The following is a 72,089-nucleotide window of genomic DNA, read 5'->3' as shown; positions in this document are numbered from 1 at the left end:
TCCTCAAATAAACAGATTGACTCAATTAATCAGCAGTGTTATAACTGATAGTTTCTCGTGTTTCTCTTCACCCTAGTCACTAGCTCTGTTTGACGTGCCAAACCATACTAATTTCATCGAAAGTACTGCTACCCGAGCTAATTCTCCCTTCTCGTGGAATCTCGCCCTGTACGATTGGCATAGCCCGTGCGGTTTTTTAAAATTGCCTTTACGACGGGAGAAGGGGAAACCCTTCATCAAGATAAGCCCGGTCTCGCGCGTCCAGGCGCACTCGGGCCTCGTATTCGATAATTGTTGCGAGATAGACAGGTTTCGTGCGTTAAGCGACATAGTGCCAACGCGCTCGTAAGCGCCCGCCCCCCTCCCCCTTAGATATTAACTTTTTTTTCTCGCTCATAACCGTAACGAGACAGCACTTAGTGTTATCAGTACCGCCATGGCGGATACTGATACCATGACTGGCGTAACGAAAAGAAGGCGCTGCACTACCTGGCTATCTCAGGCGGCTGGGCTCCTGGACTCCTTCAGGCTCACCAGTGCTCTCCTTGAGAAGGGTAGGGACTCTCCTCACCTAGAGTTAAAGTCCCCACCACCATGGCTGTCGATACCTGCAACCTTCGTTGTCACAAAGCTTCCCAGTAAGAAGTTATGTGATCAGGAAAGAGTACGAGCGCAGGCCCTACAAGGAATCCGCGCACTGTCGGAACCTGGAATGGCGGTCTATTATATGGATGGCTCCGTAGACCCCAACAGGCCCCGTAGTGCGGGGGCTGCTATTGTGACGGATGGTTTGACCTTCGGCAGGAGAGTATCTGATCATGCGTCCACTCTCCAAGCTGAGGCCATAGCGGTCCAAGGAGCGTTAGAGCATGCTCTAATATCTCGAGCTGGTCCTGTAGTGATCCACACGGATTCACAGTCTCTGCTAGGCAGCTTAAAATCGACACAGCCCAGCGACAATGTACGCCTTCTGACCTCCATCCTAGCACTCCTGCTGAAGCTACATCAGCAAGGCAGGAGTGTTACGCTCAACTGGGTGCCGAGCCATGCGGGCGTCCCAGGTAACGAGCTAGCCGACGCCGCAGCAGAAGCGGTGCGCCAAAGACCCGATGTCGATGTTGTCGTCCCTCTCAGCAGAAATCAGTTGCGCACACGCACCAGGGCTCTTAACCAGGTACAACGGTTCCTTCAGCACAGACTGGAGGCTGAGGTATCAGAAAGGGCAAGGTGGTACAGGGCAGTCACAGACTACGAGCCCCTTGTACTTCCTCGCTCCACACCTAGAAAAGTGGAAACTCTGCTCTTCCGTCTGCGGCTGGAGGACCGTTGTTTCTGGCAAATAAACAGAAACTCCACCCCAGAAGAAAGAAGATACAAGAACTGAAGCCACCCTCAAACATTACCTCCAGCATTGCCCCGCAACTGCTTTTCTGAGGAGAGGGTCCCCGACAACATCTGAGGGTCTTGTGCGCCGCCCATGCAACCACCTTAGTAATTACAAATTGCGTCGGCTGGTGGAGTGTCAGCCCCCCCCCCTTTAATTATATATCTTATACATGTTCATGTCACATTTTAGTATTCACTGTTTATGTTAGGAAGGGTGTATTCACCGTGATGTGTATACATATAACACATATGTATTCACATCTAGTGGATGTATGAGTGGATGTGGTCAAAGCCACCCACACTCATACATTGAATCACCCTACATACGGGCTCACCAGCCCGTGGGAATCTTTTTTCCCGAATTTTATTACTACTACTACCGAGACGAACAGTTCACTCCCGGGCACGACATCATTCTCTAAGCAGCATTCCTCTGTAAGCAGCACTCCTCTCTAAGTTTCAAGATGCCCTTCGCTCTCAGACTACGACCTTCCCTCTAAGAGCTTAGTGTTCATAAAACCCGATTGCCTTAGTGTTATTGTGACTTGTATTTCCCTTGCTTGTCCGAACCTAATCACTACACCTGCTCTAAGGGGTTGTGGTGACGTGATGCATCCTACGACCCGTCACACACTGATCAAAGAAATCTTCGGAACTAGCCTTTCCAAGTTCCTGCAGTAGGCAAGCGTAGTTCGCAAGGGTGTCCCTGCCAGCCAACGGTCAGCCAATCAGGAACTTGGAAAGCTCCTCACGTTCCCGCCAGCCTCCCTTAAAAGGTCGGCGTTTCGCCGAGATGGGCAGAACAGTACCGACCCGCACACACAACATCTCCTCGTCCAATCTTCTAGCCGTCCCATCGAGCTTCGCCGTCATCATCTGCTACCGCCTCGCTGACGTTAGGCTCCACGTCCAGCTACAACCATAAGCTCCACTAAGCTGTGGCCTTAGTCCGAGCCTCACCTATATATCTCATGTGACACTTCTAGTGTCGCACCTTGTGGCTAATTACCAAAAGAGATTAGATATTTTGTGTTGATTTTCATTTGTCCTGCCGTTGTTCCGAACTAAAACTACTACAGGATATCCTTTAATATTATTGTTTTCATTAGTGTTATTATCATTATTATCATCATAGTCAATAGTAATCATAATTATCATTGTAATTACAATTTACATCTGTAATTAAAATGACAAATAATGTAGTAAATTCTTAGTCATTCTAATTATATAATCTAACATGGATAAATGATCAACTACTTGAAACTGCGCTTTTCACAATACACTGGCTTCAGAACTTATTTATATTTAGAAAATCTAAATTGAAAATATAATTCATGCATCTCGTTATATATCTTTATTCATTTAAATGTTAATCATGGAAACCGAACGCTCTAAACGCGTAGTGGTAGTTTACGTTCGTAGACTGTGGGTAGTGAAAAGCGTGAAGATTTTACTTATTTTCATGTTTGGAATAACTGGAACTGAAAATTGGAAATGTAAGTGTGTTTGTATACCTCCTTCTTTGATGTTTGCCCCAGATGGTATTATGACTCAAACTATGAAAATTAATTCAGGTACTGAGGTAGTTCGAATTCTGGCCAAATGGCGTAACTGCGTAGATTCATAAGATTGTATGGATACAATGATTTAATGTTCTTTAACGCCATCAGTTTCACGGATTCAAAAGTCTTACACTATAAAAATTACCGATAGATTCTAGTAGTCTATAAGTACATGGATGCGTGCAGGGCAGGAGCCAAGGATAGAAGCCAGAGCACTAGACCAACCCAGCCATGTGGATTATAGTTTATACTTAGGGCCACCTGCCAGGCAAATGTGGCACCAATGAGGAGCCCAGTATGGAACAAGGCACACCAGCCAGATGAATAAAAAATTGGTAAATAAAAACTGACAAGGAGACTGGTTCGTATGCCAAACATGCATTCTGGTATATTAGAGCTCAATAAAAATGCACCACGTAAAAGTTATAATGGTTAAAATGGAGCAATAAGGGTGATTCAAAATGGCAGGGAGTTCCCGGTAGATACAATATTCGACAATACAGAAAGGCTTTCAGGCTTTTGTTGAAGTGTGAGGTATAGCTAGTTTATACTTGCAACTCCTGGTAACATGAGATGCCAGTGTTAATAATTCAGATTGGAATATGGGAGACGGATTTTGAAATATTTTGTAGCACTAAACTCACCAGTATATTCACCAATTAGTGAGACTGATGTGCACCTTTTGGTGTTTTATTGGTTCCCTCTTGTGCTTGTCTATAGAAAATTTATTTTAAGTTATTGATTTGAAAATTTATCACAGTTGTATTTTAAATTATTGTGATCAAGTGGACTACTTGATCTGGCAAATGTTCCAGTAATCTACCACTCTTTGTGATTTTTTTTTAATATTTGGTCTTGAAAATGAAATATCTTATGGGTGTATCCTCTTAATTTGTTTGTGTATAATAACTGGAAAAAACTTCGAACTATTAATGTCTTCGTTTCCATTGATGATTTTGAAGATTTCAATCATATCTCCACTTCTTTCCCACAGTTACAGAGTAGATAATAATTTTATTTAAGCCTCTCCTTATGTAGTAAGTTTCTTAGTTCAGGCACCAGTTTTGTTGCTCTTCTCTGCAATTTTTTAATGTGTTCAATATATTTTCTTGAGTATAGAGACCAGGCCTGAACAGTATACTCCAGATGTGGTCTAATATAGGTCTTGTACAAGATGATAAAAGTTTCTGTACACAGATACTCAAATGAATGTTTAATCAAGCGAGCCATTTGATTTGCCTTATCTTCTACTACATCTATGTGGTGTTCAGGTTTCAAGTTGTTTGAAATGATAATACCAAGACCTTTTTCTGTATGATCCACCATTGGGGCATTCTACGTGAAGTGTACACACCCTCCTGACAGCTCGGTCACAGAATCTTATGAAATTGATATCATTTGTTGGTTATAATGAATAAAGTTCACATACCAAGTATGAGGCCTACCAGGTCATTGAGGTCATATCTATGGCTAGGTCAATTTGGAGTCAAACTGATTGACCCTAAACTTTTGATAAGTCATAACTTTGGCCAGAATGCACCAATCTGAACGATTTTGGTACCAAAATGTTCAGGAAAGAGAGATCTTTCAAATGAGTGAAAGCACAACGTTCTTGGGACAATTTTGCCATGACCTTATTTTGAACTCTTTGACCCTAGCCAAATTGCAACTTTGATCAGCCTAATTTTTTTTTCTTAAATTAGCTCTGTTTATCCTCTGTATCCCCAGAAAAAATAAAAATGGGATCTCCATGGGTTTTGAAAATATGGGTATTTATGTACCAACATAAATGTTATGGGTGCGGGAGTCGCAGCCCAGAACTTTACACCTGCAGCTCCATTGTCGGTGATACACCTGCAGTGCTATTGTCAGTCTACCGACAAACATTTATCTTGGACAGCATGCTGAACAAGCCATTGAAGCCAGCCAAGACTCAATCAAGAGGTATATAACTTATCATCATACTTATTTACAGACTATTACCGCTAATGCTAGCCTACAAAATTTTGTGTTGTGTGAAATAAAGGAAAGAACATGGTATTTTGTTGCATTTTGGTATTAAGAAGCAGCTATATTGATATATTGATCCAAAGATAAAAGACAACAAAAAAATAGTGGTTTATTTAAAAAAACAAAAAAACATGGTTTAAACCATTGGTTTAAACCACCAATCCACCCTGATTGGCACTTTTAAATATAGCTGTACAACTGAAATGTCATATGCTATTGTGATTGTTGAGTGTATGATGCGTTCAGTTGTATGGACTTGCAGTTGCAATTGCAACATTATAATTGTGATGTGCTAATGACTGGAGAGCAGTGAAGTTGCAGAGAGGGAAAATGCATTTGTGTGTGCTGCTACTGCAGGCTGGTGCAAAGGATTGGTAAACTGGGAGTCGTGTTGCAGTGTTTGGTGAAGGTGCAAAATGCTGTACGGTGTATTTGTGAGTTGTTTATTCAGTATGAGCGTTTTGGTGCTTGTTTTACAGTTTTTGTGTTATGAAGCGTTTGTCGGATTCTGTTTGAATTTATAACATTACAGAAGCATACTACAAGTTGCTTCTGTCTTAAATTTGTATAAGGTAATTTCAAATAGTATTTTTTATATTATTTATAAACCGTAAATTTGTGCTTTTTGGATCTTTTCAGACTCATCTTCATAAGATGGCAAATCAAAAGTACTGCAAAGATCCACTAAAGATCCATAAATCCCTGCAAAAGAAAGATCTAAGAAAGGTTTCTTCTCAGCTTTTGCAGAAGTTCTCATCTTTTCTTAGCAAGGGTGATAAGCTTTGTTCTGTTCGTAGGAAGAGGCTTGCACAGTTATCAATTGAGGAAATCACTTCAGAGGAGTCTCAAAGTCCAGTATTTGAAGTGGAGCTGAATGTGATGAATAACCAAGAAGAGGATTCAGACGTTGTGGAAGGAGAAGTTGAAGTTTAATTACTGAACAAGTCATTGTCTTATATCGGTGAGAGCCCCTTTTATAAAAGGAAAGCCATAAGGCATCCGACTTACGTGGATGAGAAAAGGTTGAAAGTTGAAGAATCTTTTAAGAGAAAGCTGGATTTGGTAGCTGGTAGTAGTTCAAGAAAACAAGATATGCCACAAAGGTGTAATGTCAACTGTATGCCAGAAATCATCCAGTCTTTAAAGGATAAGTATCAACAATCAAGCCGTACCGATCAAACCAGAATTCTAACCATATTTGCAACCAGTAGAGTATTAGAAAACTGATGAAGGAGTTCGATTGCTCTCAGCGAATGGCCATACAAGCACACCATATACTAAAGGAGAAAGGAATGTTAGCTTCACCTAACCCTAAGCTGGGCAGAGTGCTTTCTGAGGAAGTAAAATCTTTAGTCCTTGAATATTATCGCAGTGATGACACAAGTCGAGTTTTATCAGGAAAGAAGGATTGTCTAGTCGTGCGAACTGAAGGAGAAAAGCAGGTATTACAGAAACGACTTGTTCTCAACAATTTGAAGGAACTTCATCGCAGTTTCAAAGACAAGTACCCTGAGGCAAAAGTATCATTCTCAAAATTTGCTATGCTATGGCCACGTGAGTGTGTTCTTGCAGGAGGTAGTGGAACTCACTCAGTATGCGTATGTACAATACATCAAGCATACATCAAGGTCCTGGAGCTGCATCGTCTACGTCGTGGGACCACCCCCCAACCCCAAGAGTTGGGGGCCAATCAGCAGCAACTACCCCTGGCCATCAGCTCTACGCAGATGGCACCGATCCCCAAGGAGGAGCTACGCCTACCTGGGGGAGTACCACAATCCTTTTTTTTCCAACACACAATGTTACGTTTTTTCTGCACTGAGGGGTCATTTTCCGGCGATCACCCCTCTTCTTCTACTTTTAGCCGGAGATGTAGAGAGCAATCCTGGGCCCACCACAAAATACACATGCCCAACATGCTCTAAACCCATTACTTCGAGCAGACAGACAAAGGGCTCAGTTCAGTGCAATATGTGCAAAAACTGGGCCCACCTCACTTGTACAACACTTGCTAACACAAACCAATACACAAACACTTGGACATGTTCTACCTGCCCTCCAGTAACCCCAATCCCACCTCCCCAACCACAGCCAACACCCTTACCCACTCCCAATTTCCCTTTGCCCTTACCCCCGATTAGTACTCCCCTTCCTTTGTCCCCGATCTCTCCTTTCCCCCCCTCTGACCCAGATCCTACACCTTCCCCACTACCACCCCAACCTCAACCCCAAACGGCAACATACAACACATACAAAACACACAACATCAACATATTACAACACAACATTGACGGTATTAACACTAAAAAACATGAACTTGAACACTTTCTTAAACAACACAACATACACATTGCAATTCTACAAGAAACAAAATTAAGACACTCACACAAAACACCATCATTTCATAATTACACCACCATCAGACAAGACCGGACTGACGGCAATGGCGGTGGACTCATCACCCTGATCCACCATTCCATCTGTTTTGTGGACACAAGTGCCACAACCAAAATTCTCCTCCCTACCACAGATAACACAACAGAAACCCAATCCATTCGTATCCGCACAGGCAACAATTCAACACTAACAATAGTTAACATGTACATTCCCCCCCAATCATCCCCCACAGTTCCAACCACCTTCAGACCTCAACTCAGCCAACTAACCTCAATCCCCAACCTGATCATGGGTGGTGACTTCAACGCCAAGTCGTCTGCCTGGTTTGTCGACAACCCTGACACAGACAGAGGGCTTGATATACAGACTCAATTCGACTCATTGACTATCATGAACAACACGCATAATCATACACATATCCCATACCAAGCCCTCTACACTCCCTCCTCTCCTGATATCACCTTTTGCTCCCCCTGCCTAACCCCAACAACATCATGGAGAGTGGTCGGAGCCCTTGGCTCTGACCACCTTCCAATCATCATCACCACCAAAACAAGATGCACCCCAGCTGGCCACAGACACACTTACACCAATTACAAGAGAGCTAACTGGGAAGCCTTTAATGAAGAGACAGAACAACATTTTGAAACACTTAACAGTACACCAATCACAAACATAAACAATGCTGTGCACGCTTTTAATACAATCATACAAAACGCAGACAAGAGATACATCCCTAGAGGCAACAGAAAATCACACAACCCCAACTTCACACCAGAAATCCAAGGCCTCATCAGACAACGTGACACACTTAAACACGATACCCCCACACCTATCCCTCAAAACATAGCAGACCAAATACAAACACTAAACACTGTGATTGCCAATAAAATACATGAACAAAAAACACAAAATTGGCAAAACTTTATCAATACACTTGATCACAAAACAAACACCAGCAAATTGTACAAAACACTCAACAGCATCACACTATCCAACACTAACACTACACGCTCTCACGCAGCAATAATCACAACAACAGATAATCTACCCTCAAACAGACAACAAGCAAACGCACTCATACGTCATTTTGCACAGACGAGCCATCTTACATCTCACCCTGACGACCGACGCACCATTCGACGTAAGAAAGACTTTCCCACAGACTCAGACTATACACCCTTCATAGACAGTCAGACAAAACTCATAATGCATAGTCTCAAGCACTCATCTGCCTGTGGCCCTGATAACATAAGCAACATCCACCTAAAACACATTGGACCACAAGGTATACATGCACTCACAAACATTGCAAACTACAGCTATTCACACAACACTATACCCGACATCTGGAAGCATGGTAAAATAATCACCATTCCAAAACCGAACAAAGACCCAACAATCCCAACATCGCACCGCCCAATCACACTTCTCTGCACCCCCTCTAAAGTCATTGAACGCCTAATACTTAAACTTGTCACACCATATATTCCCCTTGCTGACTCACAACACGGTTTTAGGCCACTACACTCCACAAACACTCTTCTGACAAACCTCACACAAAGAATTTTAGATGGCATCAATTCAGATAGGCCCCACCACAGAACACTTCTTATAACATTGGACATTAGTAAAGCTTTTGATGCTATCCCCCGCCACAACCTAACAAATAAAATATATAACACAGACATGCACAATAACACCAAAAGATGGCTGGCCAATTATCTGGCAGGCAGGAATGCTCATGTGTCATATAATGGCCAATCATCGCACATCAGAAACATTAAGAACGGAGTACCACAGGGCTCAGTTCTATCCCCCACATTATTTAATCTATACATGCATGACTTACCCACGCCAGACACCTCAGAAATACAAATCTCTTCCTACGCAGACGACATAACAATCACATGCACACATCGTAACACAGACAAAGCTGCAGAAATAATCCAGCCTTACCTTGACACACTCAACACATGATTCATCACAAACAGACTCAAAATAGCTCCAACCAAATCTACAGCAACACTTCTCACCAACTGGACAAAAGAACACAAATACATGCCTCATCTCTACATCAACAACACTCTAATACCACACACAAACACACCGAAAATTCTTGGTGTAACATACGATACATCCATGTCTTTCAAACAACACCTCACAAACATAAAAAACAAATGCACACCTAGACTTAACGCACTTAAGTCAATCACTGGAACAACATTTGGACAAAACAAAGAAACTAATATAACAATATACAAACAATGCATACGCTCAGTGATGAATTATGCGAGTCCTGCATGGGCTCCTAATCTCAGTGAGACACACCACAACACCCTTCAAATCATACAAAACAAAGCCCTAAAAACAATTACAGGCTGCACAAATACATCACCTACAGACCATTTACACCATGAAACAAAAGTCCTCAAAGTCAAGGACCACCTCGACATGAGAGGCACACAAACACTTGCTGCAGCCACCACAAACACATCACACCCGCTACACTACATAGCAGAACACCCACACACACCAAGAAACATTAAAACTACACCCATAGACCTTTATTACACACAGATACTCTCTTCTCTTCCTCCACAACCACCAAATACCAGCCTCCGGAAACATATTCATAATCATATCACTCACCGCTCCATTAACACACTGAAAGACAACACACTGCTGCATGCCAGACCCCCTGATATCCACCCTTCTGAATCCTCTCTCCCACGTAAGGACAGAGTCCACTTGGCCAGACTGCGATGCGGTCACCACCCAGCACTTCTAAGCTACCAGAAGAGGCTGGACGACCGTGTTGTGAACAGCTGCCCAGGATGTAACACTTCACCCCATACCATACAACACATAATGGAAGACTGCATTATACACAATCATGCACGCAAACAACACAACATACACTCTATAAAGGATTTGTGGGAAAACCCAGTTTCGGCTGTGGCCTTCCTTGGGGAGACGGGACTGCTCGGACAGACAGTCTAGGGAACGACAACAACAACAACAATACATCAAAATTTTGTTGTCAGTAGAACCGAAAACTGCAACCGGAAGAACCTACATGATTAGCAAGAAGGAGTCTGATGCAACAAAGTGATGACTCTTCTCAAATGAATACCTATTTTTTTTTTTTTTTGCTTTTGAATGCTTCCAATAATTTTGTTTTGCCTCTATTTTATTTTTCAGTATTAACCAAAATGTGTATATAACTGATTTAATGTTTTCGACATGTGCCAAATTTTTTAAATTGAATAAAATATCTCCAATTACAGCTTCTTTATTCTTTTGGTATAGGTGTTACAAGTGCTTTGTTTCCAAGAAGTGGCAACCTAGAAAGGGGGAGAGGTCGTATTTGGAAAGACTGAAATATGATAAGTGTCAAGATAAATCATACACTCTCAAAACGACTATTTACAAACACTATCTGATGTTATAAATGACCCCAGTAGTGACATAACTGAAAATACCACCCACCTGGTGGTACTTAAATGCCCATGAATTAAAAGTCTTTGGAGATCCCATTTTTATTTTTCCTGAAGTTATGAAAGATAAAATGGAGCTAACATTAGAATTTTTTTTTGGCCAGATCGAAGCTGCAGTTTGGCCGGGGTCAAAGGTCAAAGAGTTCAAAACAAGGTCATCATGGCAAAATGGTCCCAGGAATGTCGTTCTTGCACTCATTTGATAGACCTCTCTTTCCTGAGCATTTTGGTACCAAAATCATTTAGGTCGGTCAATTATGGCCAAAGTTATGACCTCTCAAAGGTTTAGGGTCAACCAGTTTGACCCAAAATTCACCTTACCATAAAAATGGTCATAGGTGACCCAGAGCCATAAAAATTGGTATTTAATGTTTTCTCATCAGACTCAACCTGCTTGCAAAAAATTATCAAAATCGATGACTTAGTGTCAAGATTTTGCCAAAAAGTGTGCACACTTCATGTAGAATGCCCCCATTTCTGTATTACCCAGTACAAAAACATTGTGATCATGGGAGATTTTAATTATAGAAACATTGGGAAAATTTAGTAGATCAGGAAGTGGAAAATTTCTCAGATGCGATACAGGATAATTTCCTGAAACAAATAATTACTTATCTTATGAGGGGAGAGAACATTCTGGACTTACTTTTAACTAATTATGAGCACCTAGCAAGAAATGTAAAAGTAGGAGATAGTCAAGGCTCTAGTGATCATCAAGAAATAAGACTTAATATTATATGAGAGGAATTAGATAGTACAAATAACATGCTAATATCGAATTTTAGGAGACCCGATTTTGACAAGATGAGAAAGTATTTAAGACAATTGGTCACTTACGAGACTGACCCGGGGAGCTGTGATGGGGTAAGGTACATGGTCAGTATGGGTGTCATTAGCGACCTCAGGTGTTGGGTCATGGAGAGTAATGGGCATACCTTGGGTCATTTACAAGTGCGAGGTCAACAGCCCAGTCAGTAATTTGGTTGAGATGTACAGTAACCTAACAGCTTTAATTCTAAATGCACCATATAAATTTATTCTCCTGAAGTCAGTATGGAAGCTTAGTAATACTCCCAAATGGATAATGAACAGGTAGAAATATGAGAGCAGAATGAAAAGAGGAATTTATGCCAGAATAAAAAAAATAGGGAAACACACCTTAGATCCAAATATAATGATATGTGGCAAGACTGGTTAAAAAGAACATGTAATTATGAAATTCAGGTTTCTTGACAAGCGAAATTTAACCCAAAGGGCTTCTTTCATCTCTACAGAACAAAAAATAAGGAAATGATAGGCCCAATTAAAAATGACAAAGATTTCATAATAGAATTGGAGGAAAAAATGAGCAAGGTGTTTAACAATATTTTCTCTCAGTGTTTACTAAGGAGAAGTTAGATAAGCCATTAGGTATCTGGCTGTGCTCCGATTTTCAATGGGGATGAAGAAAGTAGACTGATATCAGCATTATTAAGGTAGAAGTAGTCAAACAGATTGAAAGACTTTAAACTACAAAATCTCCAGGTCCAGACAAAAATTTTCCGACAGTGCTTAAAGAGTGTATATTTGAAATCTGCGACCAGTTAACAGAAATATTTAATAAGTCAGTAGACACTGGTTTTGTGCCTATTGCTTGGGGGCAGGCAAATGTTGTTCCTGCTTTGAAAAAGGAAGATAAATTGTTTATATGCAACTACAGGCAAATCAGTTTGACATCAGTTTGCAAAATGCTTGAATCAATAATATTTAACAGAATCAGACATCACATCAAGAGACATAATTTGATTCATGACTCACAGCATGGTATCTCCAAAGGTAAGTCATGTGTAATCTTTTATCTTTTTACACTAAAGTATATAAGGTTTCAGATAATGATATTTATGATGTTATTTACCTGGACTTTAATAAAGCATTCAACAAGGTGCCTCACCAGAGACTACTAAATAAAATCAAAGCCCATGACATAGGGGGAAAAGTGTTAGAATGGATTAAAGCTTGGATCAGTGACAAAACAGTGGGTCACCATCAATCAACAATCACTCTTTCTATTCTATTCTACTCTTTCTATTTCGAGTAGAAGGGTCACCATAAATGGTGTAAAATCCAAATAGGGGAGTATTTCTAGTGGAGTTCCCCAGGGCTTAGTTTTGGGTCCCTTATTGTTCATTATGCACATACTCAACTTGGACATTTGGAATTAATAGTGATTTTAGTAAGTTTGCAGGTGACACTAAAATAGGATAACTTAGGTCAGGAGATGATGCTGAGCAGGATGATCTTAACAAATTGTTCACATGGTCAGTGAAATGGCAAATGGACTTAAATATCTCAAAGTGCAATGTGTTAAGCATAGGGCTACACAACCCCAAAAGCAGATATAGCTTAGATAACATGTTTTTAGAGAAAACTGAGTGAGACTTAGGAGTTCTAGTATGTTCTGACCTTAAATCCAGGAAATTGCATTACCACCAGGAATAAAGCCAATAGAGCATTAGGTTTGATTGCTAGGATGGTTACAAATAAAAGTGCAGAGGTAATTATCAAACTTTATTTAGCATTAGACCCATCCCTGACATCAATTCACTAGAATCAGTACAGAGGAGAATGACCAAAATGATACATGAAATTTACCTTATGAATAGAGGCTTAGGCACCTTAACTTACACTCTCTGGAAAAACGCAGAGTGCGGGGTGATCTAATAGAGGTGTTCAAGTGGATCAAAGGCATTAACAAGGATGATGCAAACAATGTCATCATATTAAGACAACATGGCAGGACTCACAGTAATGGATTTGGTAAATTTTTAGAAATGCACGCCTGTGCAATATAATAATAAAAACTAAATAAAATTTTGTAATTTTTAATACATAAATGAAATATACATTATTCTTGGCAGAAACCAATAATTGAAAGTGATAATTTTTTAGAAGTGTACACCTACACAATATGATAGAAATTTAATGATTAATTTTGACAATTATAGTACATCAACGTGATATGCGATTTTCTTGGTGGAAATCAATAACAAAAAAGTTGCTGAAACCAATTTACAAACGAGCGAAGTCGAGGTGGTTGAATGATACGCCATGTTTGTTTTGATAGATACTGAGGTCGAAGAAATGAAAGAATGATAAATTCATCTTTTGTAACCCAACCTAACCTAATCAACCTACGTAACCTAACCTATAGTTAGTAACTCGGTACCTCAAATTCTAAAGATCATCCAGGTCTTCGTCGTCGTCTTGGATGCTGATGGCCTGATTATTATTATACCTCGGGCAATTAACAGACGACGGCATAACCCCGTGTTCTTTCATAAAGTCCGAGGAAGCCCTATTCACCTATTGTCTTTTTAACAGTTCTTATTAACGTCACCCGGAGTTGAAGAAGATCCGGTCCACATCTTGAAAACCATCATCTAACTGACAGTCTGTACTGTATCCTAGCGGCTTCATTTGTTATTAGTTTTGCTTGTAGCAAGGTCTTTTGTTATTTCTGCCAATAAAACAGTGTATTATGTTCATGTATTATAAGTCACGAAATTAATATTTAATTTTCGAATGCTATATCGTGTAGGTGTGCACCGTTGCTAAAAGCTATTAACAAACAAATGTAGCCGCTTGGACTACTTGAGATGCCATGTTTGTTTTGGTAGAGGCGGAGGTCGAAGAAATTAAAGTATACTAAATTCGTATAGTCTAACCCAAAGTATACTAAATTCGTATAGTCTAACCCAACCTAACTTAACCTACCTAACTAACCTAACCAAACCTGTCTATGTAACCTAACCTGCATTTAGTAATGCGGTGCCTATAATTTTAGAGACCATCAGGTTGTCGTCGTCATCTCTGACCTACAAATTTATCAAAACAAAGATGACATCTAAAGGAGTCTATGGAACTTTGTTTTAGTTTATAGCTTTTAGCAACTGTTTCTATTATTGATTTCTGCCAAGAATAATGTATATTACATTAATGCAATATAATTGACAAAATTAGTATTTTCTATTACTATATTGCGTAGTTGTGCAATTTTAGACCCCCAGTATCTGAATCAAAGTTCCCATTGGCTTTTCCAGGGTTGATTACACCAACTGCTTCCTCCTCTGGTATCTCTCCATGAAATTATTTCAAAATATTTTTATGTACCTGGTGCACATCTGACCTCCGCCTTGGATTTTGTACAACATAATTATCACTGCCTCTTTTCTCAAGGACCTTGAATGGTCTTTCATATTTTGGGTGCAGTGAGGTAGGCTTAGGAGATAAAACTGAAACCTAATCTCCTATATTGAATTTTGTCCTAACAGTCTTCCTATCATAACCTTTATAAACTTCTTGTGACTTTTCTAAGTTCCTCCAAGCTAGTTCTTCAACCTAAAAAAGTTGGTACCTACAAGCTTTGAGTAAGGGGTATCACCTTCAGAACCTTTTGATAACATTTTCTCATACAAGGAGGCAAGGGGTTCTTGTGGGGCCCCACTGAACATTAAATAAAAAGGAGAAAATCCTAGAACTTCATGCATTGTTTTTCTAGTGGCATGCAAAAAATCTATGCCTTCATCCCACTCCTTCTCAAACTTGTAAGATAAATGCTCTGATCATGCTTTCTAGAGTTCTGTGGAACCTCTTGAGTCTCCCTTGACTTTGTGGGCGGTATACTGATGTGACCACGTTTTATGTTGAAGCCTTCCAGGACACCCTTGAATGACCAACTTTAGTACCTCTATCCCTCTGTGACATGGAACATGAGAGAGGAAGAGTTTAAATGTGTTTAAGATGAAATGCCTGACAAGTATGGAAGGGGCTACTAGATTGGATAGAGTGAGAAACGAGGTGAGGAGGAGAGTGGAGGTGGAAAAGGAGTTAGGAGATAGGGTTGATGAAAGAGTATTGGAATTGTTTGGACACATGGAAAGAATGAGTGAAGAAAGATTAGTAAAAGAGGTGTGGAAGGCAGAGGTGGATGGAGTGAACATGATGGGATGACCAAGGATGAGATGGATGGAGGGGGTAAAAGGGGTGTTGGGAGAGAGGGGGATGTCTGTTGAGGAAGGAAGGGAGAAGACAGAAGATAGGGGTGAGTGGAGAATGGTTATGGATGATGATGTGATGCATGGAAGGGAGTGGGTGGGGGATAGGGGGTTAGGGGGTACAAGTATGTTTGAATGATATCCTGATGCAGCCCAAAGGGATTTCTCCCCTTCTCTTTTTCTGCATGAAGAGACTGAGGGGGGGTTGCTGAATGAGATGGCCTTGCCATGGGTGTTCTGTGTCTTGCTGCATTGCTTCTGACCTAAGGCAGTGGGTGAGATGCAGGGGGCCTGTCATCCAGGAGGAGCCAAGAAAAGAGGGAAGGAGGATTGGTGAGTGCGAGTGGAGTATGTGGGGATGAAATGGGTGGGAATGGATTTTTGCCTTGGACTTTGGCTACCTCCCTTGGAAAGGGGAACAAGCCCTTGGTATATGTATGTACCTGTGAAGATCCCCCGAAGTTGTATCTACTATCAACATTGTTTATATTGTCTGATTGGTACATCTTTTGTATGTATGTAAACAAAACAAATGCTATAGCGGCAAATATGACTTCCTTATTTTTTTTTTTTTTTTAAATCAATCGCAATTCTACTTCACTCAGTGTATTATTCTTTGTCTATCCTCCTTATTTTCAAAATTTGCAAACAGCAATTTATTTCACCCAGTGAAGAAAGAAAATTCCAGACACAAAAAGCCTCAATTTATGTCACAAATTTAGCATGTATATGATTTACCGTAACTGGCCAAGAATGAACAATCCTATCAGTTCCCACTTATTGTTTCAAATATCCCCTTCATTGGTATCAGCCGAGATAAAACAAAGGCAAAGTATGAAAATAACTTTTCTTTACTCAACAATACAAGGGTGCAAGAGATATAGCGTGCAACCCTCTTTTTATATGTGGCACTTGCTGGTGCCAATTTTCTAGATGGCATGATTTGTATAAGTAGTATAGAGATGCTCCTCAACTTACGTTTTAGTTACGTTCCGAATGGCCGAACGTAAGTTGAAAATGAACATAAGTTGTTACTGTACTATACATCCGTAAATTCTATTACCATATCTTATAAAACACCCCTAAATCATTGATTATACACATAACATTGTAAAATAATAACATTAATTTCAAATAAATTAAATTCAAGCAACATAAATTGAGATAGTGGAGGAGGAGGCAAGGCACGTTCAGTCTGTCGTTTGTGCCATGTAAACAATAGACGCAGTGTCATGCGTAAGTATCGTTTGAACTACGGAGAGCGTGCTAAACTAAAAAATTCACTCAAAAATTTTGTTTTTACAAATTTTTTTTACAGTCAGTTCAAACATGAAATCGAAAAAACATAAAACGAATGAATGTAAGTAGAGGAGCGTCTGTATATTCCTATTTACCTGTCTTCACACATTTTGTTTATTTTGTATGAGGAAGGTGTACAATTTATCATTAGCTACTTGTCTTAATCCTTCTTGGTACACTTGTACATCTTTTTTTTTTTTTTTTTTTTTTTTATCAAACTTGATCATAATTTGATCAGTTCCATCAATCCAATTGCCAGCATGCTTTATGCCTTTTGTAGGGAGATTTTCTTATACTGGATATGAAATAAAGGTGAAATGCAAAATATAATTATTTTACTTACATAATACTAAATATGTACAGAGTGAACTTACAAGAAATGAAGTTGGCATAGCACGCAACCCTCTTTTTATATGTGGGGCTTATACAGATGCCAATGGCATTTGCCATTTTGCTGTATCTATAGGATTAGTCTATACAGGTAGTCGTCGACTTACGACCTATGCGACTTACGACTGAACGACTTTACGACCACGAGATAGTGCAATAATATTTAACATTTAATAGAGTAATAGAATTGCAATGTTACGCCTGGCAGCGCAGAACAATTACTCTGCACGCCGCGAGACGCTAGTACGATAGTTTTGGCAGGCTGCCGACAGCGTTGGCATCCCAGCCAGCTAAATATTCTTTCAATTTTTTTGTTTGAAGTAAAATGTTTCCTAATTTTGCATTGCATTTTGTATTTTTTGCATTTTTATGTTTTGCAATCAATAAAATTAACAATAAAGCTTTATTTTATGCCTAGGCTAATTTATCGATAACAATATGTTCTGCACAGTACGTAAACGAAAAGAATGTGTTTTGAAATAAAAAAAAATCTAATTTTGCCTTGCATTTTGTATTTTTATATGTTATGCAATTAATAAAATGTAACAGTAAAACTTTTTTATGCCTAGTCTGTTGTCGATAACAATATGTTCGGTACAGCATTTTGTATTTTTATGTTTTGCGATTAATAAAATGTAATAGTAAACTTTGTTTATGCCTAGTCTGTTGTCGATAACAATATTTTCGGTATAGTACGTAAACGAAAAGAATGTGTCTTGAAATAAAAAAATTCCTAATTTTGCCTTGCAATGATTTTAATGTAACCAACAAAAAAGTATTTGTAGGTCAAAGATGACAGGACTATTCAGTATGTGTAGGCCTAGGCTACATTTCCTAACGAAAATTATAAAAAAGTTAATGAATATTAAACAACGTAGCTCAAAGATAATAAGATTTTATTCAGTATGCATACGTTTCCCAAAGAAAGTCTGATGGTAAAATAATAAAAAGGTTAGAAAATACTCGTACAGTATTAGATATCATAGGTTAAAGATGATAGGATTTTATTCAGTATGCTTAGGCCTAGGCTACGTTTCCCAAAGAAAATCAGATAAAATTATAAAAAGGTTAAAAAATACTATACAACATTGTTCAAAGACGCTAAGATTATTTCAGTATGCTAGATATAATATACAATATATATATACATTAACAAAAATATTTAAAGGGTAATATATACTGTATATATATATAGAGAGAGACCGACTTGCGTCCAGATCGACTTACGACCTGTCTGTCGGAACCGAACTCGGTTGTAAGTCGACGACTACCTGTACTCCTATTTACCTGGTTTCACACAATCTTTCCACTTCTTTATTTTTGAGTGAAGAAAGTTTACAATTTGTCATTTGCTATCTATCTGAATCTTGGTCAGAACCAAGCATGATATGTGATGACACTACTTCCCTATGCCATTGTTGTTGTATTGACCCATGACCTATCACTGCCAATCGATCAATATGTGTACTCCTCTGCTGTACTCGGCAGCAATTTTCCTGTAACTGATCATTTATCATAATTTACTTAATATTATATTCCTATATCTCATTATCCAGCTTAAGATAGCCTAGTAGTGGCCAAATTCAACATCAATTCGTGTATTGGCACTATAAGATAAGCTAGTAAGGGCATTTACAATGTTATATAACTCTCGTAGGGATACATGGACTAACATTACTTAACACAACTTACTTAAGGGGATCGTCAATCAGAAAATCCCGAAAAAAAAAACGAAATTCTGAAAATATTTCCTCTAAAAGTGTTGTTCATAAGCTATCTCGTGGCTGAGTATGGAAGCTGTATCTTGATTTTTACTATCTGTGGCTGGGTCATGTGCACTGCGTACTGTATATTACATTTTCTGTTGTTACATATATTTACTAACAAAAGAAGGTGTGTATTTTGCACAATATTTATGCTTTTGTATGGCATACGAGCTAATATGTTGACAGATGCTGTCATTGGAAAGTTGACACAGTATATGGGAAGGCAATATGTGATTGTGTGAATACTGACGTTCAGACAATGCGTAAAGCTATCATGGCCTCCTACCTGCATTCTGTCAGCACAGATGAGAAGCCATTGCATTCTTACTGTCCTAAGGGAGAAGACTCGTGGTGTTTTTTCCAGAGAGCACTAGCCAGGCAAGAGGAACCCGAGTCTCACAGAGTCAAGAAGCTGTTCCTGGCAAAGATTCCCACTAAGAAGTGGAAATCCATCCTGGCAATATATCAAGACCTCACCTCTACAGAGCTTTTAGAGAAATGCCTCAAGGGAAGGACACAAAAACCAAAATGAAAGCTTCCATGCAAAGATTTGGGCTTTGAGTTCAAAGAGGAAGTTTGCATCAGCAGCTAGAGTTCAATTCTGTGCTCAAGTTGCAGTTCTGAACCACATCTTTGGTTATGAACTTGCATATATGCCATCAGCAAGAGGGACAACAACTAGTGATGCCATAAAACCGCTTAGGATGGCAGATAAAGATCGTCTGTCGCCAAAGATGCATCGCGCCAAGAAAAGGAAAAGTGCATGCTTGGAACCTGAGCAATATAACCCTGGTGGATACTAAGTGGATTCATCATAGAAACTATTGTAATTAAGTGACTTCAAATTGAGAACGTTAGAGAACTTACCTGGTTGAGTTCTCTAACTATCGTTGGAACTGAAAGTGTATTCTTGAGGCTTCGATCTAATTATAGAATTCCCTTGCCGAGGTTTATTTGTTGCTTCTGGTACCAGAGTTGAAGCTTGTCTGACGTTCAGTTAACTAAACGTAGTCTCGTTCGGCTGGAATTCTTACGAGCTCGTAAAACGGCTTCGAAACCACGGGACAACCAATAGTTTAAGTAAGTTCTCAAAGTTCCTGATTTGTGAATCAAAATTACAACATAGGCTTAAAAAATAATAAAGAGGGAGGGGAGTTTAATAATATATTAATTAAAATTACGATAGTGTGGTACGAAGTTACAGGAAAGGTTCCCGATTCGAAATTAAATAAGCTTTCGGGAAATTGCCGTAGCTCAAGGTAAACAATGCAATTCCCGTAACAACAATTACGACAAAACCTGTAATTAATCAAAAGTTGGCAACAAAGAGCAGATTGGTGCCTATGATACCCTTTCAACACCATAACATCCTAAATAATGAAAGGGGACCAGTAACCATGAACAAAAAACTATGACGCTCATTCCTGAAAAACTTGATTTTTGCACATTTAACTTGATTCATATCCAAAATGCCTTCACTGATTTTCAACTGCAAATCTTTTTTCGGATTCAGCATAATTGGGAGAACATTTGGAGGCAGATTTATGTCCTGTCAAGGACTAGTAGGATATTTTCATAAATACTTTTTTTTTTTTTCATCAACTTTGGATTTTTTTCTCATAACAGACTGATCAGAACATCATAATTCTGCCTCTGTTTCTTCATATATCTTAGCCCATTATAAAGACAAAAAATAATCAATATCCAGTCAAAGGTCTATCCTCTGAATCAGTTTCAAAAATTTAAAAAATTACCCCTCGAAAATAAAAATGAAAATCACAATAAAAAAGTATAAGCATAAATGACTTGAAAACTTGGTGGTATCTTCTCTGAGACAAGACAGTTACTAGGAAAAAATCTCAGGCACTTTCACCCCAAACTAAAAAAGTTCCATTTTCTAATGGACGATCCCCTTAAGTTACTACATTACACTTGCATATCTTTGTTTCTTATCGTGACACATCATGACATCATAGGACATCATGACACACTGCCCTTACCCAGATAAAAAAAATTTAAGCCTGTGAAGTAAGGCTTGAATATTTTGTGTCAGGATGCGACAAGGCATCAGCTAGCACATTTTGTTGTCCTGGGATGTGTTGAATACTTAAATTATATCTGGGTGCTAATGCCCATTGGGCTAATCTTTCACATTTTGTTTCCCAATTATGATCTATTTTGGGGTTATGGTCATTAAGAATGACTACCTTTTTATCAAGAAAAACTTGAAATTTCTTCAAGGTTGATATGAGACAGGGCCTCCTATTCAGTGGTGGATACTTCCTTTGATACTCTTTCATTATGTGAGACAAGAGATGGGCCTCATGACACCATCCTTTTCCTGAGCAAGCATAGCACCTATCTGGAGATATTAAGTAAGGACAGTCCTAGAGAAGTCTTTTACATTCTTCAATGGCTGCATCTGCACCTTCATCCCACCTGAAATGAGAGCATGCAGGTTAAAGGAGCAGATACCTCTGTAACAGTGGGACTGTACTTTCGATAGAATCCAAGCATGCCCATGAATCTTCTGATACCTTGTTTTGTCTTTGGGACCTTGTATTCCACGATATCCTTCACCCTGGCTTCTAATGGTGTGATGCAATTCTGGCTGACTTGATGCCCTAGCTATTCAATGGTGCTCTTCCCAATGGCACTCTTCTTCAGGTTTACAAAGTTGGGTTTGTTTCAGTCTGTCAAATAAACCTTTCAACCTATTCATGTGAACCTTCCATGTATCAGCGAACACAACTATGTCATCTGAGTATGCTCTAACACTTGGCAGTCCCTTGACTAGCCAATTTACAAGGTGCTGAAAAGATGCTCCACTATTTTTTATTCCAAAGGGGGTCACTTTGTATATAAAGTACCCTTGTGGGGCAACAAAAGCAGATATCTCGGCGACTGCAGGTAAGAGGGATCTGATGATATCCCTTCATCAAGTCTACCTTTGACAAAATCTTTGCTGCAGCAACTTCCTCAATGAGATCATGTATTCTGGGGAGAGGGTAAGGGTCTGTTTTTGTAATTGCATTCACCTTTCTGTAATCAATACATAGTCTCCACCCACCTCCAGGTTTTGGTACTAACACAGCTGGTGAAGCCCAAGGACTAGTACTAAGTTCCACTAATCCTTGATCCATAAGCTGCTTCACTTCTTTCTCCATAATCCTCTTCAGGGGTGACAATCTGTAAGGGTTACCTCACCGGCTTGGCTCCATCTTCCCATCTTCTAAGACAATGAGGAAGGGGAGGTGAGTCATGTAGAGAAGAGAAGGTAAAAGGTGCAGATGGACAGATTTTAACAGAAGAGGAGGCGGTAAGGGAAAGGTGGGCAGAGTATATTAGCAGTAGATTATGGAGGAGGATAGGGTGGGATTGGTGGTAGCAGTGGGAGGCACTAAGAAAATGACTGATGGGAGAAGAAAAGAGAGGAGAAATAAGAAAAGATGAGATGCAAGTAACTTAGAAAATGATGAGAGCATGTAAGGCACTTAGATTGATGGGTATCATGTGGAGTGTTTGAAGAAGGGAGGTACAGTAATAGTGGACTGGCTAGTGTGGTTGTTTAATGTGTGCATAAAGGAGGATAGAATGCCAGAGCAGTGCCTATATAGTTCCGCTTTACAAAGGAAAACAGGACAAATGTGAGTGTGGTAGTTTCAGAGTGATCAGATTGTTAAGTGTAACTGGGAAGGCTTATGGGAGGGTTTTTATCAATAGTGTTAGGAAAGGAACAGAGGAAGTAATTTACTTGGTTTATTTGGTGTAGTTCAATAGATTACTTCAATGTACTGGGCCAGCATGGCATGTCCACTGTGCCTCCTCTACTTTGATTAGGGAGCTCTCCCCCATGGGAGTCCTGGGTTGTTATATTCCAACTGGGCCAAAAACTCATCCAGCTTCATTTTAAAGGTTTCTATGTTACAGTTTGTCATATCTCTGATGTATCTTGGAACACAGTTGAATGGTCTCACTACTCTCCACCTATAGCTATTATATAGAAGGGTGTCAGCTCTAACTCTGGGCACTGATTGTACTAAACAGTTACACCCTCTTCTATTTTAAACTGATGCAACTATTTCATTAGACAAATTAGGTACTTGCTTTAGCCTCATTTAATTTGAGCCACTCTGCTTTAGCAAAGTTCAGCCTTTCAAGACCTCTCTTGTCACCTACTACATATTGACTTTTTTGTTTTATAAAAGTCCATTCAGTTTCCACCTGTAATATTTTGTGGCCCAATATATTATTAGGTATAGATTAAATTTCTTTAACATTGTTACATTACACCAAATTAGGGTCTAGGATATTTCCAAGAGTAGGAATTTTCATTAACTGTTCCAAGGCATTCATAGATTGGCTACAAATTAGGACGAGGGAGTATGAGAGGTACAAAATAAAGAGAAGGAAAGTTAAGCATAAGATAAAGGAAGCAAAGAGGAGAGCAGATGTGAAATGGGGTAAGAGTATGACAAAATTTTGAAAGGAATAAAAAGATTTTTGGAAGGAAATTAAAAGAGAAAGAGGAGGTGAATCAAGTAGAGAAGAAAAGGTAAAAGGTGCAGATGGAGAGATGATAATGAAAGATAAGGCAATGAGAGGAAGGTGGGCAGAGTATTTTAGGGAGTTGCTAAATGTGAAGAAGAATAGGGAGGGAAAGGTAGTTGAAGTGGGAAGCGCTAAGAAAATGAGAGTGATGAGTGAGGAAAATGGAGGAGAAATAGGGAAGGATGAATTGAAAGCAGCTGTTAAGATGATGACAGCAGGTAAGGGACCTGGGTTGGATGGATGCCATGCAGAATGTCTGAAGAAAGGAGGTACAGTAATGGTGGATTGGCTGGTGAGGCTATTTAATGTTTGTTTAAGAGAGGGTAGAGTGCCAGAGGACTGGAGGAGTGCCTGTATAGTTCCACTTTACAAGGGAAAGGGGGACAAGTGTGAGTGTAGTAGTTTCAGTGGGATCAGCTTGTTGAGTGGTTGGGAAGGCTTATGGGAGGGTCTTGATTGAGGTGGAACAGAAGGAGTAATTGGTGAGGAACAGTGTGGGTTTAGGACAGGTAGGGGTTGTGTAGATAAGATTTTTGTGGTAAGACAGATATGAGAGAAAGCTATATGAAAAGGTAAGGATGTTTTTTGGGCTTTTATGGATCTGAAAAAGGCTTATGACAGGTTAGACAGAAAGGCACTGTGTGAGGCACTGCAGATATATGGAATAGGAGGAAAGCTGTTAAGAGCAGTCAAGAGTTTTTACGAGAGTAGTAGAGCTTGTGTTAAGATTAGAAATGGAGAGAGTGAATGGTTTGAGGTACAGGTGGGACTTGGTCAGGGATGTGTTATGTCGCCCCGGCTGTTCAATCTTTACATGGATGGGGTGGTGCAAGAGGTGAATGCAAGGGTAGTGGGTCAGGGGTTAGTGATGATTAAAGAAAATGGAGAAAAGTGGGAGGTGAGCCAGTTGTTGTTTGCTGATGACACTGCACTTGTAGCAGGATCAGAGGAGGGATTGAGGAAGTTAGTGACAGTTTGAGAAGGTGTGTGAAAGAAGGAAGCTGAAGATAAATTTGGGCAAAAATAAGGTGATGAGATGTTCAAGGAGAGAGAATGACAGCAGGTTGGAAGTGAGCATTAAGGGTGAAAGACTGGAGGAAATGGATAGTTTTAGATACTTGCATGCGAATGTGGCAGGAAAGGGAGGAGTGGGAGTGGAGGTAGAATGTAGATTGAGAGAAGCGAGTAAATGCCTTGGTGGATTAAAAAGTTTAATGAGAAATAGACATCTGGGAATGGATGCTAAGAGGTTATAATTATGAAGGAGTGATTGTGCCAACAGCACTGTATGGGGCAGAAACATGTAACATGAGAGAGGAAGAGAGAAGGAGTTTGAATGTGTTTGAGATGAAATGTCTGAGAAGTATGATAGGGGTTACTAGGCTAGATAGAGTGAGAAATGAGGAGGTGAGGAGGAGAACAGGGGTGGAAAGGGAGCTCGGAGATAGGGTTGATGAAAGAGTATTAGGATGGTTTGGACACATGGAAAGAATGAGTGAAGAAAGATTAGTAAAAGAAGTGTTGAAGGCAGAGGTGGAAGGAGTGAATATGAGGGGGCTACCTAGGATGAGATGGATGGATGGGGTGAAAGGGGCATTACAAAAGAGAGAAACGTCTGTTGAGGAAGGACGGAAGAGGACAGAAAATAGGGGTGAATGGAGAGGGGTTGTATATAGATGATGCTGTGATCCATGAGGGGGAATGGGTGGGGGATGAGGGGTGAGGAAGTATATATGAGAAAAAATCTGACGCAGCCCGAAGGAATTTCTCCCCATTTTCTCCTTTTCTGCATGAGGGGGATGGATAGGGGGGGTCACCGAATTCATGAAGTGGCCTTGCTGTGGCTGTGCTGTGTCTTGTGACACTGCCTCTGACCCAGGGCAGTGGACAGGATGCAGGGATGACCTGCCATCCAGGAGGTGCCAAGATAAGAGGGAGGGAGGAGTGGAATATACTGTATAGGAAATGGAATGGGTGGGAGTGGTTTGTATGCCTTTTTCTTTTTGGCTACCCCCTGTATAGGGGGGAAAAAGCCTTTGGTATATTTATGTATGTATGTTCCAAGTAGAAAGAACATGCAAATTCACACCATGTCTTCACTTGATTATTAGTGTTACCTCATGTTGAAAGCACATTAGGATCCTTTAATCCCCATTACACATTAGGCAAGCTAAAACTCCCTAATATTATCAGTTCTGGTAAGGCTCAGGTTGAGTATTGAGTTTTTCGTGCAGCAAATCAATTATTTCAAGAGACTCGTGTGCCCTTGTATCAAGTGGCTGTTATGTTACAGTTATGATAATATTTACTTTTGGTATTTGCACTGATAATATTTCACACAACTAGGTAAATACACACACCGTTAGAGAAATTTAAAACAACATTATGAACTATGTTTTCTCTGATCAGAACACACACACCTCCATGAGACCGCTTGAGTCTATGTAATCTTACATATTTAAAATCTTTAACTGATTTCTTCAACAGTGATCTGTTCATTCAGATGAGTTTCTGTTAAAGCAATAAGCACATTTTGTTCATTTGCCAGATCAAGCTATGTCATTTTGCTTTTATCAACACTTTTCATGAAAGTGGCAGTTGCCGACAAGATTGACGAGTTAAACACCATATGAGAACGGAGCCTTTATTTGTATGACATTTTGCTTATTACAGCTTTTTCAAGTACAAGTTGAGATACAAATGCTTGAGATTAAATAAGGGGAAAGGAGGGAACGGGGAGAGAAAAGAAGAAGGGGGGGAAGGAAGAGGAGGAGGAGAAGGGGGGGGATTGAACACTGGGAAAGGACGAGAATGCTGGCCCAAACGTCCGTAGGCGAAATGTCCACAAAGGGTGATTTAAATAAACATGCCCCTGTTTTGTTCAATAGTTCGTTCCTTGAATGATTGCTGCTTCTAAACACTTCCCACGGATTTTGTCTGGTTCTTGTATCAGCAGCTCTGCATTCTTCCAGTCCATAAGATGGTTTTCCTTGTTTCTTGAAAAAGCTGTAATAAGCGAAACGTTGTACAAGTAAAGGCTCCGTCCTCATATGGTGTTTAACTCGTCAATTTTATTAACACCATTATTCCTTAATATCCCATGGACATTAAGACATATAAAGTTCTTGTTAGTCTTATCATCAGTTAACTCACTGGAACTGAATTCTGGTAGTAGTTTGTATTCATGTTGGGTTCTAGGTGTATTCGGCTTGCCACGTGATTCCTCATGAAAGGAGGCATTTGCTGTATGCCTATTCCTTGGCCCATATGTCATGCTGGATAGAGGGTTAGTTTGTGCAGAGTCCGACTTTGTATTGACATCTGCTGTTGAAGTTGACTTACTGTATTCTTTAGGTCTTTTATAACCCCTAAAAAAGGCCTCTGGATCATATACTTTATCATGCTTTGATCTTTCTTTTAGCTGACTATTATTAATCTGTTCAGGCTTCACATTGTGACTTTGCAGTCTACCTTGATTGTCACTGCTTCTTAGATTATTTCTGGTGAAGTGGAGTTCATCTTTTTCCTTTGTCTCTGAATTTCCATATTGATTAGATCTAATCCCTTTTGGATGATAGAACTTTGGTGTTCTTCTTGTACAACACTTATTTTCCATAGGTTGTCTGCAGAGTTTTGAGTGATAGTACTCACAGTCAGTTTTTCCATCAGGCTCCTTTTATGTAGTTGAAGCACAGTTTAGGGTGTCCATATTTACACTATTCCAGCTCAGCCATGTCTGCATTGTTTTTGTAAGTAAATTTGACATACTCTTGTCTTCTGAGGTTGTGTATCTTCAACCAGTTTGGCATTTAACTGTGTACAGTACTTGTATTTTCTTGATCCGGATCAGAGTTAGCATCAGAGTTTGTTTCCAGGGTCTCAGAACTAACTTATAGGGGTTGTTGAGTTTACATGTCTCCAAGTCCAGCTGTACAATGTTCATTTATCTGATTTTCAATTACTTTTTCTGACTCATCAGACAATTTGGCATAATCATTGTATTTCATTGTCACACAAAGTTCACAAGTATATTTTCTTGTACTCTTGGCAAATAGTATAATTTAATATACTGGTAAATTGGTACAAGAATAATGAAACCATTGATAACATCCATCACATTTAAATGCACTTTCTGTCACTGAAATATCACACTGAGCACATCTAGATTCAGGACACGTGATTGTGGTCTATACAAACTCACCAATTCAATCAAGCTGCTCTCCCCTAAGTAGAACTATTCACTGAGGAATAGTGTGGGTTTTGGAAAGATAAGGGTTGCATGGACCAGATTTTTGTAGTAAGACAGATATGTGAGAAAGCTTTAGGAAAAGGTAAGGATGTTTTTTAGGCCTTTATGAATTTGGAAAAGGCTTATGACTGGGTAGACAGGAAGGCACTGTGGGAGGTTTTGCAGATATATGGGATTTGGGGATGGTTATTGAGGGTCAGGAGTTTTTACGAGAGTAGTAGAGCTTGTATTAGAATTTGAAATTAGGAGAGGAGTGGTTTGAGGTAAAGATGGGACTGCACCAGGGATATGTCATATCCCCATGGCTGTTCAGTGCGTACATGGATTGGGTGATGCAGGAGGCAAAGGCAAGGGTAAAAGTAAGGGGACTGGAGATGGTTAAAGAAAATGGAGAGAAGTGAGAGGTGAGACAGTTGTTTGCTGATGACACTGCACTTGTGGCAGGGTCAGACAGGAGATCAAGGGAGTTAGTGATGGAGTTTGGGAAGGTATGCGAAAGGAGAAAGCTGAAGGTAAGTGTGGGTAAAAGCAAAGTGATGAGATGTACAAGGGGAGAGAATGGCAGTGAGTTGGAACCAAGTCTTAAAGGAGAGAGGCTGAAGGAAGTGGATAGTTTCATGTTATTGGGGTCGAATGTGGCAGGAAAGGGAGTAGAGATGAAAGTAAGTTATAGATTGAGAGAAGCAAATAAATGCCATAGGGAATTGAAAAGTGTCATGAGAAATAGGTATCTGGTAATGGATGGAGATTATATGGAGGGGTGATTTTGCCGAATGTGTATGGGACAGAGACCTGGAACTTAAGGGAGGCAGAGAGGAAAAGGTTGAATGTGTTTGAAATTAAATGTCTGAGAAGTATGGTAGGGGTTACTAGGTTGGATAGAGTGAGAAACAAGAAGGTGAGCAGGCGTGGAAAAGGAGATGACAGATATGGCTAATGAAATGAGGTGTTCAGCAAGAGGAGAATGTCATTTGAGCAAGGGAGAAAGCAGGGCATAGGGATGAGTGGAAAGTGACTGCATATGGATGATATTGATATGCAATAGAGGGGCATGGGATTGGGGAGTGCTCATGTGTGAATGATAGTTTGATGCAACCTGAAGGAATTTCTCCCTGTCTCTCATGTTCTTTCTCTTTTTTTTTTTTTATGCATGAGGGGATATAGAGGAGAGGGGTTGCCAGTTAAGTAAAGCAGCCTTGCTGTGGATATACTGTGTCTTGCTACATTGCTTCTGACCCAGGGCAGTGGGTTGGATATAGGGGTTACCTGTCATCCATGATTAGCTAAGATGAGAATAAGGGAAGGGGTGGTGCATGGGAGTGAAATGGGTAGTAGGTATGTGCCTTTGACTTGGCTACCTTCCTCATAAGGGGGAAACCGCTCTTGGTATATATATATATATATATATATATATATATATATATATATATATATATATATATATATATATATATATGGATAGGATGGGATGAATAGTTTTATATTTTTGGTATACAATATCGATAAAGGTATGAAATAGATTACAGGATTATGGGTGGTAGGAAGCAGTGATTTAATGTAAGTGGTCAGACTCCAATCTATTAAGTTGGGGAAAATTGATGGGCCCATTAATACAGAAATGTTAGTTAACACATGTACAAATAAATTCCATCTGTAACATGTAAAATGAAAGCTGAAATATTGGTAATATGTTATACCCCGAAAAAAATAAACTCAACGTATTCTCTGTATGGTTGAAGTGGCCTTGTTAAAGTTGGTGTTATAAACATAAGGATGAAGGAGATTGCAAAAGACCATAAAGTCTACATTAGGCAGTTCCATGTCTATTACTACCTATCATCCCTGCCCACAAAGTTGTATAATTCTTAAACAAACCAATAATTTCAGTGGTCACTACATGGTCACCAAGTCTATTCCATTCATCAGCCACTGCGTTGGTAATCTCTTGCCTGTTTCCTTGAACGGCTAAGACCAGGACTATATTTACCGTGCCATTTATTCCTGAATTTTTTGTCCTTATATTCCTTCTCAGCATACTTTATGTCTCTTCATATATATATATATATATATATATATATATATATATATATATATATGGGCCAGTTAACTTAGTTACTTCCAATGAATGCACAAGGGGTGTTGTCTCCCTCTTTTAATAACACACACTATTTCCTTCTTTTTTCTTAATATCTTAATTTATTTTCCTGTCCATATATTTTTGTTTTAATATAATTAAAAAAAAATCCGGCAACCTATATCTAAATATGTTCATGACTGGTTATGTAATGGTATGTGTCGGGGGTGGTGTAGCATTGTTAATGGAATTTTGGCTAATGCTAGAAAAATATTGCGTAGCAATTTGTGTGTTATGGAGTTAGAAATATTCTCGCATTAAATTACCAAATATTACATGTAATAACTAAATAATTTTAGAATAATACCTTCATAAGCATTATTTACATTCACGAATTCAGCAGTCTGTCACCGTAGCGTCAGCAGTACATCGGAACTAGACATCTCCAAGAGTTATTATATATATCTCTGGTTTCCCTTCAAAACGCATAAATCTTTCGCCTTTTACTAAAGATTTCCGTGGAGGGGAACATATTAATGAGTTTTAACAATTTGTATTGATGCCCACTTTGTGGGCTGTCATAAATAACTAATGTTGAAGGGTAAACTTAAAAATGTATGGTATCAGATCGGGCAAAGACATTACCAGCTATCATACCTATCCACATTTTTGTCTGACATTTTCTGAAAACAACCAATTAAGTCAATGCTAACACGATGTGGGTGTCAGGCATTGTCCAGGCTGCATACGTGCTAAAAATTACGGACTGTATGACCACTACGCTAAGAATTGATGAAGTTAAGAAGGAAATGTGGTAGCAAAATAAATGAAAAAATAGGGTTGCCGACGTACAGATACAACATTCAGTTATGTCCACTCATCAAGTGATATCAGTTTATGATAGATGTGGTTTGTAAGTAATTGGATTATTCGGGTTTCTGGCTGCTACTAATCCCAGTAGAAGAATGGGTTTTCTGGTGTCCGTTGAAGACCTACTACTGTGTTATTTTAATATCCCACGGACATCCAGATCTATAAAGCTCTTGTTAGTTTCATCATCAGTTAGCTCACTGGAACTGGATTCTGGTAGTTTGTATTCGTGTTGGTAATCTCTTTCCCATTTCCTTAAACCAAAATTTGTCCAGTTTGAATCCATTAGTACGAATCCTGCCATGGTGTGTTAGTAAGGTGACTTTGCCTGCATCACCCTTGTTGAAGTCCTTGACCTATTGGAATAATTATTAAATTGCCCCACGCTCTTCTTTCCAAAGAGTTAAGGTGCCAAAGTCTTTCTGCATAAGGTAAATTGAATCCTTTCAATAATTCTAGTCATTCTCCTATGTACTGAATTGATATCCATTTTCTAGGACGGAAACAAAAACTGAACCACAGTCAAGGATGGGTCTAACTAGCCAGATAGTTCAAAAGATTTCCTCTGTCCTGTTGTTTGCAACCATCCTAACAATAAATTCGAATGCCCTGTTAACTCTAATCGTGACACTAATGCACGGCTTTCAGGGTCTAAGGTCAGGGCTCACACTCCCAATAATAATAGTAATTCAATATAGTAATGTCGAAGCTATACCTATTTGCTGGGTTGTATGATCCAACGTTTAACACACTGTACTTTGACATATTACCGACCATGCAAATAATTAAGATCCTCCTGAAGTATTCCAGGATTTCCCCCCAACCATTATGGCGTCCTATTTTAGTGTCATCCTCAAACTACGTCACTAATCCCACTGTACATGTAGTCTATATACATAATGAATAATAAGGGATCTAAAACTGAGCCCTTGGGAACTCCACTAGTAATACTACCCCATTTATATTTTACACTGACCAGCCTTTTTCTGTCATTAATCCATTGAATAATTTTTTTTTTATTGGTCAAATAAGGATGCATCTAGATTTTTTCTTTTTCGTTAGTCTCGCTACCAAAGTTATGTCCATGTGTATCTCCTTGCGTGTGACCCTGACTACAGTTGTTGAAGTAAACAATAGACATAACTTCCAAAAGTGTTGTGTGGGCGAATGGGATCTGCAACTATGTAGTGTGTATGTGTTGCAGGGAGGAGATTAGGGACAGTCTGCATATACCATACTGTGTTGATAAAAAGTAGAGGTAGGGGTTTAGTGTTTAGGGACAGTACCGTGGAGTTTCAGTACCCAGTGATAATGATATTGACCTGAAAGAGGGTAGTTCGTGGTTGGTATAGAAAGGGGCTTTGCTTATAAGGTGAACCGTCACTATATTTGGAGTTATTTGCGACTGGAAACAATTGCTTCGCGTCCCTGCAGGATAGGAGGTTATTGATGAAAACAGTCATTCCGATGACGCAATAAGGAAGTGAGGTAAGATGGAGCGAGAACCTAAATAATTGTTAATGAAACAATGTAGAAATATGCCATTACGTAACAACTGTTATTTTTTAACTTGATGATTTTTAAAATGTAAATATTTCATTGTTATCCTAAAGTAAAACAAATTTATAAATAACTATGTAAAGGAGAAGTATTTGTATACAACTTTATAACGAGGAATTCTTACTTCATAGGATCATTTTGTATGATTGCCAAGTAGAAATGTAGTCCTCTGAGCGGAAAGTTGCACATATACTCTGTGTAAGTGTGCATCGAGGAACGTTCCAGTTTGCTCTTAAGAAGGTATTCGAAGAGGATTACACGACCTGAGTGGCGGGATATTATCCACTAGGATCTGTGTTTCTTATAGGTCATATGACCTAATTATCCACAGGCAAATGGAAATAAATTTGGATACATGTTATTCAGAAGTCGGATGGCCTAATTCCACAAACAAAGAAATAATACCATCGAACATGATGGGAGATGTGTTGAAAAGGATGAAGCGGAATGGGTAAGCGTGTCTACGAATTTCGCAGCTAATGGATTAGCTAGCAAGGACAACTAGAAATGCTGACGATGATCTAGTTCAAGTTTCCACATTGAAGATTAATAGAAAAGCTGCATTATGACTAAAGGCCCGTATACACTGTCAGTCATGACTGCACAGTCATCGATATTGTGCAAACAGTGTTTGGGACACACACTGTCAGAAGATTGAGCAATCATTACTTACCTCTTGGAGTATGTGGAGTGAAGATGAGTAAAGCGGCTGCATGCATAGCTATTCTTGGCTACAGAGGAAAGACGAGCTGTTGGCGCAATCATCACTCATGATGGTGTAACTACTATGCTTGAGCTTACAAAATCAAACCGTGTTGGAAATTCCTCAATCATCTGCGCAAACACTCAATCACACCCACTCACACAGGATATGCTTGCGCAACCATGAATATTGTGCAATCATGACTGACTGTGTAGGGGCCTTAACAGTTTAAGGTAATGAGTAGAGGTTTAGGGGGAGAGAACAGACAGGAACTACACCCGTTGTTGTAATATATGTTAAATAAAAATAATGAATTTTCTCACTGGAGAAAAGGGGTGACTAAGAACAATGTCTTGAACGAACAAATAAATGGAGAACCTGAAGTATGGAAAAAAAACTTCCTGGAATGACTTAACTCCACTGCGATTTACAGGCTGGACAATTATATACATACTATTCGGAGTGAAATGTCAGTGTTTATGTGTGATATACCGGTATGTTTTACTTCAGTTCCCGGAGCTTTGATCCAGGAAGTTAACACAAAGCGTTAAAAGGGTCAAATCGTAATCCCATCTATGCAGAGAAACCGTTGTATCAAGAACATATGCAGCTTATATATCTACTGCAACAATGTAATTACAATAGTATTGATGTTGGTTAATTAAGGTGATAGCGCGAACGCAATCCCCTACTCTCAGTAATTGTGCGCTCGAGCTGCCCACATTTGTGGCAATCGTGAGGGTCAGCATCCCCGAAGTGCAATGGAGAGTCTAGCCCTAGGATCTCTTCATAATTATAGTATCTTTGGCGCTGAGTTTGCACATTAATTACTGCTTTATAAACCCTCAAATAGGATGGCGCTGCTGACTCAAAGGGAGATCATTCCTTCGCAATGTCCTATGTAAATCTTACACAATTTTCATCAGGATTTAACTTCTGCACCAGGTATCAATCTTAATATTTGATACTATTTTCCTCTCAATTGTAAATCTACTCCAAATATGAGACTAATATCTGCAATGTATTTTCCATTTTTTTGTGTGTCTTGTACGTCTTCATAGAAGTTTCCGCATTGGATCTTACTCCTGCTTTCAATTTACCATTCTATTAATGGAGCGTCGTCTACTTTAAGACTTGAATATTTAATCCAATAGAACTATGAAGACCAGTTGGATATATGCAAATAAAAAGGTCCGAAATTGCTAATAGGCAGCTACTTCACTCGATCGACTGAACTCCTGAATTCATTCTTCACTGTCCGAAGACTGTAGTAAATATAAAGCTGTATGCTCACTAATGTATTATAAACACACACCACTATTACACAGCATTTGATGCATCCATTTTAAACGGCTAATTGTTAGGAATATCCAGAATCGCTGTATTGATTTACACATCTCAAAGTGACGAATACTGTCAGTAAAACTAACCCCTTTATCTCAGTTTCTAAGCAGACTAAAACACAGAACTGATCAAGATCTGAACACAGAAAACAAACTTTTGTTAATAATGGAATAACCAGTCGCGTTATGAAGAGTCGAAGGACGGAAGTCCCAAGTGTAGGTAGTCCGTTGTAGGTACGAAAGTTAATAGAACGGTTTTAGTTGTTCCTAAGGATTAGGCCTTTGATAGACACATCATGTATTGTGTTTTCATAAAACGTAGGTGAACATAGATTTTGATATTTTCTGCTGTCTTCGGGCAGTGAAGAATGGATTCAGGAGTTCAGGCGATCGAGTAAAGCAGTTGCCTATTAGCAATTTCGGACGTTTTTATTTGAATAAGGGTATCCAATTGATTTTCATAGTTCTATTTAATTTTTTGTATAAACAAAAGCAAAATATTCAAGCGTTAAATTAGACAAACTGCTGTTATTAGAATGGCAAACAGAAAGGAGTATGATGCAATGTGGAAACTTATACGAAGTACAAAGCACACGAAAGAATGGAAAATACATTGGAGATATTAATCTCATATTTAGAGTAGTTTTACAATTAATCTCGTATTTGGAGTGGTTTTACAATTGAAGGAAAAATAATATATATTATTAAGATTGGTACTTGGTGCAGAAGTTAAATCCTGATGAAACTTGTGTAAGATTTACATAGGACATTGCGAAGGAATAATTTCCCTTTGAGTCAGCAGCGCCGTCCGATTGCACGGCTAGTATGTAATTATTAATCATACTTACCTGGCGCAGGAGATACCATGATCACGAAGGTGATTCTCCCAAGGCGAGGCTCTCCATTGCACTCCGGAAATGCTGACCCTTGCGATTGCCCCAAATGTGGGTAACTCGAGCGCGCAATTTTTGGTAGTAGGGGACTGCGTTCGCGCTATCCCCTTTACATTATAATCAGTTTCGAAGTAGTACCATATCACTAGAAATCAATTACCGTAGAGACTAAATGAAACTATGCTTTCGTGTTCACCATGAAGAAATTATGCATGTCCTCTCGCATCTGTTCTTATCAACTCTATATTTAATATGGTCTCGATGTGCGTCCTACGATATTCACGTCATTTAAATGTGTAGGCGAAGTGTTCGGGGTTACAATCAAAGGTAGAACAAGCCCCGGGCTTGTTCTACCTTTGCTGAAGATTGGCCCGGTATTGCAGTATGTCCGGGATCGGTCCACTCCCCACGGGGAGAATAAATATCTCATATGTGAAATTAAGTCTCATCTAAATCATTGTCCATTGATGACCTGTTGTCAGCACGCCAGAGTTGGCATGCATCTGAAACACTACATGGATTATGACAATCACAGATGTGGAACCCAACAAACAGGTTTTGCATGAAAGGGACAGTAATTTGCACACCGTCGCAGGCACTGTTAACTGACACGTCTGATGACGGACGGTGAAAATCCGCGGCGTGGGCCATTGGTTACCCTGCAGATAATATATAGGGCTACATTGAATATACTGAACAAGATGACACCAAACAAATATCTCGCCAGAGATTGGCGTACCATTTGAGTAACAAACAAAAAAAGAACCTATATCCAGGGACATCAGTGTTTAACTTGACCAAGTACCAAACCTAATATATATATATTTTTTTCTCAATTGTAAAACTACTCCAAATACGAGATTAATATATGCAATATATTTTCCATTCTTTCGTATTTCTTCCACGTAGAAGTTTCCACAGTGGATCATACTCCTGTTTTGTTTACCTTTCATTATAATAGTAACAGCTAGTCTGTAAGGCTTGAATATTTTGCTTGTTTATAAGAAAAAAAGTAATCCAATACAACTATGAAAACCAGTTGGATATACAAAAGCGTCCTAAATTGCTAATAGGCAAGAGCGTCACTCGACCGTCTGAACTGAATTCATTCTTCACTACCCGGAGACAGTAGAAAATGTCAAAACCTATGCTCACTAATGTATTATAAACGCACTACCATTACACAATATTTGAAACATCCATGTTAAACGGGTAATTCGTAAGAATATCCAGAATCGCTGTATTTATTTTCATATCTCAAACTGACAAATATGGAAGTAAAACTAACCATCTTATCTCAAATATTCAAAGCAGATCTAAAATACAGAACTGATTCAGATCAGAATACAGAAAATAGTGTTTTATTAATCATGGAATAGCCAATCACATTATCATGAAGTCGCAGGACGGAAGTCCCAAGGTGTTTGTAGTCCGTTGTAGATAAAAAAGGTAACAGAACGGTTTTAGTTGTTCCTAAGAATTAGCCCGTTGACAGGCAGACATCAATTATTTTTATAAGACCTAGGTGAACATAGACTTTGATATTTTCTGCTGTCTTCGGGCAGTGAAGAATGAATTCAGGAGTACAGGCGGTCGAGAGAAGCGGTTGCCTATTAGCAATTAAGGACGTTTTCTATTTGAACGATGTATCCAACTGTCTTTCATGGTTTTATTTTATTTTGTTTTTATATAAACAAAAGCAAAATACGCAATCCTTAAATTAGACAAACTGCTGTTATTAGAATGGCAACTGAAGACGTACAAGGCACACGAAAGAATGGAAAAATTGCATATATATATTAATCTTGTATTTGAAGTAGCTTTTACAATTGATGGAAAAACGATATAAATTATTAGGATTGGTACTTAGTGCAGACGTTAAATCCTGATGTTAAGTGTGGAATATTTACATAGGACATTGTGAAGGGATGATCTCCCTTTGAGTCAGCCGCACCATCCGATTGGATAGCTTACAATATTTATACTAGCATACTTACCTGGCGTAGGAGATACCATGATCATAAAGGTGGTTCTCCCAAGGTGAGGCTCCCCATTGCACTCCGGAGATGCTGACCCTTGCGATTGCCCCAAATGTGGGTAACTCGAACGCGCAATTTTTGATAGTAGGGGACTGCGTTCGCGCTATCCCCTTAACAAAACGATATCTGTGAACTATAATAATTATATAACCCCTTCCGGTCCGCGTAGGAAACTGGTGAATCAGCTACTTACAAATTCCCTTGGAAACTTTAAACTAATCCCGGGTAAACTAGAAATGTTGACGATCTATCTACTACGACCCAACGTCAAATTCCTAGTTTTACCCTAGCTAGCAAATGTGGATTAGCTGCGAAATTTGTAATACACATCCTAAATTACTACAATCCAGTTACGACGTGCCATTTTCGCATCATAGATCTCATGAAAAGGATAAAGCGGAATGGATATGAGTAAGCGTGATTACGAATTTCGCAGCTAATCCACATTTGCTAGCTAGGGTAAACTAGAAATGTTGACGATCTATCTACTACGACCCAACGTCATCAGAATTATATTTTTTCAATAAAACGAAGCTGGCAACTTTCATGCATCACTTCATTGAAAAAATGTATCCAACTGTCTTTCATGGTTTTATTTTATTTTGTTTTTATATAAACAAAAGCAAAATACGCAATCCTTAAATTAGACAAACTTCTAATTTAAGGATTGCGTATTTTGCTTTTGTTTATATAAAAACAAAAATAAAACCATGAAAGACAGTTGGATACATTTTTTCAATGAAGTGATGCATGAAAGTTGCCAGCTTCGTTTTATTGAAAAAATATAATTCTGATAACGTTGGGTCGTAGTAGATAGATCGTCAACATTTCTAGTTTACCCTAGCTAGCAAATGTGGATTAGCTGCGAAATTCGTAATCACGCTTACTCATATCCATTCCGCTTTATCCTTTTCATGAGATCTATGATGCGAAAATGGCACGTCGTAACTGGATTGTAGTGATTTAGGATGTGTATTACAAATTTCGCAGCTAATCCACATTTGCTAGCTAGGGTAAAACTAGGAATTTGACGTTGGGTCGTAGTAGATAAATCGTCAACATTTCTAGTTTACCCGGGATTAGTTTAAAGTTTCCAAGGGAATTTGTAAGTAGCTGATTCACCAATTTCCTACGCGGACCGGAAGTTATATAATTATTATAGTTCACAGATATCGTTTTGTTAAGGGGATAGCGCGAACGCAGTCCCCTACTACCAAAAATTGCGCGTTCGAGTTACCCACATTTGGGGCAATCGCAAGGGTCAGCATCTCCGGAGTGCAATGGGGAGCCTCACCTTGGGAGAACCACCTTTATGATCATGGTATCTCCTACGCCAGGTAAGTATGCTAGTATAAATATTGTAAGCTATCCAATCGGATGGTGCGGCTGACTCAAAGGGAGATCATCCCTTCACAATGTCCTATGTAAATATTCCACACTTAACATCAGGATTTAACGTCTGCACTAAGTACCAATCCTAATAATTTATATCGTTTTTCCATCAATTGTAAAAGCTACTTCAAATACAAGATTAATATATATATGCAATTTTTCCATTCTTTCGTGTGCCTTGTACGTCTTCAGTTGCCATTCTAATAACAGCAGTTTGTCTAATTTAAGGATTGCGTATTTTGCTTTTGTTTATATAAAAACAAAATAAAATAAAACCATGAAAGACAGTTGGATACATCGTTCAAATAGAAAACGTCCTTAATTGCTAATAGGCAACCGCTTCTCTCGACCGCCTGTACTCCTGAATTCATTCTTCACTGCCCGAAGACAGCAGAAAATATCAAAGTCTATGTTCACCTAGGTCTTATAAAAATAATTGATGTCTGCCTGTCAACGGGCTAATTCTTAGGAACAACTAAAACCGTTCTGTTACCTTTTTTATCTACAACGGACTACAAACACCTTGGGACTTCCGTCCTGCGACTTCATGATAATGTGATTGGCTATTCCATGATTAATAAAACACTATTTTCTGTATTCTGATCTGAATCAGTTCTGTATTTTAGATCTGCTTTGAATATTTGAGATAAGATGGTTAGTTTTACTTCCATATTTGTCAGTTTGAGATATGAAAATAAATACAGCGATTCTGGATATTCTTACGAATTACCCGTTTAACATGGATGTTTCAAATATTGTGTAATGGTAGTGCGTTTATAATACATTAGTGAGCATAGGTTTTGACATTTTCTACTGTCTCCGGGTAGTGAAGAATGAATTCAGTTCAGACGGTCGAGTGACGCTCTTGCCTATTAGCAATTTAGGACGCTTTTGTATATCCAACTGGTTTTCATAGTTGTATTGGATTACTTTTTTTCTTATAAACAAGCAAAATATTCAAGCCTTACAGACTAGCTGTTACTATTATAATGAAAGGTAAACAAAACAGGAGTATGATCCACTGTGGAAACTTCTACGTGGAAGAAATACGAAAGAATGGAAAATATATTGCATATATTAATCTCGTATTTGGAGTAGTTTTACAATTGAGAAAAAAATATATATATATTAGGTTTGGTACTTGGTCAAGTTAAACACTGATGTCCCTGGATATAGGTTCTTTTTTTGTTTGTTACTCAAATGGTACGCCAATCTCTGGCGAGATATTTGTTTGGTGTCATCTTGTTCAGTATATTCAATGTAGCCCTATATATTATCTGCAGGGTAACCAATGGCCCACGCCGCGGATTTTCACCGTCCGTCATCAGACGTGTCAGTTAACAGTGCCTGCGACGGTGTGCAAATTACTGTCCCTTTCATGCAAAACCTGTTTGTTGGGTTCCACATCTGTGATTGTCATAATCCATGTAGTGTTTCAGATGCATGCCAACTCTGGCGTGCTGACAACAGGTCATCAATGGACAATGATTTAGATGAGACTTAATTTCACATATGAGATATTTATTCTCCCCGTGGGGAGTGGACCGATCCCGGACATACTGCAATACCGGGCCAATCTTCAGCAAAGGTAGAACAAGCCCGGGGCTTGTTCTACCTTTGATTGTAATCCCGAACACTTCGCCTACACATTTAAATGACGTAAATATCGTAGGACGCACATCGAGACCATATTAAATATAGAGTTGATAAGAACAGATGCGAGAGGACATGCATAATTTCTTCATGGTGAACACGAAAGCATAGTTTCATTTAGTCTCTACGGTAATCTGATTTCTAGTGATATGGTACTACTTCGAAACTGATCATAATGTAAAGGGGATAGCGCGAACGCAGTCCCCTACTACCAAAAATTGCGCGCTCGAGTTACCCACATTTGGGGCAATCGCAAGGGTCAGCATTACCGGAGTGCAATGGAGAGCCTCACCTTGGGAGAATCACCTTTGTGATCATGGTATCTCCTGCGCCAGGTAAGTATGATTAATAATTACATACTTGCCCTCCAATCGGACGGCGCTGCTGACTCAAAGGGAAATCATTCCTTCGCAATGTCCTATGTAAATCTTACACAAGTTTCATCAGGATTTAACTTCTGCACCAAGTACCAATCTTAATAATATATATTATTTTTCCTTCAATTGTAAAACCACTCCAAATACGAGATTAATTGTAAAACTACTCTAAATATGAGATTAATATCTCCAATGTATTTTCCATTCTTTCGTGTGCTTTGTACTTCGTATAAGTTTCCACATTGCATCATACTCCTTTCTGTTTGCCATTCTAATAACAGCAGTTTGTCTAATTTAACGCTTGAATATTTTGCTTTTGTTTATACAAAAAATTAAATAGAACTATGAAAATCAATTGGATACCCTTATTCAAATAAAAACGTCCGAAATTGCTAATAGGCAACTGCTTTACTCGATCGCCTGAACTCCTGAATCCATTCTTCACTGCCCGAAGACAGCAGAAAATATCAAAATCTATGTTCACCTACGTTTTATGAAAACACAATACATGATGTGTCTATCAAAGGCCTAATCCTTAGGAACAACTAAAACCGTTCTATTAACTTTCGTACCTACAACGGACTACCTACACTTGGGACTTCCGTCCTTCGACTCTTCATAACGCGACTGGTTATTCCATTATTAACAAAAGTTTGTTTTCTGTGTTCAGATCTTGATCAGTTCTGTGTTTTAGTCTGCTTAGAAACTGAGATAAAGGGGTTAGTTTTACTGACAGTATTCGTCACTTTGAGATGTGTAAATCAATACAGCGATTCTGGATATTCCTAACAATTAGCCGTTTAAAATGGATGCATCAAATGCTGTGTAATAGTGGTGTGTGTTTATAATACATTAGTGAGCATACAGCTTTATATTTACTACAGTCTTCGGACAGTGAAGAATGAATTCAGGAGTTCAGTCGATCGAGTGAAGTAGCTGCCTATTAGCAATTTCGGACCTTTTTATTTGCATATATCCAACTGGTCTTCATAGTTCTATTGGATTAAATATTCAAGTCTTAAAGTAGACGACGCTCCATTAATAGAATGGTAAATTGAAAGCAGGAGTAAGATCCAATGCGGAAACTTCTATGAAGACGTACAAGACACACAAAAAAATGGAAAATACATTGCAGATATTAGTCTCATATTTGGAGTAGATTTACAATTGAGAGGAAAATAGTATCAAATATTAAGATTGATACCTGGTGCAGAAGTTAAATCCTGATGAAAATTGTGTAAGATTTACATAGGACATTGCGAAGGAATGATCTCCCTTTGAGTCAGCAGCGCCATCCTATTTGAGGGTTTATAAAGCAGTAATTAATGTGCAAACTCAGCGCCAAAGATACTATAATTATGAAGAGATCCTAGGGCTAGACTCTCCATTGCACTTCGGGGATGCTGACCCTCACGATTGCCACAAATGTGGGCAGCTCGAGCGCACAATTACTGAGAGTAGGGGATTGCGTTCGCGCTATCACCTTAATTAACCAACATCAATACTATTGTAATTACATTGTTGCAGTAGATATATAAGCTGCATATGTTCTTGATACAACGGTTTCTCTGCATAGATGGGATTACGATTTGACCCTTTTAACGCTTTGCGTTAACTTCCTGGATCAAAGCTCCGGGAACTGAAGTAAAACATACCGGTATATCACACATAAACACTGACATTTCACTCCGAATAGTATGTATATAATTGTCCAGCCTGTAAATCGCAGTGGAGTTAAGTCATTCCAGGAAGTTTTTTTTCCATACTTCAGGTTCTCCATTTATTTGTTCGTTCAAGACATTGTTCTAGGTCACCCCTTTTCTCCAGTGAGAAAATTCATTATTTTTATTTAACATATATTACAACAACGGGTGTAGTTCCTGTCTGTCCTCTCCTTTCAATATGTTCTCTCCCCCTAAACCTCTACTCATTACCTTAAACTGTTAAGGCCCCTACACAGTCAGTCATGATTGCACAATATTCATGGTTGCGCAAGCATATCCTGTGTGAGTGGGTGTGATTGAGTGTTTGCGCAGATGATTGAGGAATTTCCAACACGGTTTGATTTTGTAAGCTCAAGCATAGTAGTTACACCATCATGAGTGATGATTGCGCCAACAGCTCGTCTTTCCTCTGTAGCCAAGAATAGCTATGCATGCAGCCGCTTTACTCATCTTCACTCCACATACTCCAAGAGGTAAGTAATGATTGCTCAATCTTCTGACAATGTGTGTCCCAAACACTGTTTGCACAATCTCGATGACTGTGCAGTCATGACTGACAGTGTATACGGGCCTTTAGTCATAATTCAGCTTTTCTATTAAACTTCAATGTGGAAACTTGAACTAGATCATCGTCAGCATTTCTAGTTGTCCTTGCTAGCAAATATGGATTAGCTGCGAAATTCGTAGACACGCTTACCCATTCCGCTTCATCCTTTTCAACACATTTCCCATCATGTTCGATAGTATTATTTCTTTGATTGTGGATTTAGGCCATCCGACGTCTGTATAACATGTATCCAAATTTATTTTTCTTTGCCTGTGGATAATTAGGTCATATGACCTAACAAATAGAGATCCTAGTGGATAATTTCCCGCCACTCAGGTCGTGTAATCCTCTTCCAATACTTACTAAAAAGCAAGCTGGAACGGTCCTCGATGCACATTTCCACAAAAGATATGTGCAGCTTCCCGCTGAGAGGACAATACTTAGCCACATCATCGTGGGGTGAAATCAAATGAGTTACGGACGAGGAGTTCGACAATCACACTATAAAAATGATTCTTTGAAGTATGAATTCGTTTAGATAAGTTAAGTTAAGTTAATAAAGGTTTATTGTATAAATATGTACAGTTATACATACATTGATATACAATGCGGGCAACAGCCCGCCAGTGGGGGAATTGTTGTGCCCTAGTGGGTGGAAGGTGAGGGCTTAGGGAGGTCAGCGAGGGGGGGGGGGCGCCGCCCTGAGCACCCCAAGCATTACGTCCATGGGCGTGTGGCGGACAAGGAGGGCAGCTCTCGTTGCCCGACTGCTGAGGAGGCTGCCTTCTGCAGGGTGGGCGGGGGTCTGCGGCGCTGGTCGGAGGGCCTCCGTGGCCAGGCAGGACAGTAGGTAGTGCAGCAGCGGGTGGCGGCTGTGCCTACCGCAATGATCGCACTGTTGCCCTTGGAAGCCGTCATACAGCTCCTCCCTGGTGCAGTAGCCCAGCCTAACTCTCTGCAACAGTACGCCGTCCGCCCTGGACTGTTGATGGAAGGCGCTCAACGTCTGATAGTCGGTGGTGGCGGCGTACCAAGCAGCTAGTCTTTTTGCTCCTTCTAACTGCCGGTGAGTCTGGTGGGCGCGGTGGGCTGCGGCACGCCTGGCTCGTGCCTTCACGTACGACAGACTAGGTGGCACGTGCCTGGTCACGTGGGGAGCGCCAGCGGCTCTTTTTGCAGCAACGTCGGCGGACTCATTGCCTCGCACGCCCACGTGGCTGGGCATCCAGTGCAGCCTAACCCGACGTCCCTGTGCGGCGAGGCTCTGCAGGCTGCCCAGGATGGCGGTGACGAGTCCCACGTTGTCGCTGGGGCACGGCTGCTGGAGGACCTGCCACGCCGTCCTGGAGTCTGTAAGTAGGACCACAGTAGCCTCCTGGCGGTTCTGGGCGTGCTCCAGGGCCAGGTGGATGGCCACAAGCTCTGTCTGCAGGGTGGAGCAGTAATCCGGCGTCCTCTTGAGCAGCTTGGTCCCAACGGTGATGGCAGCGGCGCCCGTCCTGCTACTCTCGGGGTCGACTGAGCCGTCGGTGTAGTATATGGCACCGCCCGGCTCAGACACCTGCGCCACCGCCATGAGGGTGTGATGCCGCAGCTCCTTGGTGGTGCAGAGCGCCTTGCTGGCCGGTAGCCGGGTGGTGGAGAACTCTGCTGTGGGGGGCTCCCACGGGGGTGGGGCTCGGTAGGTGGGGGCCGGGAGGTCGGCGTGTTGCCAGCGCCAGCTGTTAATGTGGGCGAGGCTGCAGGTGGCCAGGGTGGACTGGAGTAGCCACGGGTTGCGGTGGAGGACATCATTCCCTTGCGTCATTGCAAGCCGTAGTCTTCTCTGTGCTACTCCTTCGGAGTCGCGCTGCAGGACCCTGGCCACGCGGCAGGCCACGATCTGTTGTACTCTGGTGGTGAGTGGCACCAGGCGGGTCTCGTTCTGCATGACGCACGCACTGGTCCATCTCGGAGCTCCCAGCATCGTCCTCATGGCGGTGTTTTGCAGCACCTCGAGCCGCTCCTGTTGGCTACGGGAGAGTGATGTGAGGACTGGGGCGCTGTAGTCCACCAGGGAGCGCACTGCAAATATGAAGTACAGTCGGAGGACGGAGAAAGTGATCCCCGCTGTGGGTCGTGTCATGGCTCGCATTACGTTCAGCCTAGCCTGGGCCCTTTCCCTCAGGTAGGTGGCGTGGGCTGTAAAGGACAGCCACTTGTCCACCCATACACCGAGGTACTGGTATGAGTTGGCCCAAGCCAGTCCGACGCCCTGGACGCAGAGCTGACCTGCCGGGTCGGCAGCCCTCACCATCATGGCGCGGGACTTCTCTGCAGAGATTTTGAGTCCCAGCTCCTCGCATTTCCCGCTGATAATGTCGAGCGCCTGCTGCGCCTTCCTGAGCTTGTTGCCCCTCCCGGTGACCACGAGGGCGAGGTCATCGGCGTAGCTGAGGAGGATGGTGCCATTGTTGAAGGGCAGGGCCACCAGCTGCTCCATCAGCAGGTTGAAGAGGAAGGGGCTGAGGATACCACCCTGGGGCGTCCCGTTCTCCAACCTCTGGAAGCTGGACTTTAGGCCCTGGAATTTTACCCTGGCGCGGCGATGCTGGAGATAGTCGCGGAGCCAGGCTAGCATCCTTCCCATCACGCCCTTCCTTACGAGGGCGGCGAGGATGGCGTGAGGGCTGGCCAGCTCGAATGCCTTTTCCAAGTCGAGGAAGACAACGATGGCGGGGGCGATGGTTAACTTGATTCAGCAGTGTCAGGATGCTGTCCGCCGTGCTCCTGCCGCGGGTGTAGCCGAAAATGTGAGGGTGTAGTGGCCCCACACGCCACTGAAGGCGAGCAAGCACCATTCTCTCAGCCGTTTTGGCCGTGCAGCTGAGGAGGGAGATAGGCCTTAGCTTAGTGGGCTCCCTCGGTTTGGGGATTGGTTGGATGTCAGCCTCCTTCCACGAAGGGGGCAGGCATCCCGCCATCCACGACTCGTTGACGGCCAGCAGGGCGGCGTCCCCAGCTGGTCCGGCGTGAGCGATCATGGAGTACGTCACGCCGTCGGCCCCTGCTGCTGTGTCACGGCCCCGTCTCTTGGCCTGCTCCAGCTCCTGAGGAGTGAAGGGACGGTCTGTTACATCAGCTTCTTTAGTCGCCTCCTCGATGGCCATGTCGCGGCGCGGCCGAAGCTGCTGCTGGAGACGGCGCGTGCTACCCGGAAGCTGGTCACTGGAGCCGCGGGTGGTGAATTCGGCTACGAGCCTCTCAGCCTCCTGGCGTGGGTACGGGTGGGCGGCGGGGCGAGGCGGGGCGGCGCCGGAGGCTGTCTTCACGCTTTTCCACAGCTGGCTTAGAGACGTGTGGTGGCTGAAGGAGGAGCACCACTCCAACCACTTGGCCTCCCTGGCCTTCAGGGACACCTCCCGTGCGCGGGCCACCACGTCCTGAAGTAGCCTCAAGTTGGTTGGGTTGGGGCGTCTCTTGTAGAGCTTCCTGTGAATGTTCACTCTGTGGTTATGCTCCCGCACCTCCTCGTTGTAGAACCACCAATTTGGCCGGTGACGACGGCTCGGGGCTTTCCTGGGGATGGCTGCGTTAGCAGCCCTCTCAATAGCAGCAGTCAGGTCCCTCTCCCGCTGGTGAAGGTCCACGGGTGGCTGGTAGGCGGCCCACCATTCGTCGAGGGAGGCCTGGAAGCTGGCCCAGTGTGCTCTCCCGATGTTCCAACGTGGAGGGGGGAGGGAGGGCGCTGGGGGTGCCACTGGGAGGGTGGTGAGAGTGGCAAAGTGGTCGCTGGTGAGGGTAGGATGTACTTGCCATGTAGCACCGGCGGCCAGGTCGCTCGAGGCGAGTGTGAGGTCAAGCCTCCCCCTCCGGGTGTGGGTAGCCTCCCCTGTGTTGAGGAGGCGGGTATGGGGAATGTCCTCGATTAACACGGCCAGGTGGCGGCCCGTTTCGTTGGTTGGAGATGGTGACTGCAGCATGGGGTGGTGGGCGTTCAGGTCGCCCGCCACGAGGAGGCTGGTGTGGGCGGCGAGGGAGAACAGCTCGCCTGCTTCCAGATGGTATCGTTGGCTCCTGTATATGTTGTACACCAGAAGCGGGATGCCCCCGACCTGCACCTCTAGTGCCAGGGCCTCCACGCCCTCCCCGCAGTGGACTGGGGCGGATACTCTGCGGTGAGGGATGGTGCTCCTCACCAGCGCCGCACAGCCGCGGGTGTTCTCTGTGGCAGGGAGCGAGTGAAGGGAATAACCCGCCACCCTCCACTCAAAGTCGGCACGCGTCAAGGTCTCCTGGAGCAGCACCACGTCAAGGTTTCCCGTGAAGATAGCCTGCAGTACTTGGTGCTTCTTAGGTCGGAGACCTTGCACGTTCCACTGCAGGACTCGGAGCCTGGGAGGGCCAGCAAGCTGGTCCTCATCGGCGTCTGCCTCAGCTCGTCGACTCTCCATTCTGGTGGTTGGGGTCGGCTGGGTAGAGGGAGCGGAGATGCGTGTCCTTCAGGTCGGGGGGTGGCTGGAAACCACATTCTGTGAAGACTGAGACAGTCTCCTGCAGGAGCTCGCTCAGGGTTCCCTGCTTGTCGCTGTCATGGTTGGGGTTGGTGAGCAGCTTCACCAGAAATTGCATCATCCTTGTCATGATGCAGCTGACGACTGTGCGTATTTCCTCGCTCATGGTGCGTGGCAGGTCGTGGGAAGGGTCGGTTGGGCCCATGGAGGGTCTCCTCGCCGACGTCGCGGGAGTGCTGGGGGGAGGGTCCCGTGCACCACCTCCTGGTTGCGCTGCGCCGGGCCGAGGGGGCGCTGCCGCCAGTCTCCAAGGCTGCAGCCCGCGGCCGCTGCTCCCGACTCCGCGTCCTGGGTTGGCGATAGGGGGTGTGATCCCTGGGGGCCGGTCGGCTAATCCCTTCCTCCGGCTCTGGTGCGGCCTGGGCTGGGGGGAGGGGACCGCGAGGGCCCGCCGCCGACCCCACGCTGACCTGGTTGGTGGTGATGCAGGCTGGAAGGCTTGCCGACGCTGCTGCTGCGGTTTAGGCTGGCTTCGTGGTGGGTGCTGGTGCTTGGTGTCCTGGTGCCGTGATGCTCCAGCGACGAAGTTCTTCTGTTGCTGCGACTGGCTACGTGATGTCCTCGAGCGGCGTCGTTGCTGCCGTTGCGGAGGCCCCTGGGGCTGCCGCTGTTGCTGCCGTTGTGGTGGTCCCTGGGGCTGCCGCTGTTGCTGCTGGGGTTTCTGGGGAAGCCTGGGGAGCCTGCGGACCCTCTCGGGGCACCGAGGGTTCCAGGCGTGATGCTTATTTCCGCAGTTGGGGCATTTTGCGGAGGTGGTCTGATTGGATTTGTGCTTTGCGATGCAATCCTCCGTCGGGTGTGGCAAGCTGCACACGCCACATCTGACGGCGTGTTCACACCGTATCTGGAGATGTTTGTATCTCTGGCATTTATAGCATCTCACCGGTTCCCCCCGATGAGGGCGCAGAGAGTACCTACCCCAACAGCCGAGGTCCAGTTTGGGGGCGGCTGTCCCTCCAACACCACCAGCACTTGCCTTGTGGGGAGCTTATCCGTGCGGGAGCGCAGTCGCTCGGCTGAGATCACCTTTGGGTGAGCCTCTACCGCTTCCAGGGGCAGGTCCAATGGGTAGCGTTCCAGCACTACCTTGTGTTGTCTCAAATTGGGGTCGAGGAGAATCACAGTGTTCCCCTCCTCCGCGAAGCGACGGAGGAGTACTGCGGAGGCTTCGTCCCTGGCCTTGAGGATGTGTTCACCCTGAAGGTTGAGTCTCACCTCCATTTTCAGGCTGGGGTTCTCCCTCTCGAGAGCGGTGATGGCCTGGTAGGCGCTGTCGTGGTCCCCTAGGTGGCCCAGTTTGAACTTGGACCTCGGAGGAAGCTGGTGGCGGGCTCTACGATTTCTGACGACGGTGGTCCATCCCTCGCCTTCGTCGTCGCCTGGTTGCTCCTCGTCACTCCTGAGTAGCTGCTCAAGTAGGGCGTCGTCGTCCGCGTTGCTCTGGGTGTCTTCCGGTGAGGAGGGCGCGTCGTTGTTGCTGACAAACATTAGTAAGGAAGTGTCGCTGCTGCTGTCGTCCTCTTGCAGGGAGGGCGCGTAGCTGATACTGGGCCTGGCTCGGGCCGCCTTCTTGGGCGTGGAGAGCTCTTCCGAGGCCTCTGTGGGAAAGCATTCCCTGCCCCTCTTCCCGACACTTGTAGTCGCTAACTCCATCGCTCTAGCCATGAGGATGTGCGACGATGGATGAAGACCACGAACTGTGCATGTATGAAGAAATCACTTCGTAGGTTTGAACGATGAGTTGGTGGTGTAGTCGCTGCACGTAGCTCGAAGTGATGGTGATGTGTGCTCGCTTGGAGTGCTGTGATTTTTTTTTTTTTTATCTTTAAGGCTATCGACCTATAATGAGGTCATTAAGCCTGGTGTGAACCTGCGATCCTTTTTAATCTACCATTATAATTTCCACAATAGTCCTGTTGTGCGCAAATAAAATACTACTTTGTCAATAAGTAAACGGTCATCGGTCAAAAGATTTGTAGTGCTTAGTTGAATTTTTTTAAGTTTACAATATTTTATAAGCGCTTTGCGCTGTGTGTTGTACTTTGAGCAGTGTAGGAGTATGTGTCTTATGGAGAGTATGGTGTTGCAGGTGTTGCATTGGGGAGGAAATACGCCGTTTATGTATGGGTTTAGGTGGGTGAGGCGGGTCGAGTTCATCCTCAGTCTTGCTATGGCGATTTCCTCGAGTCTGTTGTTTCTGTATGATGTCGACCAATCTGTTATGATTTCCTTTTGTTTGTGCAAGATGTGAAGTTTGTTCCACTGGAGTTGCCAGTGGGTGTGTAATTGTTTTCTTAGTATGGAATTGAAGGTACCTTTGTCCAGGGGTATGTCTGTAATAGTCTTTTTCTAAGGCAGATTTGGCTAAGGTGTCCGCTTTCTCATTCCCGAAGATCCCAATGTGGCTGGGAACCCAAGAGAGAATAATGGACTTGTTAGTCGTCGACAATGTGCTAATGATTTTGCCCAGGAGGAAATTTTCCATATGGTTACCTATCTTAATTGTTTGAAGTGCGCTCAGAGAGTCTGTGAATATGACGAACTTACTATGTGTGTCAGATTGAGCGTTTTCTATGGCTTTGTATATGCCGAAGAGTTCTGCGATATATATGCTCGTATGGTCCGGCAATCTGAACATCATCCGGGTTTTGTTGCTGTATAACCCTGTCCCAGTTTTGTGGCCGCACTTGGAGCCATCCGTGTACAGTGCCCTGTGGTCATTGTACTTGTTGATCATTTCTAGGGTCTTCTGTCGTGTTTCTTCTATTGAAGATGATTTCTTCCTGAGGTCCTGGTTGGTTGTTTGAAGTGCGCTCAGAGAGTCTGTGAATATGACGAACTTACTATGTGTGTCAGATTGAGCGTTTTCTATGGCTTTGTATATGCCGAAGAGTTCTGCGATATATATGCTCGTATGGTCCGGCAATCTGAACATCATCCGGGTTTTGTTGCTGTATAACCCTGTCCCAGTTTTGTGGCCGCACTTGGAGCCATCCGTGTACAGTGCCCTGTGGTCATTGTACTTGTTGATCATTTCTAGGGTCTTCTGTCGTGTTTCTTCTATTGAAGATGATTTCTTCCTGAGGTCCTGGTTGGTTGTTTGAAGTGCGCTCAGAGAGTCTGTGAATATGACGAACTTACTATGTGTGTCAGATTGAGCGTTTTCTATGGCTTTGTATATGCCGAAGAGTTCTGCGATATATATGCTCGTATGGTCCGGCAATCTGAACATCATCCGGGTTTTGTTGCTGTATAACCCTGTCCCAGTTTTGTGGCCGCACTTGGAGCCATCCGTGTACAGTGCCCTGTGGTCATTGTACTTGTTGATCATTTCTAGGGTCTTCTGTCGTGTTTCTTCTATTGAAGATGATTTCTTCCTGAGGTCCTGGTTGGTGTTGACATTCAGGGCGATGTTTTTTCACGGCGGTGGGTACGTATATTCTATCTTTTCTATTGACCACAGTGGCACTGAATACTGTTCGCACAAGAATCGGATCCTGATGGGAAGGGGATTTAGGCTGGAGTTGGTGAAGTGTTCGTGCTGTTTTATCGTTTGCTTGCAGGGATGTTGTTGGATGCGAAGCACTTTGGCGGCGTATCGTAGTGTGAGGTGCTCGCGCCTGTAGTGGAGGGGGGGTATGTTTGATTCAACCTCCAGCCTCTCGATTCTTGTGCAGCGTAATGCTCCAAGTGCTATTCTTAGGCCTTTGTTTTGGATGATGTTCAGGGGTTGTAACGTGGTTGGTGTTGCCGAACCATAAATCTGACACCCATAGTCTAATTTAGATCTAATTAGGGACTTATAAATCATTAGCAGGGATTTCCTATCTGCTCCCCAATTTGTGCCCCTTAGTTTACGTAGCAAATTAATTCTCTTGTTGCACGCATCAACTAGATATATTACATGGGCCTTCCAGTTTAGCCTGGAGTCCAATTTTAGGCTAAGGAAAAAGGTTGAATTTTGTACTGGAATGGGAGTACCATGTAATTGCAGATTTATTTCTGCCTGAGCTCTGCGTGGAAATTCAATTACTATCTACTTTATTTACGAATATTTAAATCCCCAGTCCTGGAGCGAGTCCAGGGCCAGATGTACGCGAGGTGATGTGATCTGTGACGATGAGTTCAAATATGGGTTTCTCGGCAGACTGTTTTGTTCATGTCGAGGACTTAACGGTGACCGCTCGTTATAAAGTTGTATACAAATACTTCTCCTTTACATAATTATTTATAAATTTGTTTTACTTTAGGATAACAATAAAATATTTACATTTTAAAAATCATCAAGTTAAAAAATAACAGTTGTTACGTAATGACATATTTCTATAAACATTGTTTCATTAACAATTATTTAGGTCCTCGCTCCATCTTACCTCACTTCCTTATTGCGTCATCGGAATGACTGTTTTCATCAATAACCTCCTATCCTGCAGGGACGCGAAGCAATTGTTTCCAGTCGCAAATAACTCCAAATATAGTGACGGTTCACCTTATAAGCAAAGCCCCTTTCTATACCAACCACGAACTACCCTCTTTCAGGTCAATATCAATATCACTGGGTACTGAAACTCCACGGTAATGTCCTTAAACACTAAACCCCCACCCAAGGTCTAAATATACAGGTCAGACCGTTGGAATTCTTCTGCGCAGCTTCTGACGTCATTTGGCTGAGTCCATTTTCTCTTTGTGATACACTGAAGAAAACTGTGAAACGCCAAGGAAGACAGGAACTATAATATTTTATATATATATATATATATATATATATATATATATATATATATATATATATATGTATGTATGTATATATATATTATATATTATATATTCATATATATAGACAGGAACTATAATATTTTATATATATTTATATATATATATTATATAATATTTGTCAGAATATAACTAATTGCGTGGAGCAGTGCGAGCGAAGGCAACGTCATTTTTGAACGACGGACCAGCTTCAACTGACAGCTATAGGACCCGCTAACCCCACTTTGAGCAGCCAGGTGACGTTCACGGGCCCGCTGCGCCAACTCCCTCGAAATTCGGTCGGAAGTGGTTAGACCTTATATTCTTAGATCTTGCCCCTACCTTTACTTTGTATCAACACAGTATGGTATATGCAGACTGTCCTTAATCTCCTCCCTGCAACACATACACACTACATAGTTGCAGATCCCATTCGCCCACACAACACTTTTGGAAGTTATGTCTATTGTTTACTTCAACAACTGTAGTCAGGGTCACACGCAAGGAGATACACATGGACATTACTTTGGTAGCGAGACTAACGAAAAAGAAAAAATCTAGATGCATCCTTATTTGACCTCTAAAAAAAAATTATTCAATGGATTAATGACAGAAAAAGGCTGGTCAGTGTAAAATATAAATGGGGTGATGTTACTAGTGGAGTTCCCAAGGGCTCAGTTTTAGATCCCTTATTATTCATTATGTATATATAGACCACATGTACAGTGGGATTAGTGACGTAGTTTGAGGGTGACACTAAAATAGGACGCCATGATGGTTGGGAGAAAATCCTGGAATACACCAGGAGGATCTTAATCAATTATTTGCATGGTCGGTGATATGTCAAAGTACAGTGTGTTAAACGTTGGATTACACAACCCAGCAAATAGGTATAGCTTAGACATTACCATATTGAATTATTATTATTATTATTGAGAGTGTGAGCCCTGACCTTAGACCCTGAAAGCCGTGCATTAGTGTCACGATTAGAGTTAACAGGGCATTCGAATTTATTGTTAGGATGGTTGCAAACAACAGGACAGAGGAAATCTTTTGAACTATCTGGCTAGTTAGACCCATCCTTGACTATGTGGTTCAGTTTTTGTTTCCGTCCTAGAAAATGGATATCAATTCAGTGCATAGGAGAATGACTAGAATTATCAAAAGGCTTCAATTTACCTTATGAAGAAAGACTTTGGCACCTTGACTCTTTGGAAAGAAGAGCGTAGGGCAATTTAATAATTATTCAAATAGGTCAAGGACTTCAACGAGGGTGATGCAGACAAAGTCGCCTTACTAAGACAGCATGGCAGGACTACTAATGGATTCAAACTGGACAAATTTTGGTTTAAGGAAATGGGAAAGAGATTACCAACACGGATACAAACTACCAGAATCCAGTTCCAGTGAGCTAACTGATGATGAAACTAACAAGAACTTTATAGATCTGAATGTCCGTGGGATATTAAAATAACAGTAGTAGGTCCTCAACGGACACCAGAAAACCCATTCTTCTACTAGGATTAGTAGCAGCCAGAAACCCGAACAATCGATTTACTTACAAACCACATTTGTCATAGGCTGATATAATTTGATGAGTGAACACAACTGAATGTAATATCTGTATATCGGCACGCCTATGTGGTTCATTTATATCACTACCACGATTATTTCTTAAATTCATCAACTCTTAGCGTAGTGGTCATCCAGCTTGTAATACATAGCACGTGTAAAACTTGGACTATGAATGTCACTGTGCTCATGGGCATTTTATGCGTATAGATGAGAATACATAGATCCAAATTTATATCTTGGAGATGTCTAGTTCCGATGTACTGCTGACGCTACGGTGACAAACTGCTGAATTCGTGAATGTAAATAATGTTTATGAAGGTATTATTCTAAAATTTAGTTATTACATGTGATATTTGGTATTTTAATGTTAGAATGTTTTTAATTCCATGGCACACAAATTGCTACGCAATATTTTTCTAGCATTAGCCAAAATTCCATTACCACTGCTACACCACCCCCGACACATACCATTACATAACCAGTCATGAACATATTTGGCCGGATTTTTTTTTTTAATAATATTAAAACAAAAATATATGGACAGGAAAATAAATTAAGATATTAAGAAAAAAGAAGGAAATAGTATGTGTTATTAAAAGAGGGAGACAACAACTCTTGTGCATTCATTGGAAGTAGCTAAGTTTACTGGCCTATATATACATACATACATATATGAAGAGACAAAAAGTATGCTGAGAAGGAATCTTAGGAAAAATGGTTCAGGAATAAATGGCACGGTAAATATGATCCTGATCTTAGCCGTGAATTAGTGTCAGGATTAGTTAACAGAGCATTAGGATTTATTGTTAGGATGGTTGCAAACAATAGGGCAGAGGGAATCTTTTGAACTATCTGGCAATAGTTAGACCCATACTTGACTTTATGGTTAAGTTTTTGTTTCCATCCAATAAAATGGATATCAATTCAGTACACTGGAGAATTACTAGAAATACACAAGGGCTTAGTAATTTACCTTATGAAAAAAAAAAGAAGACGGACAATTTATAGTTTCACCCAACCATAGAACTTGATATGTGGCTTATGTGTTTCTGGTGAGAAACGTTGTGATATGAACGATGGTGTACACCATTTCCGTCGCAAATGCGTACTTTTGAAGTAATTAAGTATTGAAGCTATGCACTTATGCGTACATCTCCCGAACGCATAAGTGTGGGAAATAGTTTTTTTTTTGGGGGGGGGGGGAGACTAATAAATGGATTAATGCGCGTTGCAAAACAGGTATAAAATGAACAAAAACACTTAAAAAAAAAATCACATTTTAGGGCCGGAGTCCCGCCTAACACGAGCGGCCATGTTTGTTTACTAACGATTGTAAGTATTTGTGACTATAACGGCTAGATTTAGGGAAGCCGCTCGCGCAAGAGTTGGTAACCGTAAATTTACCTAACCTAACGGAGGTAACGTTAGTTTACGGTTAGGAAGTCTTGCGCGGCTGGAGTGGACTTTGCTAAATGTAGCTGATCTAGCGAGACATTTTTCGAATCGTTGGGAAAAACAAACATGGCCACTCGTGTTAGGCGGGACTCCGGCCCTAAAATGTGATTTTTTTTTTAAGTGTTTTTGTTCATTTTATACCTGTTTTGCAACGCGCATTACTCCATTTATTAGTCTTCCCCACCCAAAAACCCCGATTTCCCACCCGTGCCCGCACATCGTTCAGATGTACGCATAAGTGCATAAATTCAATACTTAATTACTTCAAAAGTACGCATTTGCGACGGAAATGATGTACACCATCATTCATATCCCAACATTTCTCACCAGAAACATATAAGCCACATATCAAATTCTATGGTTGGGTGAAACTATAAATTGACCATTTATTTATTTATTTATTTATTTTTTATGCCCGCTCAGTGGGCTGATATAAAGTCATTGTAAGAGGAAAAAATTATAGCAAAGTAGGAATTGTGGGTCGCTGGTGAGTACTTTGAAAGGATTACAAAGGCGGAGAATGCTGACAGGAGACCTTTTGGTCCTTATCTAGGTCGGATGCGAAAAAATCATGATAATGGTAAATTGATAAAAAATATAATAATGTAAACAATAGATAAATGCATATAGGTAAACAAGAAACGGGTAAATAGTGAATAATAATAAATTGACATATAACTAATAATAAATGAGAACGAAGCAAATAATGATAAACAGACAAATGATAACTAAACAAATAATATAAAACAAAGGATAGTCATTATAGCATCTTGCTTAGGTGTTTATCTTTCGAGGCTTCGTTGTTGGCACCAAACCCTACAGATGTCGTCTTCGCTCTTGGAATCGAATCCAAACTCCCAAGAAGATCAGGTATAACACTTGTTCTCATAACAATATTTTACTTCGTCAGTTACTGTATCGACTATCGATGCCTGTCGGGTCGCCAGTAGTCCCGTGGCACTTGGGATGCACACGCATACCCTTTTTTTTTAGAATCCCTAGCTAGGCACGGATTGCATTATAATGGTCAAAATCCTTACAAGACAATATCAGACGTAAGACAAGGACAGATGCATCACAGATACGTGCAAAAATAATATCATAAATGGATTAAATAAATTAGTAATAACATTAGTGATGAAGAAAACAATACTATCCAATATATAATGTATCCCTGTCATCAGGTTCATAGGAACACCCAAAACTGCTGTATTGATTTTCGTATCAACATCCGACACATGCATACAGGAAAACTAATCATCGTATCTCTCGAATTTTCAGTGAAAACTACAGACACAACACGTATTCAGATCAGAGAATATAAAGTTAAATATGAAGATCTGGTAAGTGTGGAAACAGTGTCTCTCCAATCTCCCCGTTCTGTGAGCTTTCATGTCCGTTCTACAAACTTTATAACGTGCCTTATTTCCATCCTCTTTCACTTCCGCTAACCATTTTTTAAACAGGGGATCCTTTAACCAGGCAGACTGAAAAGTTTTCGAGTAGTTTGACCACCTCTTCATTTCTAGATCACATAGGCTGACTAATCGAATACGTACATTTCGCACTGAACCTCTGCGGGCCGAGATGTGAAAAAGACGATCTAGCACGTTGAATACGTTCCTGTAAATTTTCATATACAAATACGTACACATCGGACTGTGCAGCTGTGGGCCGAGAAGGGAGCGGGACGATCGAGCACGTTGAATACGATCCTGTTAATTTTCATCCTACGTAGAGCCATTAGCACTGACACTTAGTATCTTTTTTATTTTTTTTTTTATTTAACTTATTACGCATTAGCGTCATACAGTGGGGGAGGTTTTCATAATGAATGTAGGAAGGCAACTGGTATGCACATGCTTACACACGTACACATACACTTATATACACATACAAATACATGGGTTGCAGGTAACATATACGACACTGGGTATTGTACATTCATTCAAAGGGGAATAAGACTGAGATGTCACGCAGGGCATCAGGTATTATGAGAACCCACCAAAGCGGGGGTAACGGACAAGTATTTCATCTAATCTATTTTGTGATAGGAGATGACGACAGATTGCATCTAATGGTAGTCCCTGGGGTATTAGATGTTTTACAGTGGGGCACGCTAGGCAGTAGTGCTCGATGGTGTTGGCTAGTGGAGCGTGGCATAGGCGACATTCTGTGAATACAGGCTCGCCCTCCACCCCGGCGACCTGCCACGGTGGACGGTAGCCTAGTCGCAGTCGGGCTGAAACAACATTGTGGCGACGAACCTTAAGTCCCTTGCGGCGGTACTTGTATTTGTGGCGGCATACGGATTCGTAGTGGGTGATGCTGACACTGAAGGGTCTCTCGGTGTCCCGTCGACGTTGCTCAGGCAGAAGTGCAGCGGAGCGGACCCTGTTGAGGTAACATAGCAGGGAGAGAGGTCGTCCATCACCACGACGGGGGAGTCGGCAGGCTTCTTTTGCTAGGCGGTCTACTTTGGTGTTGTGGTGCAAACCTACATGAGATGGAATCCAAATAAATTCAATGCGGAGATTACGGATAGTTAGTAGGGATAGAAAGGAAAGGATTTGTTGTACAACAGAATGGTGAGTGGGATGAATAGCGGTGAGGGATTGCAGTGCAGGCTTAGAGTCACATATAATGACAGCATTCACTCCTCTTTGGCAAACGAGACTGATAGCATCTAAGATGGCGTATAGTTCACACAATGTGGAGCTGGAGTGATCTCTGAGTCGACGGCCGACCCAGCCCTCAGGAGGCGGCGGTAGGTCAGGTGAGTAGACTGCTCCTCCAGCTGCACCATCCGATTGTAGTGACCCGTCAGTGTAGAGGCGATGCGGAGCAGTGATGGAGGATGTTACCTGGGTAACATGTTCCAAGGCTAGCTGTAGTTGTAGAAGAGGTGGGTCACATTTTGCTGTAGGAGTGAAGCTAACCACAGGCGATGGTAGCGTCCACGGGGGAGGGCCTGGGGGTATGTCAGCTACTGGTACTTGTAAATCTAGGCTGCGAATGAAGGAGGAGATAGACTTTATAAGACGGCGACCGGGGGGCATGAGGCGGGGGACGGGCGGAGCGGGGCCGAGAGAATCTCTGACCAGTGCTGTGAAGTGCGGTGAGATGTGGGGAAAGTGTATACACTTAACTGTGAGGCAGGTGACATTAGAATAAATCCTCTCAACTAGGGATGGAAGCCGTAATTCCCGTTGCATGTTGACAATTCTGGTAGTCATTGGGCAACCGAGAATGATTCTCATGGCTTTATTCTGAAAAATCTCCAGTGGCTCTAAAGCATATCGAGGAAGTTGAATTAAGGCAGGGGAGAGGTAATCAACAACAGAGCGTATAAAAGTAATATAGACAGTTCTGGCCACGGGGATGGAGATACCGGAAGAGTTGTTGGTGAGCCACTGGAGAGGCCGGAGCCGACGTTGTAGACGATCTAGCAATTCACGAATTACGGTATGAGATTGACGCCGGGCAGAAAGAGTTTCCGAGATTCGTACTGGTGCACCAAGGTAGCAGTACTGGGAGCTTAGTGGGATGATGCAGTCTCCAATCATGAACTCTGGCAGCGTGGCAGGAGGGCGGTAGGAGAAAATCCTGCTCTTCTGTGGGGAAGCAACAAGGCCACAGTTAGCAGAAGCTTGGGAGAGAGAAGTAAGAAAGAGTTGTAGGTGTGTTGGGGAGGTAGTGTGAATACATAGGTCATCTGCATAGCATGTAATTGTGACCTCAGGAATAGTGGGCAAAGACGTGAGGAGACGATGCATAAGTATATTAAAGAGAAATGGACTTAGTACCCCTCCTTGAGGAGTGCCGAGATGAAAATCCCGTGAGGAGCTGTAGGCACCGCTAAAGAAGACACGGGAGGTTCGGTTACTGAGGTAGCCCTTAATCCATCGTAGTAATTTACCCTTAATTCCAAAGTCAATTAATTGATCTAAAATAACGTCTCGGTTTGCTATATCAAATGCACTTTTTAGATCTATAAATGCCACAACACTGTCACGGGAGAGGCGAGAATATAAGTCGACGAGGCAGTGATGGGTGCTGCGTTGGGGTAGAAAGCCGAAGAGACGTGGAGAAAGGCGATCTTGTAGTTGGTACATCAGTCGGGTGAGCAAGATTCTTTCCATTACTTTGCAGAAGCAGGATGTAAGGGAGATGGGCCTGAAATTTGCTGTACCGGGCTTGGGTATGGGGATTATTGTACTCGTGGTCCAGGCATGTGGGATATATCCATCTCGTAGACACATATTGTAGAGGCGAAGGAGGGGGTTACCGGGTACACGGTGCAGTAATCGTAGCACATTGTAGGTAATGCCATCATCCCCAGGGGACGTGGCTTTACCTCTCAAGAGAGCACGTCGTAGTTCATCTTCAGTGATTGGTATATTTTCTTCATCATCCTCTTGCAGCAGAGCATGTACTAAGCGGAGTCCACGAGCAAAAGCACCGGAGGAGAGGGCATCCTGGACGGGGGTAGGTAGGTTGGCAGGGTTGGACTGGTTTGACCACGTGACGATGAGCTGTTCGGCAAATACGGTGGGGGAATGATGACGGGCAGTAGCAGGAGTCTTCTTAATTACCCTGCGAATAAGGTGCCACATGGAGGCTACACTAGTTTGGTGATTAATTCTGTCCGTGAATCTCTTCCAGGAGTCAGTACTTACACATTCTAGGAGGGTTGTCAAATCGTCTCTGGATTGCTGGTAACGATGAAGTAGTTCAGGAGATGGGTTAGTTTGGAACATGAGTCCAACGCGCTCCGCTTCTTTCTGTGCGTCCTGAAGTCGGGTGTCTAGGTACCACGAGTGAGGAGGAGGGCGACGTTGGAGGTGGGGTCGTGATACGTAAAGCCTGTAAAAGTCGTGGGTGGCGGAGACAAGGCTATTGTATAACTGGTCGGGGGAGGAACAGTCTAAGGTAGGTAGTATGCAGGTCATGTATGAAATGTACGTCGGGCAGTATTTGGGGGGTATGGTGAGGCGTAGGCGTGTGATAGGGGGTGTAGGTATCGTAGGAAGAGAATAGTGGAAGAGAAGAGCAATATGGTCTGAGAATAATGCAGGTACTGAGGAGCACTGGATGCGGGATGATACCAAGCCAGAGGTGAGGACGTGGTCCAGGGTGCCTCCCCGGGAGTGTGTGGCGCCACCTGTGTCCCAGCGGGTCAGATGATGTTGTCGGATGAAGGATAGTAGGTGAACACCAGGGCGGTTAGTGGTGCCAGGACGATCTCCCAATGCAGGATGTCGAGCATTGAAATCCCCTGCGTATATTATACCTTTGATCGTAGGTGGTGGAAGAGTGGTTGGACGAAGACGTGCGGGAGCAGAGTAGATATTGCAGAGCTGTAGGATTCCGCCCCCAATTTCTATCTCGAAGAGTTGGAATGTTATGTCAGGGTCTGTAGAGGAGCGCAGAAGACGGTGTATCAGTGTATTGTGTATGTATGTTAGAAGACCGTTTCGTATCGTATGAATATAGGGGATATATCCGGGAAGGGAGGGTGCCTGTGGTGCAGTGTTGGGCCGGTTTGGAACGCCTCCTGTAGAAAAATGACACAAGGGTGATGTGTCTGTACATATGCCTTCAATTGTGTGTACTTTTTGTGGTTGGTGATACCATTGATGTTCCATGAAAGGAGGTCTAGGTGAATGTTAGTTACGAACGTTGCGTTTGCTAGTAGGAGACCGGAGTGTGGAGGTGGATGGACGATTCGAGGAAGACTGGCTAGTACTGGGTTGTAACTTACAGAGTTTGTCGAGACGAGTTGCAATGGATTCCATTCTCTCGGCAAGCATGGAGATGGAGGAGACGAGGGTTTGTTGGGATTCCGCCAGTGTGGAGAGTCTGGTGGCAGTAGTAGTTTGGCCTGAGACAAGGCTGTCAATCCTGGTGTCAATGGAGGCGAAGCGGTCCTCGAGTGCTGCACATCGCGCCTGAAGGGCTGCAACGGCCTTACGGAGGGCAGCGTCTTGCTGAGGGGGGGTGGGAGCAGAGAGAACAGTCCGGGCAGGGGGAGGAGGTGGTGGGGCTGAGGTGGGGCCATTGGTCTGGGTCTGGCGCCGAGTACAGCCGTGCCAGACGTTGACACCTGGCTGTAGACATCGGGGGCACTTCCATTGTGATGGGTTCGGCTGTGGTGGCGGTTCAGAGGTGGAAGTAGTCGCAGATGGGGGCGGGGGCGCACTTCGGACGGGACATTCTCTGGATTCATGGGCGGCGGCACACCAGGCACATTTAGGGGAGGCGGAGCAGTACCTGGATATGTGACCGATACCCCAACACCTGTAGCACCAGGGTCGGTCGTCACGGAGTCTTTGGACTTGACACGGGGGGAAGAGAGGGAGGAAGTCAAAGGTAATGGTGTCGGGGGGTGTTTCGGGGAGGCTCCACACAATAACAATGCGGTTGATGGGGGTACCGTTCTGCATGAAGCGCCTGGCTGAGTGTACTCCTGGGAGCTGTAGGGCAAGCTTGTGATCCACGTCAACGGGATAGCGAGTGAGCAGGTATTGGGGGTACTTACGTGGTCTTTCGGGGGAGTCTTGAGGGAGAAGAGGCAGTGACATAAATTCATTTGTAGTAACTCGGTCCAGGATGTCTGTGCGTTGTCTTGATATGTAGATGAATCGAGAGGTGAGTGCAGCCATCTTAACCTCGGCCGTATCCCGTTGCAGGTGGAAAGTCTTGGTGATAGTTGACAGCCAGCGGAGTTTAACTTCTGTGGATGGGTTCCCGCTAAAGGCCAACTTAATATACTTGTCTCGGGGAGCAAATGCTGGAAGGGCGGGTGAGGGTCGGGTGGGGGCAACGGGAGTAGCACTGTGATTAGGCAGGGTAGGGCGAATAGGAGCCTTATTACACTCACTTGAGGTTCCCTTGATCGTCTTGGCAGCAGGCGGTTGACATTCTCCTGAGGGGAAGGTAGAGGTGTCGTCGGCCCGCCGTTTGGTACTGGGGAGCGCTGTAGACTGGTGGGTATCATGCTGGGTGGTTGTTGGAGGGTGATGGGGAGTGGAGGTAGGACGAGGCAGGTCGGGCCAGTGGTTAACACTAATGTCGTCATCAGTGTCGGAAATCATTAAGTCCTGCTCTAAGCTGGACGCCGCTTCCGACCCCGAGTATTCCATCGAGGAAGGGAGGGCCTTGATAAGAAGGTAGGCTGATTTACTAGCGCGCAGTAGATTGTAGCACTGTAACACAACTTGAGACAGCCGGTACGAGTCGATAACGACGAGCACTGGATTCAAGTAGTTGACGGCGATAGTTTCGCACCTTCAGGTGTAGGTCCGTTCTCGACGAGAGCCAAGCACGGAATGACACTTAGTATCTCTAAGTCAAAATGTGATTATCGTTCTGTGAGTGTTATGGGATCACATATCGATTTCCGGAGACTTAGCGGTATCAGATTATTTCCTAGTATGCAATCGACTATAATGTTACCGTTAAAACCCGCAACTACTGGCAATAGTCCACTATTACCGTCACTTAGTACCATTAAGCCGAGACGTACTTACCGTTCCCCGATTGTTTGGTATAGCTTATCGGTTAACGGAACCTTAACGGTAGCAGAATTATTGCCGGTACGCTTCAAGGCTGTTACCGATAAAGCCGGTAACTTTACCGGTAGCTGCCCACCACTAATTTGGACCAAATGACAATCAAGTGTTAGACAGGTACTTGGGATAAATTTTAAATTGTGACGAAACTTGTGGGAAATTTGCATACATTGCAAAAGAATGATCTTCCTTTAATATCTCACAATATAGTATGTTAATGGGTTTATAAAGATCAACAGCTAATATTACTCCTGTTAAACTTAAAATTTTAGACTGACAAGTGTGAAATGCAATGATACTGCTATCTACTGTCTAAGGCAGTAGAGTTGTTAAGATAATGTCTCCACCCGATAGCTTTTACACCTCGTGGATAAAAGCACATCATGATGTCTGTCCTTCATATTACCCTCCCCCAGTCATGTTTTAACAGAATATACAGCATGCTAAAGGTCACCGCGTACGTTTGTACAAAAGAGTAGAACATAGACCGCATATCTTTTTCATATGGTTGATTTATTTTTACATTTGAGAACAAATGAAAATCAAGTGTTAGACAGGTACTTGGGATAAAATTTAAATTGTGACGAAACTTGTGGGAAATTTGCATACATTGCAAAGGAATGATCTCCCTTTGAGTCAGCAGCACCATCCGATTTGAAGGCATGACCACTAGGAAAGCGTCCAACATAAAAACTGCTTTACAGCATATTTGATAGTGATTGCATTCGCGAATCCCCCAATTTGAAATGTTTAGGATTAGTAGGTCATACGTTGCATTATAAAATGGGGTCTGTCCGTCATTCCACAGTTCCCCTAGTCATGATTGAACAGATATACAGCATACGAAAGGTAGTAATTGTAGTTTGGGTATCGTATTGTTTACCTTGGTTCAGTGATTTCCCTCAAAGCATTACGGTAATTTCTTTCGATTCAGTAACCTTTTCAGAATCTTCGAACCACACCTATCGTAACTTTAAATAAAATACGATTAAACTCCCCCCCTTATATTTATTGAATCTATAAAGTAATTTTGGTGTAAAAACCGGGAAACTTTGAGAATTTGCTTAAGGTTAAAGTTAACTCGTGGCCTCGAGCTTTTCGAACACGTAAAAGTCCTGCCCAATACGGCGAGTTTCGTCGGCCAACGCACACTCCTATCTTAAAACCTGACGACAAGGGACCTTCTTACGTCTTCTCATAAAAAAAAAACTTTAAATTCTACATCATTTCAGACCAATTGCCTGAGAACGCAACCAAGTAAGTTTTCGGACATTCTTGTATTTGTTGAATCACAATTAGCAGTTTTGCTTTTTCGAAACCCCGGCCAGTCCTGGAGGAAGATAAGGAATACGAATGTTGTCAATCATAATCTCCGACGCTGTCCAAAGGTTTTACTTTTTCGAATACATGGCACATGCCTTCTAAAAAGAAGAGCCAAATACAGTTAGAATGATTATGAAATTTTGATCGAATGTCGCAAATTTGTATAGAAATGTAAATTTCAAATTTGTACAGTGAAATCAGCAAAAAATTGTAGTCTTTCTGTTTCTAGCAAAAAGTTAAGAGTCATGTATAGGGCCACGGTCTGGTGGTTTATAGTCATGTTTGAAGTTAGCAAGGAAGGACAGTGTGTAATGAAAACAGGGAGGCAACACCCTAATGTATTCATTAGGAGTAGCTAAGCTAGCTAGCCTATTTTCTTTTCTCTTTCTTGTTTGGTGCCATTACAGTTTACTAGCTAAGGTTTGTCTGATGAATGTACTGTATATTGATTGTGGTGAAAGTGTCTGGGATCTTGATACTCTCTAGCCAATATGCATGGGGTGCTCTTGTTCGATTCCTTTCAGATACTCTGCGGTAGTGACGTCTTCAAATAATTCGTCCCAGGTTCGATTCACCATACGGCGGAATCTGATGTGGAGAGGTTTTGTGGTGGTTCTTTTGTGGACTTGTTCAATAATTTCGTGAAATGGTGGGTTTTGACCACTGGAAACCTGAAGAACTTCTTGTGAAAGTTCAGTAGTTTCTGTAGCTGGTTTTTCGATAATGTTGAGAGGGACGTATGCACTTTTTTATTTACTGTGTCTGACCCAATTATCTTTTTTTCTTAATTATTGTACTTATAGTTTCTTTAGCATTTTCTTCCACTTGTTGCTTACATTTTTTTTCTTTTTTTTTGTCATCTTCGGCAATTGTAATTGCAATTTCGAACTCTGTGTTGTTTTAATTATCTGTAGTTCATATGATTAATTTATTGCCAAATAAAATTCTTCACCTTCACCTTCACTAGTATGGTCACCTATCACTCGTTTTTTTTTCCTTACAAGGGAGGTAGCCCAAAAGGAAAAGGTATAAAATCATTCCCACCCATTCCAACCCTGAATACACTCCACACCCCTTCACCCTCCCTCTTCCCTCTTATCTTAGCACCTCCTGGATGACGGGTCATCCCTGCACCTTGTCCACTGCCCTGGGTCAGCAAGGCCGCTTCATTAAATCGGCGACCCCCCTCTCCGTCCCCCCATGCATAAAAGGAGAAGACGGGGAGAAATCCCTTCGGGCTGCGTCAAATTTTGCTCACACATACTACCTCACCCCTCATCCCCCCACCCATTCCACCTCATGCATCACAACATCATCCATACACAACCATTCTCCATTCACCCCTGTCTTCTGTCCTCTCCCGCCCTTCCTCAACAGACATTCCCCTCTTTCCCAAAGCCCCCTTCACCCCATCCATCCACCTCATCCTTGGACGTCCCCTCATGTTCACTCCCTCCACATCAGCCTTCCATACCTCTTTTACTAGAGGTATTGGAAAGCATATACAATACAATTATATATGTATATATATATATATATATATATATATATATATATATATATATATATATAGAGACATTCTGACAGGTTGATGTAAGCGGAATAGGAAACACAGGAGTCTTAGTCTTGAGTTTATTCCTGACTAGTTTCGCAGGTATGCTTTTTCAAAGGAATATGTGTACAAACGGGCTGTGGGCATTATATACATGGGGTGGACCTCACCACCTCTCCGAGTTACCATAGTTGGTGGCGAATGTGAACATCACATTGTGGCTCACGTAACAATGAAGACATTTTTACAATTAAATATGATAACACTAATACCAAAGAAATTATTAATAGAAAATGTAACAATAGTAATGATAACGATGAAGATAAATATTTAAATAATAATATTAACAATAATAACAATAAAATAAAAGTAATAATAATAAAAACAATAATAAAAATAAAAATGATAATACTAATAACCAAGAAATAAAAATTATTAATAGTAATTATGACATTCGCCACCAACTATGGTAACTCGGAGAGGTGGTGAGGTCCCCCCCATGTATATAATGCCCACAGCCCGTTTGTACACATATTCCTTTGAAAAAGCATACCTGCGAAACTAGTCAGGAATAAACTCAAGACTAAGACTCCTGTGTTTCCTATTCCGCTTACATCATATATATATATATAATGGCTTGGCTTCGTGAACGAAGATTAAGAAGGTTGGCCACGTCGTCGATCGCACGCAAGCCATGATTATTATTATTATCATTATTATTATTATTATTATATATATATAATATATATATATATATATATATATAATATATATATACAAGTAAATGGCAGGGTAGATAAGAAGGGGAAGAGGGGGGGAGGGGATTTGGAGGGTCAACGCAAGGAAAGAACGAAATGGAAGGAAGTTGGAGATATGATAGGTGTGGGGCAGACCCACTTGCTCGGTTATATATATATATATTTTTTTTTCAACCACAAATCACTTTTAATTCCATGCCAACGCAGTCGAGACAGAGTCTCTCGATGGAGGCATCCGTTGGAAATTGAAACGTGGACGAGCCGAGGATTCGAACCCAGCTAACCCGTAACAAAGTTACGTTTCAATTTCCAACGGATGCCTCCATCGAGCGACTCTGTCTCGACCTCGTTGGCATGGAATTAAACGTGGTTTGTGGTTGAAAAAAGATATTAGTTGATTACTGGGAACCATTCAATACACATACACACACACACACACACACACACACACACACACACACACACACACACACACACACACACACACACATATATATATATATATATATATATATATATATATATATATATATATATATATATACATACATACATATACCAAAGGCTTTTTAGCCCTACATGGGGGGTAGCCAAAAAGAAAACGGCATAGAAACCACTCCCACCCATTCCATTTCCTATATATTCCAACCCCCTCCACCCTCCTCCCTCCCTCTTATCTTGGCACCTCCTGGATGACGGGTCATCCCTGCATCCTGTCCACTGCCCTGGGTCAGAAGCAGTGTCGCAAGACAGCATATCCACAGCAAGGCCGCTTTATAAATTCGGTGACCCCCCTCTCCGTCCCCTCATGCAGAAATGGAGAAGACGGGGAGAAATCCCTTCGGGCTGCGTCAAATTTTTTCTCATACATACTTCCCCACCTCCATCCCCCACCCACTCCCCCTCATGCATCATAGCATCATCTATACACAACCCCTCTCCATTCGCTCCTATCTTCTGTCCTCTCCCGTCCTTCCTCCACGGACATTCCTCTCTTTTGTAATACCCCTTTCACCCCATCCATCCATCTCATCCTAGGACGCCCTTCATATTCACGCCTTCCACCTCTGCCTTCCATACTTATTTTACTAATCTTTCTTCACTCATTCTTTCCATGTGTCCAAACCATCTTAATACCCTTTCATCAACCCTATCTCCCAGTTCCCTTTCCACCCCTGTTCTCCTCCTCACCTCCTCATTTCTCACTCTAGCCTAGTAACCCCTATCATACTTCTCAGACATTTCATCTCAAACACATTCAAACTCCTCTCTTCCTCATTACAAAGGATTACAAAGGCGGAGCATGCCGACAGGAGACATTTTGATTCATATCTAGGTCGGATGCGAAAAAAAAATCATATCAATAATAAAACAATAAATAGAAAATATAATGTAAATAACAAATAAAATACATAAATAAATGCATAGGTATAGTTAAATAATAAACAAACAGGTACGTAGTAAATAATAAATTGACATATAACTAATAATAAATGAAAATCAGACAGACAAATGATAACAAAACAAAAACAAATAATATAAGATAAATTATAATCATTACAGCATCTTACTTAGGTATTTATCTAAATGATTCTTAAAGCTTCGAACTGAACTACATTGCACTACCTGTGCAGGAAGTTTATTCCATTCATTAACTACACGGTTGGCAAAGTTGTTTCTACCTACTTCCAAATTGAATCTATCTCCGGACAGTTTGAGACCATTGTTTCTTGTCTGATTCTCATTCAATGTGAAAATTCCATGTTTCTGCCCCGTACAATGCTGTTGGCACAATCACTCCTTCACATAACCTCCTCTTAGCATCCATTCCCAGATGTCTATTTCTCATTACACTTTTCAGTCCACCAAGGCATTTACTCGCTTCTCTCAATCTACATTCTACCTCTACCCCACTCCTCCCTTTCCTGCCACATTCGCACCCAAGTATCTAAAACTATCCACTTCCTCCAGTCTTTCACCCTTAATGCTCACCTCCAGCCTGCTGTCACTCTCTCCCCTTGGACATCTCATCACCTTACTTTTACCCACATTTATCTTCAGCTTTCTTCTTTCACACACCTTCTCAAACTCTGTCACTAACTTCCTCAATCCCTCCTCTGATTCTGCTACCAGCGCAGTGTCGTCAACAAACAACAATTGGCTCACCTCCCACTTTTCTCCATTTTCTTTAATCATCTCCAACCTCTGACCCACTACCCTTGCATTCACCTCTCGCACCACCCCATCCATGTAAAGATTGAACAGCCAGGGCGACATAACACATCCCTGACGTAGTCCCACCTGTACCTCAAACCATTCATTTTCTCCATTTCTAATCCTAACACAAGCTCTACTACTCTCGTAAAAACTCTTGACTGCTCTTAACAGCTTTCCTCCTATCCCATATATCTGCAGTACCTCCCACAGTGCCCTCCTGTTTACCCTGTCATAAGCCTTTTCCAGACCCGGAAAAGCCCAAAAAACATCCTTACCTTTTCATATAGCTTTCTCACATATCTGTCTTACCACAAAAATCTGATCTACACAACCCCTACCTATCCTAAACCCACACTGTTCCTCACCAATTACTTCCTCTGTTCCTCTCCTAATCCTCTCAATCAAGACCCTCCCATAAGCCTTCCCTACCACTCAACAAGCTAATCCCTCTAAAACTACTACACTCACACTTGTCCCCCTTTCCCTTGTAAAGCGGAACTATACAGGCACTCCTCCAGTCCTCCGGCACTCTACCCTCTCTCAAACAAACATTAAACAACCTCACCAGCCAGTCCACCATCACTGTACCTCCTTTCTTCAGACATTCTCTGGTGCCTTACCTGCTTTCATCTTAGCAGCTGCTTTCACTTCATCCTTCCCTATTTCTCCTCCATTTTCCTCACTCATCACACCTCATTTTCTCAGCGCTTCCCACTGCAACTACCTTTCCTTCCCTAAACTTCACATTTAGCAACTCCCTAAAATACTCTGCCCACCTTCCTCTCACTGCTTTCCCTTCCATTATCTCTCCATCTGCACCTTTTACCTTTTCTTCCCTACTTGATTCGCCTCCTTTTTCTCTTTTAATTTCCTTCCAAAACATCTTTTTATTACTTTCAACATTTTCTGTCATATTATCACCCCATTTCACATCTGCTCTCCCCTTTGGTTCCTCTATCTTATGCTTAGCTTCCCTTCTCTTTACTTTGTACCTCTCATACGATTCCCTCGTCCTAATTTGCAGCCAATCTATGAATGCATGCTTCTCTTCTACACATTTCTTTGCTTCCTCATCCCACCACTCGCTACCCTTCCTTCTTTTTCCTCCCGCCCTCCTTGTTCCACACATCATCTCTGCACACCTTATGACACCCTCCTTGAACCATCCCCATTCCTCCTCCACTCCTAGTTCTACTCTATCCTTTATTCCCTCCCACTCCTCTTTCAGTTTCTTCTTAAACTCACTCTCTTTTTTTCCCTCATTTAAGCAGTTCACTCTAAGTACCTCCCTACCTTCTGCCCTTTTTCCTCTTTCTCCACCTATTCTCCACTCTCATTTTACCTTCCACCAGAAAATGATCTGATATTCCCCCACTCTCTCCCCTTAGAAAATGTACATCCTTAACTCTTCCTACCATACTCCTGGTCACCACACACACACACACACACACACACACACACACACACACACACACACACACACACACACACACACACACACACACACACACACACACACACACACACACACACACACACACACACACACACACACACACACACACACACACTTCAACGAACGGACGGCTTAGAGAACGTTCTGAAGAAAAGTGAAATTTCGTGGATCCCAAAGCAAAGGAAGTGCCTATTGTATTTACAGGGTGGGGGGAAATTGCTCGTGGGGTAGTGGGAAAGTAGAGAAAGAAGAGAAGGGGAGGGATTGCTGAGGGAAATGGAAGGAAATGAGGAAGGAGAAGACTTGGCCCAGGCAGACAAACGAAATGTAAACACCAAAAAACGGCCCCCCGACCAGCTGAGCGACGACGAAATGTCTAATAAAAATGTAAAGATTAGAAGTATAGATAAGAGCAATACAGTAGAAAGTGATGAGAATATTTTCCAGGGATTTAAAGAGAGTGGGGGGGACACAACCCCCCCTCCCCCGACTGACAAGACTAGAAGAGAAGTTCGATAAGATGATCGAGGACTGGGAGCGTAGGTTCGGTCATGTTAACAACATTGTACAGAGGGTTGAAAAATTGGAAGAACTAGAGAAGGCGAACAAAAACGTAACTAAGGAAATAGAAGACCTAAAAAGACAGTTAAAAGAAGTAAAAAAGGAGAATGAAGAGTTAAAGATGAATAATAAAGAAAACAGAGAGGGATGGAAGACAATTAAAGAAAACAGTAAAGTCGCATTTACTGACATAATTAAACAGCAAATGAGAGAACAAACTGAAGACTCAGTTATTAAAGTGATGAGACAGAAGGAGAATATAGTAAGAGACTTAGCTGATAAAAAGATATGTATAATTATATTAGGAATGGAAGAGAAACATAACCCAGATAGAACCTCAAGAACCAATGAGGAAAATGAAAAAGTAAGCAGTTTACTAAAATTAGTTCAGGAAGATGAACCAGAAATTATGAAGGAAATTGAGGAAAAATTCAGGCTCGGAAAGTATAGTACAGATAGGACCAGACCAATTAAGATTAAATTCAGGTCACAAACGACGGCAGCGAATATCTTATCCAAAACAGGGAAACTAGCAACAAGTGAACAATATAAAAAGGTATGGATAAAAAGGGAAATGAATAAAGAGGAAAGAGAGGAAGAAAAACAGAAAAGACTTGAAGCTAAGAAAAAAAAAACGAGAGCAGAACGGAGTCAGAAAAAGAGAGATTCTATTGGAGAGTAGTGAATATGAAACTAAGGCGGTTCGACATACAAGAAAAAACAAAAACAAAAGGGAAACAGAGAACACAATTGAAGTGACAGAAAACTAAGAGTGTCTTACACAAATATAGATGGATTAATAACAGGATTGAATGAGCTGAATGATTATTTGAAAAAAAAAAAAAGAACCGGACATAATGGGAATTGTAGAAACAAAATTAAAAGGCCCACTACCACCCAACAGTGTAGGACATGATGCATATAATTATTGGATTAAAAACAGAGAGAAAAAGCAAGGGGGTGGAGTTATGTTCCTGACTAAGAAGGATATAAAC

At 42.0% G+C, this 72,089-nt stretch overlaps 9 non-coding genes and 1 pseudogene across 9 annotated transcripts; 5 read left to right on the top strand and 5 right to left on the bottom strand.

Moving 5' to 3' along the window:
- Positions 1-30,679: 30,679 nt before the first annotated feature.
- LOC143025878 (U5 spliceosomal RNA) lies at positions 30,680-30,794 on the top strand. The gene has a single exon (XR_012966438.1). It is a non-coding gene; the product is annotated as a U5 spliceosomal RNA (small nuclear RNA).
- Positions 30,795-32,799: 2,005 nt separating this feature from the next.
- LOC143025875 (small nucleolar RNA U3) lies at positions 32,800-32,914 on the top strand. The gene has a single exon (XR_012966435.1). It is a non-coding gene; the product is annotated as a small nucleolar RNA U3 (small nucleolar RNA).
- A 1,099-nt stretch (positions 32,915-34,013) lies between these two features.
- On the bottom strand, positions 34,014-34,168 carry LOC143025870 (U1 spliceosomal RNA). Its single transcript, XR_012966430.1, has one exon. It is a non-coding gene; the product is annotated as a U1 spliceosomal RNA (small nuclear RNA).
- A 1,365-nt stretch (positions 34,169-35,533) lies between these two features.
- Positions 35,534-35,696, top strand: LOC143025865 (U1 spliceosomal RNA). Its single transcript, XR_012966425.1, has one exon. It is a non-coding gene; the product is annotated as a U1 spliceosomal RNA (small nuclear RNA).
- Positions 35,697-37,575: 1,879 nt separating this feature from the next.
- On the top strand, positions 37,576-37,738 carry LOC143025881 (U1 spliceosomal RNA). Its single transcript, XR_012966441.1, has one exon. It is a non-coding gene; the product is annotated as a U1 spliceosomal RNA (small nuclear RNA).
- Positions 37,739-38,807: 1,069 nt separating this feature from the next.
- LOC143025880 (U1 spliceosomal RNA) lies at positions 38,808-38,970 on the bottom strand. Its single transcript, XR_012966440.1, has one exon. It is a non-coding gene; the product is annotated as a U1 spliceosomal RNA (small nuclear RNA).
- Positions 38,971-40,850: 1,880 nt separating this feature from the next.
- On the bottom strand, positions 40,851-41,013 carry LOC143025866 (U1 spliceosomal RNA). Its single transcript, XR_012966426.1, has one exon. It is a non-coding gene; the product is annotated as a U1 spliceosomal RNA (small nuclear RNA).
- A 1,365-nt stretch (positions 41,014-42,378) lies between these two features.
- Positions 42,379-42,533, top strand: LOC143025869 (U1 spliceosomal RNA). Its single transcript, XR_012966429.1, has one exon. It is a non-coding gene; the product is annotated as a U1 spliceosomal RNA (small nuclear RNA).
- Positions 42,534-42,645: 112 nt separating this feature from the next.
- Positions 42,646-49,524, bottom strand: LOC143025687 (uncharacterized; annotated as a pseudogene).
- Positions 43,646-43,850, bottom strand: LOC143025872 (small nucleolar RNA U3). The gene has a single exon (XR_012966432.1). It is a non-coding gene; the product is annotated as a small nucleolar RNA U3 (small nucleolar RNA).
- Positions 49,525-72,089: the final 22,565 nt, after the last annotated feature.

This window comes from Oratosquilla oratoria, chromosome 5 (genome assembly GCF_046742065.1).
Source record: "Oratosquilla oratoria isolate Oo_2021 chromosome 5, ASM4674206v1, whole genome shotgun sequence".
Lineage (NCBI taxonomy): Eukaryota > Metazoa > Arthropoda > Malacostraca > Stomatopoda > Squillidae > Oratosquilla > Oratosquilla oratoria.
The sequence above is the reverse complement of the archived record's forward strand: the minus strand, read 5'-3'. Positions and strand labels throughout refer to the sequence as shown.